The sequence below is a fragment of the Mauremys reevesii genome, linkage group 14, assembly GCF_016161935.1.
Source record: "Mauremys reevesii isolate NIE-2019 linkage group 14, ASM1616193v1, whole genome shotgun sequence".
Taxonomy (NCBI): Eukaryota; Metazoa; Chordata; order Testudines; family Geoemydidae; genus Mauremys; species Mauremys reevesii.
Genome location: NC_052636.1, coordinates 14385600 through 14451181, shown reverse-complemented (window position 1 = coordinate 14451181; position 65582 = coordinate 14385600). Strand labels below are relative to the sequence as shown.

The following is a 65582-nucleotide window of genomic DNA, read 5'->3' as shown; positions in this document are numbered from 1 at the left end:
TGGACGGAGAGCTGTGCCTGGGGACGGATGGATGAACAGATGGAGAGCTGGGTACAGGTGGAGATGGATGGACAGCCAGCAGCTGTGTATGGGGATGGAGGGATGGCTGTGTAAGGGGATGGACGGACAGATAGCTAGCTGTGTGGGGGGGGGGATGGATGGAAGGATGGATAGCTGCATACGGGGATGGAGGGATGGATGGAGATCTGTGTATGGGGATGGATTGATGGAGACCTGTGTATGAGGCAGATGGATGCATGGACGGATATTTATGTATGGGGATGGACGGATGGGTTGATGGCCGGATGGATAGATGGAAATGGATGGCCAGACAGACGGATGGATGGCTGCGTACGGGGATGGAGGGATGGATGGATGGATGTGTATGGGGATGGATGGATGGATGGATAGCTGCGTACGGGGATGGAGGGATGGATGGATGGATGTGTATGGGGATGGATGGATGGATGGCTAGCTGTGTATGGGGATGGATGGATGGATGGATGGATAGCTGTGTATGGGGATGGATGGATGGATGGATGGATGGATGGCTGTGTATGGGGATGGATGAATGGATGGATGGATGGCTGTGTATGGGGATGGATGGATGGAGGGATGGATGGCTGTGTATGGGGATGGATGGATGGAGGGATGGATGGCTGTGTATGGGGATGGATGGATGGAGGGATGGATGACTGTGTATGGGGATGGATGGATGGAGGGATGGAAGGATGGATAGCTGCGTACGGGGATGGAGGGATGGATGGAGACCTGTGAGTGGGGATGGACAGATGGAGACCTGTGTATGGGGCAGATGGATGGACGGATGGATATTTATGTATGGGGATGGACAGATGGATTGATGGCCGGCTGGATAGATGGGAATGGATGGCCGGACAGACGGATGGAGAGCTGTGTATGGGGATGGATGGATGGATGGCGTATACAGGGATGGATGGATGGAGAGCTGCGTACGGGGATGGATGGATGGATGGAGACCTGTGTATGGGGGGGGGGTGGATGGAAGGATGGATAGCTGTATATGGGGATGGAGGGATGGATGGAGACCTGTGTATGAGGCAGATGGATGGACGGATATTTATGTATGGGGATGGCCGGATGGATTGATGGCCGGATGGATAGATGGGAATGGATGGCCGGACAGACAGATGGAGACCTGTGAGTGGGGATGGACAGATGGAGAGCTGTGTAGGAGGCAGATGGATGGATGGATGGATATTTATGTATGGGGATGGCCGGATGGATTGATGGCCGGATGGACAGATGGGAATGGATGGCCGGACAGACGGATGGAGAGCTGTGAGTGGGGGGTGGATAGATGAATGAATGAATGAATGAATGGACAGATAGATGGGGATGGATGGCCAGCTGCATACAGGGATGGACAGAGGGACAGATGGACAGCAGTGTACGGGGATGAACCCATGCAGGGACTAACCGAGTGATCGAGGTGCACGGGGATGGACAGACTGAGGCGCACAGGAAGGACGGCTGGATAGCTGTGTATGGGGATGGATGGACATAAGGACACATAGCTGTGTATGGGGACGGATGGATGGATAGCAATGTATGGGGATAGACGGATGGTCAGATGGATGGGTGGACAGAAAGCTGTGCATGGGGCTTGATGGACAGATGGACGGACGAATAGTGATGGATGGATGGATGGATGGATGGATGGATGGCTGTGTATGGGGAGGGATGGATAGAGGGTGTGTGTGTATGGATGGACAGGTAGAAGGTAGAAGTGGATAGATGGATGGATGGGTAGATAGAGATGGACGGATGGACAGATAGATAGATACGGATGGATGGATGCATAGCTGTGTATCGGGATGTATCGATGGATGGGTGGCCAGACAGATAGAGGGGGATGGATGGGTGGATGGCCGGCCAGACAGCTGTGTATGGGGATGGATGGCCAGACTGACGGACAGATGTGTACGGGGCTGGATGGACTGTTGGAGAGATGGAGAACTGTGTATTGGGATGGAAAGAAGGACAAACGGACTGACAGCTGTGTATGGGGATGGACAGACAGACAGATTTGTATGGGGATGGACAGCTGCCTATGGGGATGGACAGATGGACGGATAGCTGTGTATGGGGATGGATGGGTGGACAGACAGCCATGCATGGGGCTTGATGGATGAATAGCGATGTATGGGGATGGATGGACAGACGGATAGCTGTGTATGGGGATGGTCAGATGGAAGGACGGACAGCTGTGTATGGGGACGGATGGATGGATAGCTGTGTAATGGGATGGACGGACAGAAAGCCATGCATGGGGCTTGATGGACGGATGGACGGACGCATAGCTGTGTAGGGGGTGGATGGATGGACAGAAAGCTGCGTATGAGATGGACGGATGGTCAGATGGATGGGTGGGCGGATGGACGGATGGAAAGCCGTGCATGGGGCTTGATGGATGGATGGATGAATAGTGGTGTATGGGGATGCAGGGATGGATGGATGGACGTACAGACAAATAGCTGTGTATGGGGATGGACGGACGGACGGATGGCTGTGCATGGGGGTGGGTGGATGGATAGCCGTGTACAGGGATGGATAGATAGACAGACGGATGGACGGATGGCTGTGGGGTGGGTGGATGGACGGACAGACGGATGGATGGATGGATGGACAGCTGTGCACGGGGCTGGGTGGATGGATGGACAGACGGATGGATGGATGGCTGTGCACGGATGTGGGTGGATGGATGTATGGAGGGATGGATGGACAGATAGGTGTGTATGAGGATGGATGGACGGATGGATGGATGGCTGTGCACAGGGGTGGGTGGATGGATGGACGGACGGACGGCTGAGCACGGGGGTGGGTGGATGGATGGACAGATGGATGGATGGACGGACGGATGGATGGACGGCTGTGCACGGGGGTGGGTAGGTGGATGGATGGACGGATGGATGGACAGATAGGTGTGTATGGGGATGGATGGACGGACGAATGGATGGACGGCTGTGCATGGGGGTGGGTGGATGGATGGACAGATGGATGGATGGATGAATGGATGGACGGCTGTGCACAGGGGTGGGTGGATGGATGGATGGACAGATAGGTGTGTATGGGGATGGATGGACAGACGAATGGATGGACGGCTGTGCACAGGGGTGGATGGATGGATGGACAGATAGGTGTGTATGGGGATGGATGGACAGACGAATGGATGGACGGCTGTGTACGGGGGTGGGTGGATGGATGGACAGATGGATGGATGGACGAATGGATGGACGGCTGTGCACAGGGGTGGGTGGATGGATGGACGGACAGACGGACGGATGGATGGCTGTGCACGGGGGTGGGTGGATGGATGGATGGACAGATAGGTGTGTATGGGGGATGGATGGACGGATGAATGGATGGACGGCTGTGCACAGGGGTAGGTGGGTGGATGGATGGACGGACGGCTGTGCACGGGGGTGGGTGGATGGATGGACAGATGGATGGACGGACGGATGGATGGACGGCTGTGCACGGGGGTGGGTGGATGGATGGACAGATGGATGGACGGACGGATGGATGGACGGCTGTGCACGGGGGTGGGTGGATGGATGGACAGATGGATGGACAGACGGACGGATGGATGGACGGCTGTGCACGGGGGTGGGTAGGTGGATGGATGGACGGATGGATGGACAGATAGGTGTGTATGGGGATGGATGGACGGATGGATGGATGGCTGTGCACGGGGGTGGGTGGATGGATGGACGGACAGACGGACGGATGGACGGCTGTGCACGGGGGTGGGTGGATGGATGGACAGATAGGTGTGTATGGGGGATGGATGGACGGCTGTGCACGGGGGTGGGTGGATGGATGGACAGATGGATGGATGTACGAATGGATGGACGGCTGTGCACAGGGGTAGGTGGGTGGCTGGATGGACGGATGGATGGATGGCTGTGCACGGGGGTGGGTGGATGGATGGACGGACAGACGGACGGATGGACGGCTGTGCACGGGGGTGGGTGGATGGATGGATGGACAGATAGGTGTGTATGGGGATGGATGGACGGACGGACAGATAGCCGTGTACGGGGACAGCTAGAAGGACACACTGGCGGCTGGCCGGGCGGACAGCTGCCCCCGGGGGCGGACAGACGGACGGACCCCCCGCCTCTGCGTTTACCTTGGCCCGAGCCCTGCGCGCCGGCAGGGGCTGCGTGTCCGTCACCGTCGCTTCATAGACCTCCTGGATGTCTGGGGAGGGAAGACGCCCGGAATTTACCGCCCCCCAAACGCCACCCCGCCCCCTTCCCCGCCACAGCGCCCCCTGCTGGGAGAGGCCAGGCCTGGATGGGCCCCGATCCGGCCCCCGTGGGCGGGATACCAGGGTAGAGGGGCCCGGGGCACCGGTCTGGCCGGCTAAGCCGGGCCCAGCCCGCGGCCGCCCACCCACCCGCTGAGCCGAGCCGCTGTGTCTGAAAAGCTCCTTAGACACCGGCCGGCCCTCGGCCTCCTCCCCTGCCCCCACCCGGGTCAGAGCTCATTAGCGCAGATTTAAACCCTAATTATAGCCCTCCCCCGCCGCCAGGCCCCACTGCCCACACGTCGGGGGGTCACCCCACAGCCTCCGAGGCCGGACGGCCGCTCGGCTAAGCCAGGCCGGCCGGTTCGGGTCAGCGTCACGCACCTCCCCGCACTTTATGCCCTGGGCCCCCCTCCCCCGAATCCCTACCCCAAGCCCCGCCCTTGCTGTTTAAGCCCCTCCCCTTTACGCCCCCTAAGCCCCGCCCCCTGCTCAGTCAGTCCCACCCCCATCCTTAAGCCCCTCCCCACACAGTCCCTCAACGACTGCCCCCTCCTTAAATCCCGCCCCTTCCATCAGCCCCACCCACAGGCCCTAAGCCCCTCCCCTTTTTGCGACAGCCCCGCCCCCATCCCCTAAGCCCCGCCCCCAGGCCAGCACCTACCCAGCAGCGCCTGGAAGAGCCGGCTCTGGAAGATGCTAAGCAGCGTCTGGGCCTTTTGCCGGAAGCTCTGGTCCGGCGTCTCCTCCATGAGGCGCAGGGCGGCCTGGGCCTCTGGTGGGGGGGCAGATGGGGGTCAGGCTAGGCAGGGGGGCAGGTGCCTGCAGCGGGGGTTGTTTCCAGGGCCTTCCCCCCCCCCCAAAGATGGGGTGTGCAGAGCTCCAAGGAGGAGGGGAGCCACTGGGCAGGGGAGGTATTTCCAGGGGGCACCCCGCCATGGGGCATGTGTGTGTGGGGGGGGTTTCTGGGGTGGCCCCTGGGAGACCCCCAAGGTGGGACACAGTTCTGGGGGGCAGCATGGGGGGGACCCTGCAGTGGGGTGAGCAGATAACCACACACACCAAGTCACCGCTACCCCCAAGTGCACCCGCCCGCACCCACAAACCCTGTTCCCCCACCCCCCCACACACAGAGTCCCAAAATTGGACCTCCAGCTCTCTCACACACACACACACCCTCAACCCCTTGCCCTCAAACAACACAACTCACACTCTGAGTCCTCCGCAACACCTCACCACACACCTCTCTGCTAGACACCCCACAACTTCAACGCAACAGGCAAACGATCAAAACTCGCCCATCCCAGTTGCTACAGGCACAACCCATCCACCTTCCACACACACACACACACACACACACACACCTCATATACCCCCCCTCCACAGAGCGAACAGCCAAACTCCCCCCACCCCGGCCACACACACACACCATTGTACCCAAACAAGGCAACTCTCACACCACAACACAGCCTCGCAAACCTTCACACCGCAACGCTTGCCGCTCTCCCATGCAACCCCACAACTGTACCCAGCACGGAAACGCTCCTGCCGTCGCCTCTGCCATGCTCCATGCAACACAACCCACCTCACACGCCCCCTCACGCAGACAAACCCACAAAACCTGCATCTCCACACCCACCTCTCCCCCATCCAATCCCACACCTCCACGCACACCCCGTTCTATCCAGCCCCACACTACACAACACACAAACTCCCGCCTCTCTCCCATCCTACTCCACAACACTACACAAGCCTCCAACCACACCCCTCTCTTATCCAACCCCACACTACACAAAGTCGCACACCTCCACACCTGGCTTTCTACCATCCAACCCCACAACACTACACAAACTCTCACACCCACCTCTCTCCCATCCTACCCCACAACACTACACAAACTTCCACACCTCCAAACACCCCTCTCTTATCCAACCCCACACGACACAACACACAAACTCCCACACCTCCACATCCGCCTCTCCATCATACCCAACATTACACAACACACAAACTCCCACACCTCCACATCCGCCTCTCCATCATACCCAACATTACACAACACACAAACTCCCACACCTCCACACCCACCTCTCCCCCATCCTACCCCACAACACTACACAAACTTCCACACCTCCAAACACCCCTCTCTTATCCAACCCCACACTACACAACACACAAACTCCCACACCTCCACATCCGCCTGTCTCCCGTCATACCCAACACGACACAACACACAAACTCCCACACCTCCACATCCGCCTCTCCATCATACCCAACATTACACAACACACAAACTCCCACACCTCCACATCCGCCTGTCTCCCATCATACCCAACACGACACAACACACAAACTCCCACACCCGCCTCTCTCCCATTCTACCCCACAACACTACACAAACTCCCGCACCTCCACCCCATCCTACTCCACAACACAACCCCACACAAACTCCCCCACCTCCACATCCCCCTCTGTCCCCTACAGCCCCCACTCCCTGCCCCAACTCATACACACGCTGCCATACAACACAGCTCCTACACAACACACAAACGCACCTCTTCCCCCGTAGGCCACCCCAAACTTTGCGCTCTGCGACACGACAACACGCCAGCACATTGCCAGGCCCCTCACGCCCATGGAGAACCCCCCCCCCGATGTTTGCTCACCCCCATACACGGCTCATCCCCAGGGCCCCCCCCCCAGCTCTTGTGCTGGGGTGGGAGTGGGGGAGTTGGGGATAACTCAGAGGGGGGCAGAGAGGTATCCCGGAGGCGCCATCTTGGGGGGCGGAAGGGGGTCCCTACCTCTCCGTTTCCTTGGCATCACGGTGCCCGGCGTGGGGGTGGGCAGTGTGTGTGTGTGGTGGGGGGGGAGACACACGCGCTAATCTCGTAATCTGCCTTCCCAACAGCTGCCAGCTTAAAAGATTGGGAGCCCGGCAGAATTGTGGGTAGCGTAGTTCTTGCCCCGGGGTGGGGGCTGCAAAACACAGCCGGGCGGGGGGAGACTGGGGGCAACTTGAAGCGTGATTCCAGGGGCGAATGACTTTTTGCCGTTGGCCGAGCTTGGGCTCGATCCTTGAACTTTTGAAAAGGTCCTACCAGGGCGTTTACACGGCATCTGCCAGCCCCCTCCCCCGAATGCCCAGAAACTGAGTTGAAACAGGAGTGAAACAGACTTTGACAACCCCAAAGCTCCTGAGGCAGCCTCCCCCGCCCCCGAAATCATGAGATTGGCTTCAAAAATCAGGAGATTACGTGAAAATAATAGATGGGAGGGGGGGGTCTTTTTCTTTGCCTTCTGCAAGAAGAGAACAAAGCAATGGAAAGAAAATGAATTCTTGGTTCACCTTTGGAACTCCACGCCACATGATTATCCGACCAGCACACCATATAAATTGAGACAAATTTTCATTCAGGACCCTAAAACTATTTATAATCATTTGCATTCATTCACTTTTTAGATTATATTCATAGATTACATAGATACATTAACGATCATCGTCGTATATATTCGCTTTTATATTAAATATAACATGTAAAGATGGTCTATATATTAAAAATAGCTACATAATATTATACAATGACGTATTGTCTATTAAATGGGGGGAGGGATAGCTCAGTGGTTTGAGCATTGGCCTGCTAAACCCAGGGTTGTGAGTTCAATCCTTGAGGAGGCCACTTAGGGATCTGGGGCAAAAATTGGTCCTGCTAGTGAAGGCAGGGGGCTGGACTAGGTGACCTTTCAAGGTCCCTTCCAGTTCTAGGAGATTGGTATATCTCCAGTTATAAAAAAAAATACATCTAAAGATGTATGATCTTACATAGATTATACAACTTTCAAATAGAATAAATGTGTATTAATGTTCTATATATTTAATTTTAAAATATTAATTACAATACACTAAGTACATATTAAATATATATTTATTGCTGTTTTAAGTATAATGGGCAAGATGTATTATATTTACATATAGACTATTAAATATAATATACAACCATTTATTATAGATATTTATATACTAAAATGTTATATATATATATATTTAATTAAATGTACAAAGATCTTTGTCATATGCAAAGATGTATCATCTTTATGTTAAATAGATATATTATATGTTATATTAATTATAAAGATTTACATTTCATCTTAAATATTATATACATCATCATTTTATAGCTTTTTTATAGAATATTCAATTATACCGAGATTAATTAAATTATAAAGATTATATTTGTTATATTAAATATACAGAAATTTGTATTTTTACATACATTATGTATCTATAATGGTAAATACAACTATTTTATTAATTAGAAATATGTATTATCTTTCCATGTATTAGATATCTATAATATGAAAGATAATATACCATTATATTAACTCTAAATATGTATTATCTTTCCATGTATTAGATATCTATAATATGAAAGATAATATACCATTATATTAACTCTAAATATGTATTATCTTTACATATATACAATAAATATGCAACCATTATATTAATTACAAAGATGTATTGCAGGGGTCGGCAGCCTTTCAGAAGAGGGGTGCCGAGTCTTCATTTATTCACTCTAATTTAAGGTTTCGCGTGCCGGTAATACATGTTAATGTTTTTAGAAGGTCTCTCTCTATAAGTTTATAGTATATAACTAAACTATTGTTGTATGTGAAGTAAATAAGGTTTTTAAAATGTTTAAGAAGCTTCATTTCAATTAAATGCAGAGGCCCCCAGACTGGGGGCCAGGACCCGGGCGGCGTGAGTGCCGCTGAAAATCAGCTTGCGTGCCGCCTTCGGCACCCGTGCCATAGGTTGCCCACCCCTGATGTATTGTCTTTACTTACATTACATATCTATATTGAATATAATATACAACCATTAAATATAATAAATTATAAAAAGATGTATTATCCGTACATATATTAAATATCTGGAAAAGTTTTCAATTAGCAATAATCGCGCCTCGGATTAACCTCATTGGCTACGATACTGCCACTGTGTATTAAATGTAATATACAACCATTATAGTATAATTATTTACATATATCAAATTCTATACAATGTATTAAATATACAAATATGTATTATCTGTTATGTTAATTTATATATATATAAATAAGATGTATTATTGGTCCATACACATGAAAATATATAGATTACATTCAATGTATATCAAGTTATTTTCATATTAAAATATGATATATACTAAATGCACTGAGCAAAGATTTCTTTTTATAGCACATAGCCTGTGTCATTATCTACGTTAAATTAAATAGGCCTCACCCCTGAATGTAACGTAAAACAAACTAACCGCAATCACCGATATCGCCGTGAAAAGTTGCAATTTGGCCGAAACGGCGTGGTTTGGGCTGGAAAACTCGTGAAATGGTTTGAACCGGCGCCGCACGTTTACGGCTAATTAGCCTGTTTGCGCTCAGCGCCGGGATATCCCAGGCCGTTCCATTCCCCTCGGATTTGAACTTGGGATTAGCCAGAGCATCGCCCGGGCCTTGTATTTGAAGCCAGCGTGACACGGACACTCGGCCGTGGCCCTCGGCAGCCGGGTCCGACGGCCAGTCTCCCTCGCTGTTACAAATCGGTCCCTCGTTCCCGACGTCCGGCCTGGCTCTGCCATGCTCCGCTAGATTCAAGGGCGTGTTGATACCCGGGGTTTTCTCCCCGCCAAGGGGTATAGACCCTGGACCCCCAGGTCACCGCGTTTCCAGAAGCCAAACAGTTCACGAGCCGGAAGGCGGTTTTAGCCAGCCCTCTATACCCTCACCAGCAGCGCCACCGACGCTTTAAACGGGGTACACACCTGAACCGGATGCCATTTTCCGGCCTCAGGCTCCCCAAGGGTAAATATACCGGGGTAAATCGCGCGCTCGCCTCGCTTTATGCCATGAATTTAAGCTGCTAACCTGTGGAACTCCTTGCTACATGACACTGAAGCAGCCACGGGATTGCTGGCGCCAGGGATACCGTTTCTATATCTGTTGCTGATTCCCCACCATGTGATGAGGTCCGAGCCCAAGACAGTGGCATGGAGAATTACGAGAAGGGTTGTTAACCCGCGGGACTCCCTGCCACATGATGGCTGGTGAGGCAACCGCTTGGGATGCTTACATAGGATCAGTAGAACCTTGGACTGACCTTCAATCCAATTAATTAGAGTCCGGACCAAATAATGAGGGGTGGGGATGGGGCAGTGACAGGATACCGGGCTAGATGGGCTCATAGTCTGATCCAGGATGGCAGGGAGGGGCCGGGATATCGGGCCGCATGGTCCATTCTTGCCACACCTTGATTTCATTCCCTTCCCAGCCCCCCGTCCCTCCACAGAATCCTCCAGGTGTTGTTAACCAGCGGAACTCCCCGCCGCATGGCTGCATCATGCAATACGCAAGCGGCAATTCCTTTTCTCCCCCCCGGCTCCTTGGAAATTAGCAGCTCCCCACTGTACTCAGTGGGGCATATCCCCAGGTGGTGTAATTGAGGGGGATCAGGACACTCTGCTCTAACCCACCAGCCCCCAGTCCCCTCCCAGAGCCGGGGAGAGAACCCAGGAGTCCTGGCTCCCAGCCCCCCCTGCTCTAACCCACTGGCCCCCACTCCCCTCCCAGAGCCAGGGAGAGAACCCAGGAGTCCTGGCTCCCAGCACCCCCCTGCTCTAACCACCAGCCCCCACTGCCCTCCCAGAGCCGGGGAGAGAACCCAGGAGTCCTGGCTCCCAGCCCCCCCTGCTCTAATCCCCACCCGAGAGTCTGAACCCCAGCTTCCCCCCAAATCCACCCCCCCCAGCCCCCAAAGCAGCCGCACAGGGAAGTCCCGGTTGTAACGCATCCAGTCCTCCAAAATATTTGATTTATTACTGACAAGGAAACGGCAGCCGGGCCGGGCTGATGCCGGCTGGGATCGGGGGAGCCCCATTTCTGGGGGCACCCCTGCTTGGAGGGCATCAGTGTCAGCGTGCCCAGTTTTCTCCCAAAGGTGCAAGATTTGTAGGCAACCCCCCCAACCGGCTGGCACCTCCCCGACCCTAAAACCGACCCATCATCAGGGGAACATAACGCAGCTATGGCTGATTAAAGCTCAGATCTATCCCCAGTGGGGAGAGGGGACCTTTGTAACTCACATTTCCCTTCATGGGGCTGCCTCGAAACAGACATTTACCCCCTCCTTGGGGGAGCCTCGAAAAAGACTTTCCACCTCCCTGGGTAGTTCCCCCCTCCTCCAGGGTAGACATTTCTCTCCTCCTACACGGCAGATCCCACTGCTTCCTCCAGAGTAGCCTCAAAAGACACATTTCCCCCCTCCTTGGGGAGCCTCGAAACAGACATTTCCCGTCCTTGAGGGAGCCTCGAAACAGACATTCCCCCTCCTCCAACAGGGGCACATTAAGGCATTTCCTCAGCAGAAGAGCTATATCCCAGAGGTAGCATGTTAGGCTGGGCGTATTGGGGGAAGGGAAAGGGGTACAGTACCCCACTAATTGCCCCCCCCTCCATTCCCAGATGCTTCAGGGAGAGGGCAGAGGTGTATGCCGGGAAGTGGAAGGGGCCAGTTTGGGGGTTCAGAGTGTCCCAGGCATGTCTCCCCTGTCCCCGCTGGAGCTGCGTCGGGGCTCAGAAGCCCAAGGGGTTGGGGGAGACCACACCCCCGCTCTCCACCACGGCCCGGGAGATGCTCCGCAGCTGCCGGAAGGTGTGCCGGGCGCCGTCTGTGCTCAGCGGGCTTAGGGTGGCCGTGAGGCGCTCGTAGGCCTGGAGCGAGACAGGGAGAGAGGGGAAAGGGAGGGGTGAGAGATGGGCACGGACACCCCCCACCACCACCAAAAAAGTCCTGCCCATCCCCCCACCAGCACTGAGCGGTGAAGAGAGGAGTGGGCGGGGGGGGGAAGAGAGGGAGGGAGAGATGCGTGGATGGGGAGGGATGGAAGAAGGGGTGAGGGATGGAGGGATGGAAGAAGGGACGGAGGTGTGGGGGGACGGATGGAAGAAGGGGTGGAGGTGTGGATGGAGGGGGAACGGAGGTGTGGATGGAAGAAGGGATGGAGGGACGGAGGTGTGGACGGCAGGGACGGACAGAGGAGCGTACAGACGGATGGAAGAAGGGGTGACGGATGGAGGGATGGATGGAGGGATGGAAGAACGGATGGAGGGACGGAGGTGTGGACGGCAGGGACGGACAGAGGAGTGTACAGACGGATAGAAGAAGGGGTGACGGATGGAGAGATGGAAGAAGGGATGGAGAGATGGAAGAAGGGATGGAGGTGTGGGGGGACGGAGGTGTGGGGGGACGGATGGAAGAAGGGGTGAGGGATGGAGGGATGGAAGAAGGGGTGATGGAGGTGTGGATGGAAGAAGGGATGGAGGGACGGAGGTGTGGACGGCAGGAACGGACAGAGGAGCGTACGGATGGATGGAAGAAGGGGTGAGGGATGGAGGGATGGAAGAAGGGATGGAAGAACGGGGGACGGAGGTGTGGATGGAAGAAGGGATGGAGAGACGGAAGAAGGGATGGAGAGATGGAAGAAGGGGTGATGGATGGAGGTGTGGAAGAAACGGGGACAGAGGTGTGGATGGAAGAAGGGATGGAGGGACGGAGGTGTGGACGGCAGGGACGGACAGAGGAGTGTACAGACGGATGGAAGAAGGGGTGACGGATGGAGAGATGGAAGAAGGGGTGAGGGATGGACGGACGGAAGAAGGGATGGACGGACGGAAGAAGGGATGGACGGACGGAAGAAGGGGTGATGGATGGAGGGACGGAGGAAGGGATGGAGGGACGGAGGTGTGGACGGCAGGGACAGACAGAGGAGCGTACAGACAGATGGAAGAAGGGGCGATGGATGGAGGGATGGAAGAAGGGGCGATGGATGGACAGGCTGCTGGGGGGAGAACCGGGAGGGCTGGAGCCAGCAGACACCAGCTGCGGCTGGAGGGGGCTCCGGGGCCGTGGGCCTGGCTGGGGGGCCGCCCCCCCTCCCCGTACTCACCTCCTCACACCAGGTCTCGCAGAGCAGCTTTTCGTGCTGGGCGGTGGGCTGGGCCTGGGCCAGGGAGCGCGACGCCCTGGGGGGAGGGGGGGGAGATAAGCCATTAGAATGGGGGACCCCCCCAAAAAAGTTGAAACCAAGAACCCCCTTAGAAACACATGGAAAGGCCCCCGACCCGCTCCCCCAGAGCCCCCAGTCCAAGGGGTGAGCCCACTCCCCCACAGCCCCCCCCCGGATGGAGGGGGGACACCCCAGACCAGCATCCCCCCACTAACGCCCCCCGATGCCCCTTGGCCCCACCAACCCCTCCAAGCTCCCTTCGCCCCCCCAGCCCCCCCGTGCCCCCCGCCCCGGGCATCACCTGGAGAGCAGCACCACCATGGCGTAGAGATCGATGGCCCCATCCGCCACCCGCTTCAGCACGAACTGCTCGTCTGGGGGTGAAGGGGGTCAGGCAGAGCCAGCCCCCAAACAACCCCCTTCCCTGCTCCTCCCCAGTGCACCGACCCCCCCAAAAACCCTTTCTGCCCCCAAACCCTCGCTCCTCCAAACCTTCCCAGCCTGCAGCCGTGGGGCCCCCAATCTTCCCACCCCTGGGGACCCCAACCTCTCACTGCCAGGGGCCCCAAAACCTTCCCACCTGCAGCCACGGGGCCCCCAATCTTCCCAGCCCTGGGACCCCCAACCTTCCCCACCCCTGCCTCTCATTGCCACGGGCCCCCAAAACCTTCCCACCTGCTGCCATGGCCCCCAACCTCTCACTGCCAGGGGGCCCCCCAAAACCTTTCCACCTGCAGGCGTGGGGCCCCCAATCTTCCCACCCTGGGGACCCCAACCTCTCACTGCCAGGGGCCCCCAAAACCTTCCCACCTGCAGCCATGGGGGTCCCCCAATCTTCCCACCCCTGGGACCCCAACCTCTCACTGCCAGGGGCCCCCAAAACCTTTCCACCTGCAGCCATGGGGGCCCCCCAAACCTTCCCCCCCAACCCTCAAACAGCCCCCCGCACGCTGCAGCCCACAGATGTGGGGGGAGGGACGGCGACCCAGGCCCCCCTTCCACCCCCACCAGGGCTCCCCCCAAATCCACTCACCCACAATTTTCTTGCCGTATTTAAGGAGCAGCTCCTCCACCGTGGCCCCGAAGAGATCGACCCCGCGCACCAGCTGGGGGGGGGAGAGGCAACGGGGGGGGCAGGGTTAGCGGGCAGGGGGGGCAGACCCACACCATAAACATCCCCGCCCCGAGATCCAACCCCAAAATGGGGATCTCATGGGGTCGGTGCGAGTCGGGGGCGTTGGAAGGCGTGGGAGTCTCCCGCCCCGGCTGCCCCCAGTCCCCAGCCTCCCCTGCTCGGCGCTGGGGTCCAGGTCGGGGTGCACCACGTCCCTCAGGGTGATCCCGGAGCCCCACCCGGCTTTCCTGGGGGGGGGGAACAGACGGCACGTGAGGGACCCCCCCCACACACACAAGGGCAGCGCTCCCCCCTCCACCCCCCCTGCACCCCTCCAAGGACCAAAACCTCCCATCCCAGGGACCCCGAGAGTGACCCCCATAGATCCCCGCCCCATCAAGAGCCCCGGGAGGTTCCCCGGTACCTGCGGAGACGCCGGGTGGCCTCCTGCGCCAGCAGCCCCACGTTCCCCACGGGGCTTTTCAGGGCTTGTTGCAGCCCCCGCAGCTGGTTCCCGGCGTTCTGCGGGGGGGGGGGGGTGTCAGTGACCTGTGGGGGGGGGGCACGGACATCCCCCCCCCTCCCAGAGAGGAACCAGCCCCTTCCCCATTCCAGGGTCTCCCTCGCCCCAGCAAACCCTGTCCCGGGTCTCCTGCCCCCCCCCAACCCCCCCCACAGATCATCTCCCATCCTTTCCCCAACAACACAGCCCCTCTCCCTTTGAGCTCCACCCCATAGCCCTCCCCACCCCTATATCCTCTCCCAGCCACAGCCCCCACCCTCCCCACCCCAGAATCCTCCCCACCCCAAATCTCCCACCACAACCCCCTTTGAGCTCCACCCCTACCCTCCCCACCCCTATATCCCCTCCCAGCCACAGCCCCTACCCCTCCCCACCCCAGAATCCCTCCCCACCCCCAAATCTCCCCACCACAACCCCCTTTGAGCTCCACCCCGATAGCCCTCCCCACCCCCAGAATCCTCCCAGCCACAGCCCCTACCCCTCCCCACCCCCAGAATCCCTCCCCACCCCCATATCCTCCCAGCCACAGCCCCCACCCCTCCCCACCCCAGAATCCCTCCCCCACCCCAAATCTCCCCACCACAACCCCTTGAGCTCCTCCCTCCCCAAAATCCTCCCGCCACAGCCCCCATAGCCCTCCCCACCCCCAAATCTCCCCACCACAACCCCCTTTGAGCTCCTCCCCCTCCCCAAAATCCTCCCGCCACAGCCCCCATATCCTCCTCTCCCCCAAATTCCTGTTCCCCACCACAGCCCCCTTTAAGCTCCACCCCCATACCCCCGCAGCACCCCTCTTGGAGACCCTCAAGTAGCCCTCCCAGCCCCATACCCCCACCCCCACACCTGGAAGCCGTTCAGAGCCACGAAAAGCCGCAGGATATCGTTGGTCCTTCGAAGATCCGGAAGATCCGGAGATCCCGCATCACCCGCTCCACGCCGGCGTCCTGGGGTGGGGTGGGGGCAGCGTTAGGGGGTCCTGGCACCCTGGGGAGGTCGAGTATCCAGGCCCCGGGTGGGAAGTCGGACAAGGCTTGGACAGCGGGAGTCCCAGTGCCAGAGCAGGTCGGCTGGGGGTGGGGGGATCCCGGCACTGGGGAGGCTGGAGGGGGGGGGGAGCATCTCCACTCACCTGCATGAAGCCCATCCCGCCCATAATCTGGATGCACTCGTCCGTCACCGTCCAGGCAGCTTCCTATGGAAACCAACCCACAGCCCCACGGTCATGCGCCTGCCCTGCGGCACCCCCGGCTGGGGTCCCCGGGGACTCCCCCCCATTCCCCGCCCCGCGGAGCCTCACCGAGCCGAAGATTTTGCTGATGGCTGCCTCCGTTTGGAAATCGGCCGCTCCTTGGTCCATGTTAGCGCTGATCATGTACGCCATGGACTGCACGGAGAGACAGCACAGGTGAGACGCGGCCACCTCTGGGGCGGGGCGGCCGGGGACCCGGGGACCCCTCGCCCGGCGCTGAGATGCAGCCACCTCTGGGGCGGGGCGGCCGGTTACCCAGGGACCCTTTGCCCGGTGCTGAGATGCGCCCACCTCTGGGGCGGGGCGGCCGGTTACCCAGGGACCCCTCGCCCGGCGCTGAGATGCAGCCACCTCTGGGGCGGGGCGGCCGGTTACCCAGGGACCCCTCGCCCGGCGCTGAGATGCAGCCACCTCTGGGGCGGGCGGCCGGTGACCCAGGACCCTCGCCCGGCGCTGAGATGCGACCACCTCTGGGGCGGGGCGGCCGGTGACTCGGCGACCCCTCGCCCGGCGCTGAGATGCAGCCACCTCTGGGGCGGGGCGGCCGGTTACCCAGGGACCCCTCTCCCGGCGCTGAGATGCAGCCACCTCTGGGGCGGGGCGGCCGGTTACCCAGGGACCCCTCGCCCGGCGCTGAAATGCAGCCACCTCTGGGGCGGGGCGGCCGGTTACCCAGGGACTCCTCGCCCGGTGCTGAGATGTGCCCACCTCTGAGGCGGGGCGGCCGGTTACCCAGGGACCCCTCGCCCGGCGCTGAGATGCAGCCACCTCTGAGGTGGGGCGGCCGGTTACCCAGGGACCCCTCGCCCGGCGCTGAGATGCAGCCACCTCTGGGGCGGGGCGGCCGGTGACCCAGGGACACCTCGCCCGGCGCCGAGATGCAGCCACCTCTGGGGCGGGGCGGCCGGTTACCCAGGGACCCCTCGCCCGGCACCGAGATGCAGCCACCTCTGGGGCAGAGCAGTCTCACCTCAGTGACATAGTGCAGCATGGCCATACGTGCCAGCTTCTCCTGGATGGCTCCGAAATTGTGGATTTTGTCCCCAAACTGGGTGCGACTGGCTGCATGCTCCACCTGGCGGGGTGGGGGGAAGGCAACCCAACCGTCAGGCGTGGAAATATCCCACAATGCAATGGGGTAGTTGGGGGAGGCAGAATTCCCACAAGGCAGTGGGGTCGGGTCACTGTGGGGAGATGAGCGTCGCCGTAGGGGGAGGACTGGTGGAGACACCAGGGGGGAGATGGTGGTCACTGTGGGGACTGCTGGGAAGAGGGGCATCACTGGGGAAGAGAGGGGACACCATGGGGAAGTGGGGACACCATCAGAGATAGGGGGTTGCCGTGGGGGTCACTGGGGAGATGAGGGGTTGCCGTGGGGAGAATGGGGAAGTGGGGGAGGGTCACTGAGGGGACAGTGAGGGGCATCACCATGGGGAGAATGGGGAAGTGGGGGTCACTGAGGGGACAGTGGGGGCATCGCCGTGGGGAGTGGGATCGCCATGAGGGACTGATGGGGACACCAGAGGGAGATGGGTCGCTGTGAGGAGGAGTGTGGGGTCACTGTGGGGAGATGAGGGTTGCCATGAGGGGAGTGTGGGGGGGTGGGGTCACTGAGGGGACTGGGGGAGTGGGATCGCCATGGGGACTGATGGGGACACCAGAGGGAGATGGGGTGCTGTGAGGAGGTGTGGGGGTCACTGTGGGAGATGAGGGTTGCCATGAGGGGGAGTGTGGGGGGACTGGGGAGTGGGATCGCCATGGGGACTGATGGGGACACCAGAGGGAGATGGGGGTCGCTGTGAGGAGGAGTGTGTGGGGGGGTCACTGTGGGGAGATGAGGGTTGCCATGAGGGGGAGTGTGGGGGGGTGTCTCCGTAGCGGGACTGGGGGGAGTGGGATCGCCATGGGGGACTGATGGGGACACCAGAGGGAGATGGGGGTCGCTGTGAGGAGGTGTGTGGGGGGGTCACTGTGGGGAGATGAGGGTTGCCAGGAGGGGGAGTGTGGGGGGGTGTCTCCGTAGCGGGACTGGGGAGGGGGATCGCCATGGGGGACTGATGAGGACACCAGAGGAGATGGGAGTCGCTGTGAGGAGGTGTGTGGGGTCACTGTGGGGAGATGAGGGTTGCCATGAGGGGACTGTGGGGGTGGGATCGCCATGGGGACTGATGGGGACACCAGAGGGAGAGGGGGTCGCTGTGAGGAGGTGTGTGGGGTCACTGTGGGGAGATGAGGTTGCCATGAGGGGAGTGTGGGGTGTCTCCGTGGCGGGACTGGGGGACTGATGGGGACACCAGAGGAGATGGGGTCGCTGTGAGGAGGTGTGTGGGGTCACTGTGGGGAGATGAGGGTTGCCGTGGGGACTGGGAGTGGGATCGCCATGGGGGACTGATGGGGACACCAGAGGGAGAGGGGGGTCGCTGTGAGGACGAGCGGGGAGGTCACTTTGGAGAGACGGGGGGCGCCGTGGGGGGGAGTGGGGGCGCCGGGCGTCCCCGCGGGGACACTCACCGCCTTCCCGATGACGCCCCGCATGGTCCCGGCCAGCGCGGCCGCCATGCCAAACCGCCCGTTGTTGAGGATGTTCATGGCCACCTTGAAGCCGGCGCCCGGCGGGCCCAGCACGTTCTCCGCCGGCACCCGCACGCCCGAGAAGTGCACCTCGGCCGTGTTCGACGCCTTGATCCCCATCTTCTTCTCGGGGGGGCCGCTGCCACGGAGGCGGGGTGAGGAGGCGCCGAGGCCCCAAAATCCAGCCCCGCCAATGTACACCCCGAAATAAAGACACCGGCCAACTCCCCCCCCCCGTACAGACCCCGCCAACGTCCCTCGAAACCCATGCCCTGAAATACGTCCTAATACCCCCCAAACCTATGCCCTGAAATACAGCCGCCCCCCACCACCAACAGCCCCCCAAATGTACACCCCGGAGCACCCCACCCCTGAAATACCCAAATACACACCCCAGAACGCACCTGCCCCCGGCCAATATACGCCACCTCTGAAATACGCCCCACCACCAGAGTCATGCTATGCCCGGAAACCCCCAAACCCCAAAATATGCCCCCCCCCAAAAAACACCACCATTTCTCACAGATGCCCCCCTAGCAGTGGCCGCCCCTTCTGCCCCCGCCCCGACCTGCCCCCTCCCGCCGGGCTGAGTTTGGGGGGACACTCACTGGGTGACCCCCCCGAACCCTCGCTCCACGATGAAGGCCGTGATCTTCTCCTTCGCCTCGCCCGTCGCCTCGTTCTTCACGGGGGTCTTGGCGAAGACGGTGAAGAGGTCGGCCAGCCCGCCGTTACTGTGGGGGGGCAGAGATGTGGGGGGGGGGTCAGGAAAGGAGGGTATGCCTGGGGGAGTCCCCAGCCCTGCGCCCCACGGCGCCCCCCCCCCTCGGGCCGGGGCGCACCTGATCCAGATCTTGCCCCCGTCCAGGGTGTAGTAGGAGCCGCAGGGGCTGGGCCGGGCGGTGGTGCGGATGGAGGCGGCGTCCGAGCCGCTGGCCGGCTCCGTCAGGCAGAAGGCGGCGATGGTCTCTCCTGGGGAGGGGAGGTGGGGGGGGGGGCAAGGTGACACGCTGGGAGGTGTTGCCCTTCCAGAGCCCCTCCCACTCATTAGGCCACTCCCATTTCGTTAGGCCCCCGCCTCCCCATGCTCCCCAAATCCTCCTCTAGCTTCCTGCCCCCCAAATCCTCCCGTACCCCCGCTATCCCCGCCCTCCTCCCTGCCTCGCCAATCCTCCCGTACCCCCCGCTATCCCCACCCCTCCTCCCTGCCTCGCCAATCCTCCCGTACCCCCTCCGCTTCTCCCGACCCGTCCTACCGTACCCCAAATCCTCTTGTGCCCCCATCCTCCCGTACCCCCCGCTATCCCCGCCCTCCTCCCTGCCGCGCCAATCCTCCCGTACCCCCCGCTATCCCCACCCTCCTCCCTGCCTCGCCAATCCTCCCGTACCCCCTCCCGCTATCCCCACCCCTCCTCCCTGCCTCGCCAATCCTCCCGTACCCCCCGCTATCCCCACCCCTCCTCCCTGCCTCGCCAATCCTCCCGTACCCGCCACTATCCCCATCCCTCCCTCCACCGCGCTCCTCACCGGTGGCCAGCCGGGGCAGGTATTTCTCCTTCTGCTGGGGCGTCCCGTAGAGCAGCAACCCCTTGAAGCCGATGGACTGATGGGCCCCCAGCGTGATCCCCACGCCGAGGTCGTGCAGCCCCACGATCTCCACCAGCCGGGCGTACTGCGGGGAAAGGGGTGAGCGCGGGGCCCTTCCCCTCTAGGGGGCACCAGCTGGGTCGGGGGGGGTGGGGAATGGGGGGGGGTCTCACCTGGGTGTTACTCAACCCCAGCCCCCCCAGCTCGGGGGGGATCTGCAGCCCGAAGGCCCCCAGCTCCTTCAGCCCCTGCATGGTCCGGTCCTCCACTCGTTCCAGCGAGTCGTTCGCCGCCGGGTCGTTCACCTCCTGGGGGCAGGGGGGAGAGGGGGAGTCTGAGGGAGGGGCCCCCGTCCAGGCCGCCGCCCACCCGCCTGCACCCCCAGCCCCCCCCCCACACAGCCCCCCCAAACTCAGCCCCTTCCCCCTCACCCATGTCTCCCCACAGCCCCCTAAAACAACCCCAGCCCTCCAGCCCCTAAAACAACCCCAGCCCCTCCCCAAAAGTCCCCCTCACCTGGAAGAAACGGCTGACGGGTCCCACGAGCTCCTTCAGAAACTGGACCTGCTCCTCGGTCAGCACTGGGGGGCAGGGGGAGAGTCAGGTGGTGAGCGATGGGGGAGGACCAATAGGGTGTGTGGGGGTGGGGGTTCAACCTCCCTGCCCCAACTTCCCCTTCGAGTCACCCCAAGCCAACGGGCAGCTCCCCGCAGCCCCGCCTCCTCCCAGCCCCACCGTGGGGGCAGCAAGCCCCCCACCCCCACCCCAGACTCCCCTCCCCACCCCAGCTCCCCCTTACCTGACGGGTAGGGGAACACCTGCTCCGTGTTCATCCGACCCTGGAACATCCCCATGGCGAAAGACTTCGACTCCTGGGGCGGGGGAACAGAGTGAGGGGGGGGCAATCGGGGTCCTGTCCCTCCCTTTTGGAACGCCCCCCCGACTCAACCTTGAACCAGGGGGAAAACGCGGGGGGGGGCAACCCCCATACATCAGCAAACGCTGTCAATTCCTTTCCAACCAGAGAGGGACCCCCCACACACATCAGACTCCGGCGATCCCCCCTCTAACCGGGGCTGGGGGGATTGGAAACCTCCCCCCCACACACAATCCCCCTCGAATGGGAGTGGGGAAATGAGGTTAAAGGAGAGACCACATCCACAAACCCCTTCCCCACCCCGGGCCCCTGAGCGGGGTTTAGGGGTGGGGGCGCACGTACCCCCAGCAGGGACTTGGTCTTCGATACTGTCGGGGAAGCCGTCCCTGCCCCAGCCTTCTCCAGCACAGCCTGCAGGGTGGGGGGACAGAGCGCGTCAGTAAGGGGCTGCGGGTCGGGAGTGAGGGGCACCGGCAGAGCTGGGGGGGGGCAGGGGCTGTGGGTCGGGAGTGAGGGACACCGGCAGAGCTGGGGGAAGGGGCTGGTATTGTTCTCAGGGGACCAGGCCAGATGTTAAAGCCTCCTGGTCTCCTTCCCCACCCCGCCAACTCGGCTGTCACCTTTCCTCTAAATACTTCTGTCCCGTGACTTATCCCAGAATAACAAAACCTTTCACCCAGATAAATTCGCCGAGATTCCAGGTAACACAAGTATTAAATAGAAATGCGGCCAACTCTGCGGTGGGTTGACCGGTTACCCAGGGACCCCTGGCCCGGTGCTGAGATGCGGCCACCTCTGGGGCGGGGCGGCCGGTTACCCAGGGACCCCTCGCCCGGCACTGAGATGCGGCCAACTCTGGGGCGGGGCGGCCGGTTACCCAGGGACCCCTCGCCCGGTGCTGAGATGCGGCCACCTCTGGGGCGGGGCGGCCGGTTACCCAGGGACCCCTCGCCCGGCGCTGAGATGCGGCCACCTCTGGGGCGGGGCGGCCGGTTACCCGGGGACCCCTCGCCCGGCGCTGAGATGCGGCCACCTCTGGGGCGGGGCGGCTGCTTAACAGCCTCACTGGGATTTTGGGGCAGGACGTGAGAGATTGATGGGGACAGTGGGGAGAGCGCCCCCCCGCATGTCCTTACCTCAGCAGCATGGGTGCTGTACAGACAGGTGGCGTAGGGCAGGGGGGTGGGGTATGTCCCGGCCAGGGGCCCCCCAGAGCTGGAGAGAGACGGGAACAGGTCAGCGGTGGGGGCCTATGGCGGGGGGGGAGTGAGGGAGAGGCAGCCGCTTCCCCTGCTGCTCCCCTCCCCGTTCTTCCCACCCCTTTGGGGTCATCCCCCCCCCCCAACCTAATCCAGGTCACCCCATCCTCTCCCCTCCCCCACCCTCACAATGTCCCCCAATTCCCCTCCCCCACCCACTTCCTACTCCTGCCCCCCCCGCAGTTCCCCTCTCCTGCCCACCCCCACACATCCCTTTCCCCAGCCCCTCCCCAGCTGTCTCCTCCTCCAGAGCCTTCCTCCCCACCGTTATAATGCCCCCACCTCCTACTCCCACATTCCTTTTTCCCACCCCCCCATCTCCCCCCCCTCACCCGCGGGGGGGGCGGCGCAGGAGCCGCAGGCAGAGCCCGGGACCCGCTCTCGCTCCCCGCATGGTGCCGGGTCCGTCTGTCCGCCCCTCCCCGCAAGGTCACCGGGACCGGGCCGGCCCCGCCCCCCACCCCCCACCTATGGGTGCGGAGGGTGGGGGGGGAGGGGCCTGGCTGGGGCGGGGAATCCTGGGAAAGGCCACTGAGTGGGGGCGTGATGTCATGAGGACACGTCACCGCCCCGCAGGTATCTCCCCACTCACACCCCTCCCCACCCCAGGGGTCCCCCATACAGTCTAGTCCTCCCCCCGCGTCACAGGCCTCCCCCAGGGATCCCCCCCGACTCACCCCCCTCCCCCCACCCCAGGGATCCCCCCTACAGACTATCCCCCCCGGGTCACAGCCCTGCAGGGATCCCGCCGACTCACCCCTCCCCACCCCAGGGATCCCCTACAGACTATCCCCGGGTCACAGCCCCCAGGATCCCCCGACTCACCCCTCCCCACCCATGCCCCTAGTCTATTCCCCGGGTCACAGCCCCAGGGATCCCCTGACTCACCCCTCCCCACCCCAGGGATCCCCTACAGACTATCCCCGCCGGGTCACAGCCCCCAGGGACCCCCGACTCACCCCCTCCCCACCCATGCCCCTAGTCTATTCCCCGGGTCACAGCCCCCAGGTATCCCCTTACAGACTATTCCCCCGGCTCACAGCACCCACCCAGGGTCCCCTACAGTCTATTCCTCCCTGGGTCACAGCCCCCACCCCGTGGGTCCCCTACAGTCTATTCCCCACGACTCAGAGACCCCCACCCAGGGACACCCCTGGCTTGGAGCCCCCACCCTGCGGTTCCCCTACAGTCTCTTTCCCCTGGCTCAGCCCCAGAGGATCCCCACAACCCATTTCCCAGGTCAGTCATACTCCCCTCCCGCGGGATTCTTCACCTTCATGCAAATTTTATGTAAAATACATGCAAATTAGTTCCCTGGGCATGTGATGGGCCAAGGGCAGTTTGGGGGTCCCCCCGTGGGGTGTGTTTGGGGGTGAGAACCTGGCTACTTCCCCCCTCCCCCGCATTGCGCATTGATCTCGAAGAGCCCGGGGCCAGGCTGCCCTTAGTCAAAATGGCCGCCAACTCCCACGGCTCTCGATGGGCCTGAAGCCAGCCTGCCCTCACCTTAAATGGCCGCCCACGTCCTTTACCCAATAGGGCTGAAGCCAGGTTGCCCTCACCCAAAATGGCCACCTCCTGCCATTACCCAATGGGGCTGAAGCTAGGGTGCCCTCACCCAAAATGGCCACCTCCTGCCATTACCCAATGGGGCTGAAGCCAGGCTGCCCTCACCCAAAATGGCCGCCTCCTGCCATTGCTTTCTCTGGGCCTGAAGGCGGGCTGCTCTGATTGTACTATATCACCATAGCAACTGAGCCCCCCCTCAGCCCAGCCCCACTGGGAGATGTGACCCCCAGAAAGCAAAAAAGCCTCTGACCCCCGTGGGTCTACTGGAGTCAATAGGCCAGAGGATCAGGTGCTGGGAACACGCATCCCTAGACTGCACTCCCCTCCCAGCGCCGGGGAGAGAACCCAGGAGTCCTGGTTCCCAGCCCACCCTGCTCTAACCCATCAGCCCCCACTCCCCTCCCAGAGCCAGGGAGAGAACCCAGGAGTCCGGGCTCCCAGCCCGCCCTGCTCTAACCCACCAGCCCCCACTCCCCTCCCAGAGCCGGGGAGAGAACCCAGGAGTCCTGGATCCCAGCCCCACTCCCGTCCCAGAGCCAGGGAGAGAACCCAGGAGTCCTGGCTCCCAGCCCCCCCTGCCCTGACCCACCAGCCCCCACTCCCCTCCCAGAGCCAGGGAGAGAACCCAGGACTCCTGGCTCCCAGCCCCCCTGTTCAGATACCAGGGTGATGGGCACCAGCTAAGCCCCTTAGACTGCGAAGGGCCAGATCTGCACCTCCAGCCACTGCCGGCGCACAAACACCCCCCTGCCCCCCAATTTTTTTCCGAGCCCTTTGCTTTATTTTTATAGGTTTATTGTTCTTTTCATACACAAAGAGCTAAAAATAAATACATTATTCAAAATAGGATTCTGCTACCATGCCCCCCCTCGGCGGGGGGGGCACACTGCTAGAGAAATGGGGGACCCCAGCACCATTTACAGGGGGGTATGTACCCTATGTGCGGAGCTAGAGAAATGGGGATCCCCAGCCCCATGTATGGGGGGTAGGTAGTGTATGTAGGGGGGGAGGCTGGAGAAACGGAGGACCCCCCCCCATGCCATTAGGAGGGGTACACAGCCTACGTGAGGGGCTGGAGGTAAGGGGGACCCCCGACACCATTCACGGGGGGGTGGTTACATATGCTGTGTGTTGAGGGAACAATCGCCACCCCTTGGGGGTGATCTGAGCCAACTCAGAGCCCCCCCCAGGCAACAGGGGCGGATCGGGAATATCCCCCCCAACTATCCAAAATCCAGTGGTCTTGCCTTCCCAGTCAAACACCCCTGCCCCCGCGCCCCGAGCACCCCAAGCCTGACCACGTGGTTTAAACATGAGCGGTCGCTAACGGCCAGGTGCATCGGGGGGAGGGGGTGCCCCCCAAATGCAAGGGGGGAAGGAAAGGAGGAAGAAGTCGAGGGAAACTCGTCAACTGACCACGCCTGCAGGCGGAGAGGGATCATAGCTCGCCGGAGGGGGGGGTCAGAAGCGGGGTAACTGGACCCCCCATCTCAATCAGACACCCTGATTATGCAAGTTTGGGGGGCCGGGAAGGATAAAATGGGACCTTTCAAAAACTGTGCATTTTTTTTTTTAATACAAAGAACGTTTATAAAAATGTCTCAAAGAACGTGGTTTTTTTTTTTTTTTTAAATCGATAATAAAAAAAAGATTAAAAAAAGGATCTTTTTGGAAGGGGAAAAAAAGATCTCGTCACTTCATCCACACCGGGGCTGCGGGGGGGTGGTACCGAGCGGCGCCGGGGGCGGGGTGTCAGTACCAATGCGGGGAGCTGGTTGCGGACAGTCCGTCCCAAAACTGGAGAGAGCCCCCCAGCGGTGGATCACGTGACCCTGTGCGCGGTCAGGTGGCTTTAAGAAAGGCGTGGCCCCGGAAGGCGGTCACATGACTAGAACTGGCGACTCACGGGGCCGCTGGCCACGGGAGATGAAAAGGCTGTCAGGTGGCCCGGGGACACGAAATCACCTGACCAGGCGCCAGTCATGTGACATCAAGGCAGCTACCGGACGGGAAGGCTGAGTCACGTCGGACCACACGTGGTCACGTGACTGGCGGAAGACTTGGTTCATGGAGCCCGTCTGATGTCAGGGACGTGGTGGTGGGGGGGGGTCACATGATCAGAGGGGAACCAGGCGGGGGTGTTGGTCACGTGACATGCAGGCCGTGGCCCAGCAACCACGGGTGGCCACCAACTCAGACACGCGACCCTGGAAGGCTCCGTGGTTGGAGGTCACCCACTGTCAAGGTGGCTACAGGCTGTCACATGACCCCAAGGCTGCATCACGTGACCCCCAAAAAGGGTCGCGTGGAGGGAGATCACGTGATACCAGCTGGTCACATGGCATCTGAAGGCTCCGTGTGGATGGCAGGTCACGTGACCTCAAGGCAACGCGTGATAGCCACGTGGCCAGGAGTTCGGCCAGGCGGCTTCTCAAGGCTCCGTGGCTTGGACGGGAGGTCACGGGACATCAAGGCAACGTGGCCGGGAGGTCACATGAGGTTGAGGTGCTTACGGGCTGGGTCACATGACACGGCACCACGGGCAGCTGGGCTGGCCGGGCAGCATCAGACGGCTCCGTGGGATGGAGGTCACGTGACATCAAGGCAGCCACGGATCGAGTCCCACGGCGCGTGGGCGGCGTCCCGTGACCGTCACATGACGTCGACGAAGAACTCGCTGGGGTTCCCCATGGCCATGTGGAAGGACTGGCGGCTGGCGGTGAGCTCGGGGGGCACCGAGGCCAGGTCCCGCACCGGGGGGGCGCCGGGGGGCTGCACGGAGGCGGGGCCGGCGCTGGGGGGGCCGGGGGGCATCATCATCACCATCATGGGGTTGTAGGGCAGGGGCATGCCGGGGGGGCCGTAGGAGTGGTGGGAGCGCAGGCTGCTCGCCAAGCTGTGGTGGCTCCGCTGGGGGGCCCCGCCCGCCTCGGCCCCGCCCACGGCCAGGGCGGGGCCGCCCCCGCCGGCTCCGCCCCCCGGCTCCGCCCGCCGCAGGCTGCCGCGGGTCGAGTACTCCGATTCGCTGCCGCTGCCCGACTTGGAGTCGGGGGCCGCCTTCTCGTCCTTGGCCTTCCCCCGGCCCCCGCCGCCCCCGTCGCTCCGGTTCGAGCCGCTGCTCCGGCTCCCTGCAACGAGTGGGGTGGGGGTTAGTGACCCGCCAATCCACAGGGAGCACCCCTGTTACACAGCGAACCCAGGCGTCCTAGCTCCCAGCCCCCGCTACTCTAACCGACCAGCCCCCACTCCCCTCCCAGAGCCGGGGAGAGAACCCAGGAGTCCTGGATCCCAGCCCCCACTCCCGTCCCAGAGCCGGGGAGAGGACCCAGGAGTCCTGGCTCCCAGCCCCCCCTGCTCTAGCCCTCACTCCCTTCCCAAAGCCAGGCAGAGAACCCAGGCATCCTAGCTCCCAGCACCCCTTGCTCCAACCCACCAGCCCCCACTCCCCTCCCAGAGCTGGGGAGAGAACCCAGGCGTCCTGGCTCCCAGCACCCCCTGCTCTAACCCAATGGCCCCCACTCCCCTCCCAGAGCCAGGGAGAGAACCCAGGAGTCCTGGCTCCCAGCCCCTCCCGCTCTAACCCACCAGCCCCCACTCCCCTCCCAGAGCCGGGGAGAGAACCCAGGAGTCCTGGCTCCCAGCCCCTCCCTGCTCTAACCTCCCAGCCCCCACTCCCCTCCCAGAGCCGGGGAGAGAACCCAGGAGTCCTGGCTCCCAGCACCCCCTGCTCTAACCCAACAGCCCCCACTCCCCTCCCAGAGCCAGGCAGAGAACCCAGGCATCCTAGCTCCCAGCACCCCTTGCTCCAACCCACCAGCCCCCACTCCCCTCCCAGCGCCAGGGAGAGAACCCAGGAGTCCTGGCTCCCAGCCCCTCCCACTCTAACCACTGGACCCCCCCTCCCCTCCCGGGGGCTGGACCCCGGGGGGCCGCTCACCCTCGCTGTGCTGGCTGCTGGCGCTGCCCATGCCGTAGCTGTAGGAGGAGAGCTCGTGGTAGGGCGGGGGCTGGGTGCTGTAAGGGTGGGGGGCCGGGTACTGGTAGGAGAAGGTGGGCATCAGGGGCCAGGGCGTGGCCCCGGGCAGCGGGAGCGGCGCCAGCGTGTCCTGGTCCGACGCCCCGCTCGAGCCGTCGTTGTCGTTGAGGGAGAGGTTGGCCATGTCTGCGAGGGAGGAGGAGAGGGTCAGGGGGGCAGGGAATGGGGCAGGGGCCTGTCCCCTCTAGGGGGCGCCGGCTCCCCCCCGGCCCCAGGGCGGGGCCTGGCTGGCTCAAGGGGGGCGGGGAATGGGGCAGGGGCCTGTCCCCTCTAGGGGGCGCTGGCTCCCACCCAGCCCCAGGGCGGGGACTGGCTGGCTCAGGGGGGCGGGAATGGGGCAGGGGCCTGTCCCCTCTAGGGGCGCTGCTCCCACCCGGCCCCAGGGCGGGGACTGGCTGGCTCAGGGGGGTGGGGAATGGGGCAGGGGCCGGCTCCCATCCCACCCCAGGGTGGTGGTCTGACCGGCCTGCTGGGCAAGGAGCTTAGCAAAGAACCCAGGAGTCCGGGCTCCTGCTCCCTGTCACCTCCTGCCCAGCCCCACGGGCCGAGGGGGGGGCTGAGCGGGGTGAGGGTTAGGGGGCCCGGGTGGGGCGCAGGGAATGACAGGTCGGGAAAGAGGGAGCGGGGGGGATCCCCTTGTTTAAAACACCCCAGGCCGGCTCGGCATCCCCCCAGATGGGGCCTGGCCCCCGCCCCCCAGCCCGGAGCTCAGCCCCCGGGGGGCAGGGGGCCGTGGGGGGCCCGCTCACAGTTCTCGCAGCCGCGCAGGTCCCCGAAGACGTAGTAGCACTGCTCGGAGAAGGTGATCTTGTTCACCGTGTGCCGGATGAAGCCGGCTTTCAGCAGGTTGCTGGCGTATTTCCGGGCCTCGCGCCGGTCCTGGAAGCCCTCGACGTGGTGATAGAGCCAGTCCACCACGTCCGAGCCTGGGGGGCGGGGAGGGAGGGGGTCAGCAGGGGGCGCTCTCCCCTGGCAGGCAGGGGGCTCTGTGGGGCAGGGAGCAGGGCAGGGGGCGCTCTGACTGCAGGGCCGCGCTAGGGGGCGCCGTGGGGTAGGGAGCGGAGGGCTCAGCAGAGGGCGCTCTCCCCTGGCAGGCAGGGCTGGCCCCAGGGCGGCACTAGGGGGCGCTGTGGGGCAGGGAGCGCGGGGCTCGGCAGGGGGCGCTCTCCCCTGGCAGGCAGGGCTGGCCCCAGGGCGGCGGTAGGGGGCGCTGTGGGGCAGGGAGCGGGGAGCTCAGCAGGGGGCGCTCTCCTCTGGCAGGGGGCTGGCCCCAGGGCGGCACTAGGGGGCGCCGTGGGGCAGGGCCAGCAGGGGGCTCTCTCCCCTGGCAAGGGGCTGGCCCCAGGGCGGCAGTAGGGGGCGCCGTGGGGCAGGGCCAGCAGGGGGCGCTCTCCCCTGGCAGGGGGCGCTCTCCCCTGGCAGGGGGCTGGCCCCAGGGCGGCACTAGGGGGCGCCGTGGGGCAGGGCCAGCAGGGGGCGCTCTCCCCTGGCAGGGGGCTGGCCCCAGGGCGGCACTAGGGGGCGCTGTGGGGCAGGGAGCGGGGAGCTCAGCAGGGGGCGCTCTCCCCTGGCAGGGGGCTGGCCCCAGGGCGGCACTAGGGGGCGCTGTGGGGCAGGGGACTCAGCAGGGGCGCCCCTGGCAGGGGCTGGCCCCAGGGCGGCGCTAGGGGGCTCTGTGGGGCAGGGGCTCAGCAGGGGCGCTCTCCCCTGGCAGGCGGGGCTGGCCCCAGGACGGCACTAGGGGGCGCCGTGGCGCAGGGCCAGCAGGGGGCTCTCTCCCCTGGCAGGGGGCTGGCCCCAGGGCAGCACTAGGGGGCGCCGTGGGGCAGGGCCCGCTCTCGACGCCGACCCCCCGCCCGGCCGAGCGGCGCCCCCCGGCGGCCGACGTACCCAGGAAGGCGTTGGGGATGGTGATTTTAAGCCACATGCGGTCCCGGACCTCCAGCCCCGACTCCGGCGAGGCCATGGCCTTGGTGACGGACGCCATGTCCGTGTGCACCGACAGGTTGAACTCGTCGAAGCCTGCGGAGAAAGGAGCGATGGGACCCCCCGGCGGGGACCGGCTGGCTGGGGGGAGGGGAGGGGCTGCGGGGCCCGGGGCCCGGCCCCTCGGGGGCCGCTACTCACGCTCGCTCTCGGCGACGGAGCTGCCGGAGGTGATGGTGCTCATGGAGCTGCTGCCGGGGTAGGCGGCGAAGGCGCCGGTCAGGGCGGCCGAGTGGGAGACCCAGGCGGCCGGGTCGATGGGTTGGATGGGCTCATCTGGGGGGGGGGGGAGGAAAGACTGAGTTCGCCCCCAAAAGGCAGCACCCCCCCGTCACTCGCAGCCCCCCCATCTCAGCCCCCAATGAGACGTCTGACTCTCAGAGATGGGGTGTCCATGGGGCAGCCCCCCCACTATCTGCACCCTCCTGTACACCCCCACAACATCACTGATTTTCTCTCTTCAGCCCCCCCTTGGAAAACCCCCCCACCACGAAGCGCCCCCAGATCTGGGAGGACGCCGGCCACTCACACCCCAGACATCGCCCCAAAATCGCCACCCCAGAGATCATGGCTGTGAGGTGCAAGACGCCCCCTCCCCCATCCTTCAGAGGGGGGGGCCACCCGTTCACCCCCAACCCCCGAGGCAAGGGGGGAGACGCCGGCCTCGGTACTTACTCCTGGGCAGCGTGAAGTACCCCTGGGGGGAAGGGTCCCAGCACTTGGCCACCGTCAGCACGATTGGGCTGTAAGAGAAAGGGGGCGGAGGTGAACCCCAACTCCCTCCTGCCACTGAGAGGCGGCCACCTCTGGGGCGGGGCGGACGGTGACCCGGGGACCCCTCGCCCGGCGCTGAGATGCAGCCACCTCTGGGGCGGGGCGGACGGTTACCCAGGGACCCCTCGCCCGGCGCTGAGATGCGGCCACCTCTGGGGCGGGGCGGCCGGTTACCCAGGGACCCCTCGCCCGGCGCTGAGATGCGGCCACCTCTGGGGCGGGGCGGCCGGTTACCCAGAGACCCCTCGCCCGGCGCTGAGATGCGGCCACCTCTGGGGCGGGGCGGCTGGTAACCCAGGCACCCCTCGCCCGGCGCCGAGATGCGGCCACCTCTGGGGCGGGGCGGCCGGTTACCCAGAGACCCCTCGCCCGGCGCTGAGATGCGGCCACCTCTGGGGCGGGACGGCCGGTTACCCAGGACCTCGCCCAGCGCTGAGATGCAGCCACCTCTGGGGCGGGCGGCCGGTTACCCAGGACCCCTCGCCCGGCGCTGAGATGCAGCCACCTCTGGGGCGGGTCGGCCGGTCACCCCGGGACCCCTCGCCCGGCGCTGAGATGCAGCCACCTCTGGGGCGGGGCGGCTGGTTACACGGGGACCCCTCACCCGGCGCTGAGATGCAGCCACCTCTGGGGCAGGGCAGCTGGATACCCAGGGACCCCTCGCCCGGCGCTGAGATGCAGCCACCTCTGGGGTGGGGCGGCCGGTTACCCAGGGACCCCTCGCCCGGCGCTGAGATGCAGCCACCTCTGGGGCGGGGCGGCTGTTTAGCAGGCAGCGATTTTGGGGAAGGATACGAAGGGACTGGTGCTGACGGTGGGGAGCCCGCCCCAGCCCCACTCCCGGCACCACGGTGCTCCCTAAGGACCAGGCTTAGCTCTTCCACCGGCCCAGTTCCCGGGGCTCCGGGGGGGGGGAATTCTGCGCCACTGGGCAAAGCAGAAATGAACGTTGTGCGCCCCGATTTTCCTTCCCCCGCCCCTCCAGAAATGGGCTGCGGGGGCTGCTGTTTCTCCCTCTGGATCCCTGGGCTCTGTGCGGGGGGAGCAGGGATCTGCCGGGGGGTGGGGAGCCCTGCGGCTGGGCTCTGGGGAGGGAGGGGCTTTGGGTGTATTGCCTGGGGGGGGGCACCATGGATGGGCTCTAGAGGAGTGGGGTTGGGGGTCTCTGGCCCCCCAGCTGGACTCAGAGGGGAGGAGAGGGGGCAGAGAAACAGGAACGGAGGATTCCTGGGTTCTCTCCCCGGCTCTGGGAGGGGAGTGGGGGCTGGTGGGTCAGAGCAGGGGGCTGGGAGCCAGGCCTCCGGGGTTCTCTCCGGGCTGTGGCAGGGGTGTGGGGTCTGGGGGGTTAGAGCAGGGGGCTGGGAGCCAGGACTCCTGGGTTCTCTCCCGGCTCTGGGAGGGGAGTGGGGGCTGGTGGCTTAGAGCAGGGGGGGCTGGGAGCCAGGACTCCTGGGTTCGCTCCCCGGCTCTGGGAGGGGAGTGGGGTCTGGAGAGTTGGAGCAAGGGGGGGGCTGGGAGCAAGGACTCCTGGGTTCTCTCCCGGCTCTGGGAGGAGTGGGGCGGGGGGGGTGGAGCAGGGGGGGCTGGGAGCCAGGACTCCTGGGTTCTCTCCCTGGCTCCGGGAGGGGAGTGGGGGCTGGTGGTTAGAGCAGGGGGGCCTGGGAGCCAGGACTCCTGGGTTCTCTCCCCGGCTCTGGGAGGGGAGTGGGGGCTGGTGGGTTGGAGCAGGGGGCTGGAAGCCAGGACTCCTGGGTTCTCTCCCCGGTCAGAGGGGTCACTTTAACTCTCTACTCCTGGGGGAATTTGTGGGTGTTTGTGTAAATTGTCGACGGTATTTGGAAATAAAGAACCAAAATCATTGAAACTGGCCTGATTATGCAGTGTTATTTTGACACACAACATTTCCAGGATTTTCATGTATTGTGCACAGATTTTGCAAATGTTTGGCGCAGATTTTGCAAATGTTTGCCGCAGATTTTGCAAATGTTTGCCGCAGAATGCCCCCAGGTGTAAATTACCAGCGAGGGGCTCCTAGGTAAGGCCCATCCACCACAAGCGACCTCGCGACCGACCTGAGACAGGGTCCTGGGGCACCCCCCAGGCCTCCCCTCCCCCTCCCCCCACCCCGGTGCCCCCCACTCACCCCGGCTTGTGGACGATCTCCCTCAGGACTCTGACGGCGTCGTCGTTGCTCATGTTCTCAAAGTTAATGTCGTTCACCTGTCGGGAAAGTGCGACACAAAGTGACCGGCTCCTTCCTAGGCAGGGTGAGCAGCGGAGCCCGGACGCCTGGGTTCATTCCCCGGCTCTGGGAGGGAAGTAGGGGCTGGTGGTTACAGCAGGAGGGGCTGGGAGCCAGGACTCCTGGGTTCTCTCCCTGGCTCTGGGACAGGAGTGGGGGCTGGCGGTTAGAGCAGGGGGGCTGGGAGCCCGGACGCCTGGGTTCATTCCCTGGCTCTGGGAGGGAAGTGGGGGCTGGTGGTTACCGGGGGGGGGGCGCTGGGAGCTGGATGCCTGGGTTCTCTCCCTGGCTCTGGGAGGGGTGCGGGGGCTGGTGGTTAGCGCGGGGGGGGGCTGGAATGCAGGACTCCTGGGTTCTCTCCCCGGCTCTGGGAGGGGAGTGGGGGCGGGTGGTTAGAGCGGGCGGGGGGGGGGCTGGGAGCCCGGACTCCTGGGTTCTCTCCCCGGCTCTGGGAGGGGAGTGGGGCCCGAATCTCGGCCCAGGGCAGGGAGGGGTCTGTGCAGCGCCCAGCCCAACCGGAGGACCCCCCAATCTCACAGTGACTGGTGCCCCCGGCTACAGGAGGGCCCGGGAGTGGGGGGCAGGGGGCGCACCTGCAGCAGCATGTCCCCCGGCTCAATGCGCCCATCAGCCGCCACCGCGCCCCCCTTCATGATGGAGCCGATGTAGATGCCCCCGTCCCCCCGCTCGTTGCTCTGCCCCACGATGGAGATGCCGAGGAAGTTGTACTTCTCTGGGGGGGGGGGGGGAGAGGGGGACGGGGGGGGTCAGCAGAGGCTTCGCCTCCTCTTGGAACCTTCCCTCAGCCCCCCCCCCCAAAACTTTACCCTCTACTTGGAATCTTCCAGTCTCTCCCCCTCCGCCACTTGGAATCTTCCATTCTCTCTTCCTATACCCCCATTGACCCCACTCTTTTGGAATCTTCTATGCTCACCCCCCTCCAAACTTGGAATCTTCTATGATCACCTCCCCCCCCCCGCACACAGAGCTCCCTACTTTCAATCTTCCATTCTCGTGCCCCCCCCCATCCTCCTCACTTGGAATCTTCCAGTCTCTTCCCCACTCCCTACACACTTAGACTCTTCCATTCTACCCCCCCACCCCGGTTGGTACCTTCCATTCCCCAACCAGAGCTTCCTCCAAACCCCCACCCCCTCTGCCCCAGGCAGATCCTCCCGCCCCATCTCTCCCCTTCCCATGCCTCCACTCCAGCTTCTCCCCACCCCCCACCCGGCCCCCTGTCCTGCCCCCCACCCCCGCCCCCACAGCCCCCCCGCCACCCTTACCCATGTTGAGCGTGACCGTGATGATGTTAAGCGACATGGTAGAGTCGGTGACGCTGCTGAAGGAAGACGTCTGAAACGGAACGGGGGAGTCAGTGGGGCAGAGGCAATGCAGCCCCCCCCCCCACCCCCCAGCTCCCTCCCTCCCTGGCAAGGGGGGGGCCAGGCCCTTACCCGCTCCAGGCGCGGGGGGCGCTGCTTCCGCCGCCTCCGGTGGCGCTTAAGGAGGCGGGAGGCGCTGCTCTGCTCCGTGGAGCTGCTGAACCTGGGGGGGGGCGGGGAAACGGAGGTTATAGCTGGGGCTGCAGGGGAAAAGACAATTGAACCTTCGAGGGCGGGGGGGGACTGCCCCTGCCCCCTCCCCCAGGGGGCATATCCTCCACCCCTCCCTCCCAGCATCCTGGGGAACCCACCCTGCTTTGTCCCGTCCCTGGGGCCCATCTCCCCAACCCGACTCCCTTCCCCACACTGGGTTACCCAGCCCCTGGATTCTCTGCCACCATGGGGACCCCCCACCAATTCCCTGTCCCACACCAGCAGCACCCCCCTGCCCCCAGATCCCACCACCACAGGGAACCCTCAACTCCCTGCCCCACACCAACAGCACCCGGCTGGGTTACCTTGCCCCCGTATCCCGCCTCCACCAGGGAGACCCCAATTCCCTTCCCTCCACCAGGGGGACCCTGCTAGTTTACCCTGGTTCCCCCACAACTAGGGGGACTCCCATGGGGTTTGCTCCTGAATTTGCCCCTGGATTCCATCCCACCACCAGGGATCCCCGTGGGTTCACGCCCTCCCCACCTGCTCATGGTGTCGTCGTCATCTGAGTCGCAGAGGCTGGTGGTCTCGATCTCGCTGGTCAGCAGGGTGGACGAGCTCTCGTACCCGGCCAGGTGTCGTTCCAGCCGCGACTGCCCATTCGGCCGGTGCCCGCCTGCGGTTGTGGGGGGGGAGAGATAGGGTCAGGAAGCTGAGGTGACGATTGCACACCCTTCCCAAAGCCGGGGAGAGAACCCAGGAGTCCTAGCTTCCAGCCCCCCCTACTCTAACCCACCAGCCCCCACTCCCCTCCCAGAGCCGGGGAGAGAACCCAGGAGTCCTGGCTCCCAGCCCCCCCGGCTCTAACCCACCCGCCCCCACGCCCCTCCCAGAGCCGGGGAGAGAACCCAGGAGTCCTGGCTCCCAGCCCCCCCTGCTCTAACCCACCAGCCCCCACTCCCCTCCCAGAGCCAGGGAGAGAACCCAGGAGTCCTGGCTCCCAGCCCCCCTGCTCTAACCCACCAGCCCCCACTCCCCTCCCAGAGCCGGGGAGAGAACCCAGGAGTCCTGGCTCCCAGCCCCCCCTGCTCTCACCACCAGCCCCCACTCCCCTCCCAGAGCTGGGGAGAGAACCCAGGAGTCCCGGCTGGTTCTGGGCCTCTCTCACCACCATGCTCCGTGCTCTCCCGGCGCCGCGGCCTCTCCCTCCGCAGTGACACGACTGACTCCGTCTCCGTCTCGTGCTCCAGGTTCTCCCGGCTGCCCGAGATGTTAGGGCTGCAAAGACCCACGGTTGGTTACTGTTGGGGTCCATAGCTGCCACCCCTCCACCCAGGGGAAGATGGTCCCTTCCACCTCCCCCACCTGTGGACTCTTCCAAAGTCTCCACCCCTGTTTAGTCAGTGGATTCTTCCAATGTGATCTATTGCGAACAGGTCTGGGGATTAGGCAGGATTCTGCTCCACGCCCACCCCCAGCCTGTACTGGCTGGTGGACCCTTCCACCCCTCCCCTGTTTATTGGCAGGTGGACTCTTCCACCCAACCCAATGCAAAGGATTTTCTCCCTCCATCCCCAGGACTAGGAGGTGGACTCTTCCACCCCCTCAGGACTGCAAGTGTGCTCTTCCACCACCCAGTGCACAAGATTTAACACCCCCCCCCAAATAATGGGAAGTGGACCACCCCACTCTGCCCATGATGAGTGGTTCCCTCCAATATTAGCAGGTGTACTTTTCCGCCCCACCCTGGGTTCCCCCCAAAACTGGCAGGTGGACTCTCCCACCCTGCCCTGGGTTCCCCCCAATACTGGCAGGTGGAGTCTTCCATCCCCAACACAGAGGATTTAAGCCCCCCCAATACTGGCACGTGGACTCTTCCATACCTACCGCAGAGGATTTAAGCTCCCCCCCCCCCCGAATACTGGCAGGTGGACGCTTCCATCCCCAACCCAGAGGATTTAAAACCTCTCCCCAGTACCAAAGGTGGACTCTTCCACCTGATCAGTGGCTCCCCCCCCATTACTGGTAATTGGACTCTCCCACCCCCAAATGCAGAGGATTACACACACACACCCCCGTACTGAGAGGTGGACCCTCCCCACCCCACCCCACCCCCGTACTCACTGGAAGGAGGGGGGCCGGGAGTCCCCGATGCCGCTAGTCCTCTCCACGGGCAGCGGGGGCAGGGGGGGCGGTGGGGGCGAGGGCTCCGGTCGGGTCTCTGCGGGAGTCGGCACCGGCTCGGGCTGGGGGGTCTCCGAAGACACCAGCTGGGGGGGGAGGAAGGATGCGTGAGTTGCCTTGGACTGAACCATCCCACGGCCCCTGAGCCAGAAACACCCCCCTTCCCAAAATAGTCTGATCTGGGCAGTGGGAGGGACCATAGCAGGCTTGGGCAGCCCATTGGTTTGATCCAGGGCAGCAGGCGGGATACCGGGGTAGATGGGCCCATGAGCCTGACCTGGGATAGTGGGGAAGGGGCAAGATACAGGGCAAGATGGGCCCACAGGCCCTAATCCAGGACGGTGGGGAAGGGGCGGGCGCCCAGGCTAGATGGGCCCATGGGTCTGATCAGTAACAGGGAATTTCTATGCCCCAGTGCAACTTCCTGTAGCGAGGAGAACGACCCACACGGCCATACCCAGGAGACGACTCTCCCGTTGAAACAAGGCAGCTTTGCATTGTCGTCTGAAATCTCCTCTTTGACCACCCTACAGTGGAGAGAAAGGGAAACAGATTAGCGCGGCCATGTGACCAGGCACCCCTCGCCCGGCGCTGAGATGCAGCCACCTCTGGGGTGGGACACCGAAGCCGATTAACCGCGACACCACACAACAATTTAAGGCCGGGATTGTTCGGTTTGTGGGATCTCAGTCCAGGCCTGTGGCACTCCAAGCAGGGAGATAATTACACTCATGTATGAGGAGGGGGACTTTAGGGAGGCTGAATGGAATAAGCCCAGCTGGAAATTCAGCCCGGACGTCGGACTTCAAATCCCTACAAAGATGTTCCAGAGGATCGTTAACAATTCTGAGGGCCGTGGAAAATGCCTGCTCCCCTTGACCAAAGATTTACCATGCTCGGATGGGTCTGGCTATTTTAATCAGCCTATATGAGTAGCTCAAATGCCGATTGCCAGAGGCTGGGGTCAGGGTTTTAAACAGGAGGAAAGCAAATTTAGAATTTCTCAATGAACTGAACGCAAACGAGATTTACAGTCGCGGGTTTAAATTTATTTATCCTGTTAAAAAGAATTTCACAACCTCTACGGACCAGAAATATTTTCACGACGGTTTCAATTCTGTGTCTGTTTTGAGTAGTCTAACAATTGTCCTTTCTAATCAAATGTCTGTATTTTCAGCGTTTTTAATTACCCCAAATGTACAAAGAATGTTATTTATGGATCACCAGATATGGATAACTATTGTGTTATTTATACTTTAAAATCTATGCCTGACTATTAATAATAATCCAATACATATACATATATTATATGTGGTATTATTGATAACAAAATCCATGTCTGATTATAATTAATAATTATTAACGCACTATTTGTAGCTAGGCTTGGAAAGATTAGATTTTTAATCGGTAAATGTCGGTAAACATCGATTACACCACGGATGATACTCAAAATTTACAGAAAAATGATTTTTGAGAACTCATTCGCGTTTCATTTAAGGCTATTTACTCTGTCTATTTTGACACGTGATGTTGATCATTTGCGTTTTCGCGGTTATAAAGATTTAAGTCGTTGATTCTTAACACTCGCTGTCATTAAATTATCTGGTCTGCCTCAATTTCCCACAACCGTGAAAGTTTAAATCCATAACGGTAATAAAAAGGAGACGTAAACCCCATGATTGTGCAAATGTATAATGGATAAAAAATTGAAAACAATGCTTCAATCCCATAATTTAGTGGTCCCCAACACGGTGCCCGCCGGGGCACCTATGCACGCCCGCGTACTGGCCGGCGGACAAGCATCCGCCAAAATGTCGCCGAAAAGCGCCGCCGAATTGCTGCTGAAAAGCCGCTGATTTTCAGCGGCATTTTGGCGGCGACGCCTCGTGACGTTGCCACTTCTCGGCGGCATTTCGGCGGATGCTTGTCCGCTGGCCATGGTCCTCGGCGGCTCGTCGTCCGGCGCCCGCCACCCGGAACTCACCGTGAGAACTCAGATCGATAAACCTGAAAAAAACGCTTAAACCACCCATTTTGCACAACTGTGAACATTTAAAAGCGATCCGTCTACCTGCATAATTTCACGCCGCTGGGACATTCCATATTGATAAGCATTAAAAACGCATCAGCCCCCTAATTTTGCACATACTGTGAAAACTTTAAATCGGGGGGGGGGGGGACGACTCTTTAAAATAAACATGGATATTATCCATCAAAATGATTTAAAAATTTCAAATTTTGCCAAACCTATTTCTACCGTATTTGCGTGGACATATATAGCTCACCGTCATATCATATGTATGTTCCTAAACCATAAGCCGCATTGCATTTATGACCAATTTTATGTATTCCGACGTTTATAACCCCAAAGCGGCGTTGGATTCAGCCCCACAGCTACGTTATTTTGTCACTCAAGACAGGTATGTTAATATTCATTTATCAAGAGGGCCCTACCAAATTCACGGTCCATTTTGGTCAGTGTCACGGTCACAGGATTTTTAAAATCATCAGTGTCACGATTGCAGCTCGTTAAATCTGAAGCGTCCCGGTGTTGGAACCATATGGGTCCCGACCAAAAAAGAGTTGTGAGGGGACGGGGGGTTGCAAGGTTATTGTAGGGGGGAGGTTGTGGTGCTGCTACCCTTCCTCCTGCGCTGTTTCTGGCGGCCGCCCTGCCAGCAGCAGCGCAGAAGGATGGCGTCTTCTGGTAACGCCAGCCTTAACTTCTGCACTGCTGGGCCCTCGGGCAGCAGCCGCCGCTCTCCGGCCGCCCAGCTCCGAGGGCAGCGCAGAAGTAAAGGTGGCAATACCCTGCCCCCAAAATAACCGTACGAGCCCCCCGCTGTAACTCCCCTTTGGGTCAGGCCTCCCAATTTGAGAAACGCTGGTCTCCCCCCACCCGCCGTGAAATCTGCCTCGCGCAGGGGAAAAGCAGACCAAAGACCGGATTTCGCAGCAGGAGAGCAGATCGCACGGCGTCCTGGGGCGGGTTTTTCGTGGATTTGGTTTATAAGTCAGGGCCGAGCCTGGAGATTTATAACCCCCTGCCGCTTAGTTATGACCCCTACCGATAAGATTCATGACAATTTTGAATTTCAATTCATCTACGTTCGATTATTTAGCCCCGCCTATTTATGAGTGGCCAGTTACGCCACCATCAGGACGGAGCCTTCTCGCTCCCAGCTCCGCTCCCCGGATTCTCTGCCGGACACCGGGGTCCCCCTGGCGCAGGGGTGGGGGGAGGGGGTCTCCTGGAGGCCTGAGTCCTCCCCCAGGGAGAATAATGGAGGGGCCAGGGTCCCCTGGACTCCTGGGTCCTCCGGGGGTGGGGGAAGAGCACAGGGTCTCCCAGATGCCTGGGCCCCCCCAGAAAAGAAATGGGAGGCGGGGTCCCCCGGACTCCTGGGTCCCCCCCGAAAAGAGGACGATGGAGGGCAGCAGGGTATCCCAGATGTCTGGGTCCCCCCAGAAGAGAGATGGCAGGCTGGGTCCCCTAGATGCCTGGGTTCCCCAAGGGGGAGGGGATGAAGGAGGGGGCAGGGTCCCCCGGACATCTGGGTTCCCCGGGGAGGTAGGCGGGGTATCACAGATGCTTGGGTCCCCCCGGGGGGGGGGAGGGAGAGATGAGAGAGGGAGCGGGGTCTCCCGGACACCTGGGTCCCCCGGGGGGGGGGATGAGAGAGGGAGCGGGGTCTCCCGGATGCCTGGGTCCTGATGGAGGAGGAGTGGGGGTCTCCCAGATGCCTGGGTCCCCCTGCAAGGGGATGGGGGGTGGGGTCTCCCGGACGCCTGGGTCCTCGGGAGGGGATGAAGAGTGGGCGGTGCCCAGACGCCTGGGTTTTCCGGGGTGGGGGGGTGGGGTCTCCCGGACGCCTGGGTCCCGAGGGGGGAACGGGGTCCCCCGGACGCCTGGGTCCCCGGCAGGGGATGAGGAGGGGCGGGTCCCCAGATGCCTGGGTCCCCCGGCAGGGATGGGGCGGGGTCCCCCGGACGCCTGGGTTCCCCGGGGGGATAAGGGGGAACGGGGTCCCTTGGACGCCTGGGTTCCCCCGGCAGGGGGTGGGGGCGGGGTCCCCCGGACACTTGGGTTCCCCAGGGGGTGATGAGCAGGGGCGGGGTCTCCCGGACGCCTGGGTCCCGAGGGGGGAACGGGGTCTCCCGGACGCCTGGGTCCGCTGGGGGGCGATGAGGGGGCAGGGTCTCCCGGACGCCTGGGTCCCGGTTGGGGAGGGGATGAGCAGGGGCGGGGTCTCCCGGACGCCTGGGGCCCGAGGGGGGAACGGGGGCCCCCGGACGCCTGGGTCCCGGTTGGGGGAGGGGGATGAGCCGGGGGCCGGGTCTCCCCGCCGCCTGGGTCCCGGTTGGGGGAGGGGGATGAGCAGGGGGCGGGGTCTCCCGGACACCTGGGTCCCCCCGGGGGGGATGAGCAGGAGGCGGGGCCCCCCGGACGCCTGGGTCCCGGTTGGGGGAGGGGGATGAGCAGGGGGCGGAGTCTCCCGGACACCTGGGTCCCCCCGGGGGGGATGAGCAGGAGGCGGGGCCCCCCGGACGCCTGGGTCCCGGTGGGGGGGGCGGGGCCCCCCGGACGCCTGGGTCCCCACCCGAAGTCCTGGTCCATGCTCTTGAAGAAGTACTTGGCGCCGGGCCGGCTCAGCGCCGCCTTGACGTGCCCCAGCGTGATGCGCTCGGCGGGCACCGGGATCTTCACCAGGTAGGGGGTCTCCTCCTCGTCCAGGTGGTAGATCACCTTGGTCTCGCCCGCTCCCCCCGCCGCCATGGTACGGCCCGGCCCGGCCCAGCGCGCCTGCGCCGCCGCCGGCGGACGGGAACGAATCAATCCCGCGGCGGGCGGGGGGTGGGAGGGAAGAGGGGAGCGCGGCGGCCGCCCCCCGCGCGCGCGAGCCGCCCTCTGTCTGGGACTGTCTCGTCTCTACGCTACGCGGGCCGCCGTGCGCGGCTGCGTCACGGCGCTGCGTGCGTGCGTGCGTCCCCGCGACGGGCCTCCGCCGCCTCCCCCCCGTCACGTGACGGAGAGGGCTCGGCCTCTGGAGCTCTGGGAGCGCTTCCCGCGCGCCCTCCCCAGGCGCACGTGCCCACGTCAGCGCGTCACGCAGCGGGCTGGCGTCACGGGAAGGGAGGGGAGGAGCGTTGGGGAACGGGGAGGGGCCAGAGGAATGGGTGGGGAGGGGCGTTTGAGGGGGAGGGGCAGAGGGAAAGAGTGGGGGAGGGGAGGCAGGGGGGAGTCAGAGCAGGAGGGGGATGGGGGTCAGAGGAATGGGTGGGGAGGCAGGGGAATGGGAGTCTGAGGGGAGAGGGTACAGGGGTCAGAGGGAAAGGGGAGGGGAGGCAGGGGAGGGGAGGAGACAGAGCAGGAGGGGGCATGGGGCTCAGAGGGAAAAGGTGGGGAGGGGAGTCAGAGGGGAGAGGGCACAGGGGTCAGAGGGGAGGGGGCAGGGGAAAAGGGGAGGGGAGGAGACAGAGCAGGAGGGGGCACGGGGCTCAGAGGGAAAAGGTGGGGAGGGGAGTCAGAGGGGAGAGGGCACGGGGGTCAGAGAAAGGGTGGGGAGGTAGAGGGGCGGGGAGGCACAGGGGAAGAGGGAATGGGATTCAGAGGGGAGAAGGCACAGGGGTCAGAGGGAAAGGGTGGGGGCAGGGGAAAGGGGGAGGGGAGGAGACAGAGCAGGAGGGCGCACGGGGGCTCAGAGGGAAAAGGTGGGGAGGGGAGGCAGAGGGAGGCACGGGGAAGGGGGATGGGAGGCAGAGGGGAGAGGGCACGGGGGTCAGAAGGAAAGAGGGGGAGGCAGGGGAAAGGGGAAGGGAGTCAGAGCAGGAGGGGGTACAGGGGGTCAGAGGGAAAGGGTGGGGAAAGGGGAGGAATCAGAGTGGGAGGGCACCGGGGGTTAGAGGGAAAGGAGAGGAGGCAGAGGGGAAGGGACTCGGGGGGAAATGGAGGAAGCAGGGGGGTCAGAGGGGGAGGCAGGGAGGGGAGGAGAGGGGGGAGCATCAGAGGGATGGGGAGTCAGGTTGGAAATGGGGGAAGGGAGACGGAAGAGGTGGGGGGCTGGGCAGGGGAGTGGGGGGCTGGTGGAAGCAGCCCATTGCGCACGGGGGAGCCGCAGGGGCTGGACAGACACGGGACTCGTGACACCCCCACTGCTTCCCCCTCCCCAGCTGCGGGCAGAGTTGGTCTCTCCCCGGTACTCCTACCACACCCCTTGTCCCGAGGGGAAACTGAGGCAGAGAGCGGCCACATGGCTCGGCTGAGCTCCCCCAGTGGCCTCTCCCAGCAGGGGCGGTGTGGGGGGGACCCAGTACCTCCCCCCACACACAGCACCCCCTGTCCATGGGGTCCAGCCTGAAACACAAGAGCCGAGTTGCTGGAGCTTTGTGAGCTGTGACGAGGTGGGATGGGATGTTTACAGTAGGTCCTACGCAAACCTCGACGCTGACTTTCCCTGCTCCCGCTTCCCAGTCGAGGGCTCGCGTCCGGGCGACAACCGTGGCCAAAGCCCCAGCTCCCCCCACCCCCCGTTTGTGAGTGCCCGGGGGGCATCTGCTTCCACCCCCTAGGGGCGACAGGGCCCCACAACACCCCCCCCCATAGAAAAGAGGGCAGCTCCATTCTCCTGTACAAACGCAAAAGGGTCCACGTTATTTATTTACATTTAAGCTGCAAAATATTATTAAAACAAAGGGGGGGTTGGAACTGCACCCCACCACCACCACCACCCCAAAAAGAAACACAGATTAAAGAGCCGTCTGGAGGGGGCAGGGGGAGGCTGAGATCTGGTCTCCCTTTTCGGGGTGGGGGAGGAGACGCTGCCGCTGTTAATTAGGGGCACCCCCCCACTCTTCAAACTGCACCCGTCTATTCGGAGACCCTCTCAGATCACCCCCCCCGCTGCTCCTCGCCCGGCGACAGCCCCCCAACTTCCAGCAGGGCCCCCCCTCCTTTCGCTGCTTTGGTGGGGGGCCGGCCGAGGGCGACCGGCCCGGCCCCGAAACAGGTCCCTTGGTGGCAACTTGACCAAACACCCCCCCCTTTTCTTTGTTGATTCTCCCCCCCCTCCGCTGCACCCCACTTCTGCCACCTACTGGGGGGGGGGCAGGAGTAAAGTCTCCATTTTAAAAAGGAAACCGGGGTGGGGGGGGAGATTTAAAAACAAAAAAAAAACACACAAAATAAACCCCTCCACTTTCCTTCTATATTTACAGCCGGGAAGGGGGGCCGGGGGGGAGCACCCCCAATCCCCCCCCCCCCATCCGCTAGGGCTGGAAAGAGCAGCCGTTCGGTTTCACTTCCCCATCCCCATCCGCCGGGGGGGGGTAACGTGAACACACAGATGTCGGGGCGAATCTGCCCTCCGCTCGGGGCGATCCGGGGGGCTGGGAGGAGAGTCCAGCTCGGCGGCCGTGTGGGGCCCAGTCTCTAGGGCTCCCCCCCGCCCCGGGGGGCCGGCGCGGCGGCAGCGGCGGCTTTGCGGGCCCCCTCTTTGCACTTCTGGCAGTAGAAGATGTCGGGGACGTTGGTCTTTTTGATCTTGGCGCAGGAGAGGTGGATCCAGGTGCCGCACTGGTTGCACTCGATCATGGGCCGCCCGGCGAAGGGCTTCTGGCAGTAGCAGGTGATCAGGTCCCACGAGTCGTCCCCTGGGGGGCAGAGACGAGCCGGGGGTCAGGGCCTGGCGGGGGGGAGAGCCCGGGGGGCGGCAGAGCTCCCCCAGCCCCGCCCCTCCCCCCCATTAGCCCCGCCCCATTGGGGGAACAGCTCCCCCAGCCCTGCCCCTCCCCCCCATTAGCCCCGCCCCATTGGGGGAACAGCTCCCGCATCCCCGCCCCTCTCCCCCATTAGCACTGCCCCATTGGGGGAACAGCTCCCCCAGCCCCGCCCCTCCCCCCCATTAGCCCCGCCCCATTGGGGGAACAGCTCCCCCAGCCCTGCCCCTCACCCCCAGACCTACATTAGCCCAACCCCATTGGGGGAACAGCTCCCCCAGCCCCCCCCCGCACCCCCATTAGCCCCCCCCCTCACCCCCATTAGCACTGCCCCATTGCGGGAACAGCTCCCCCAGCCCCGCCTCACCCCATTAGCACTGCTCCATTGCGGGAACAGCTCCCAGCCCCGCCCCATTAGCCCCCCTCACCCCCATACCTCGTTAGCCAAACCCCATTGGGGAACAGCTCCCCAGCCCCACCCTCACCCCCATTAGCCTTGACCCATTGGGAACAGCTCCCAGCCCCGCCCCTCACCCCATTAGCCAAACGCCATTGGGGAACAGCTCCCAGCCCCGCCTCACCCCCATTAGCCCCACCCCATTGGGGAACAGCTCCCCAGCCCTGCCCCTCACCCCCAGACCTGCCCCCCATTGGGATCACAGCTCCCCAGCCCCGCCTCACCCCCATTAGCCCTGCCCCATTGGGGGAACAGCTCCCCAGCCCCACCCCTCACCCCAGACCTACATTAGCCCAACCCCATTGGGGAACAGCTCCCCAGCCCCGCCTCACCCCAGACCTACATTAGCCCAACCCCATTGGGAACAGCTCCCCAGCCCCGCCTCACCCCAGACCTACATTAGCCCAACCCCATTGGGGGAACAGCTCCCCAGCCCCGCCTCACCCCAGACCTTCATTAGCCCAACCCCATTGGGGGAACAGCTCCCCCAGCCCCGCCCCCCACCCCCATACCTACTTTAGCCCAACCCCATTGGGGGAACAGCTCCCCCAGCCCCGCCCCTCACCCCAGACCTACATTAGCCAAACCCCATTGGGGAACAGCTCCCCAGCCCCGCCTCACCCCCAGACCTTAGCCAAACCCCATTGGGGAACAGCTCCCCCAGCCCCGCCCCTCACCCCCATTAGCCTTGACCCATTAGGGGAACAGCTCCCCAGCCCCGCCCCTCACCCCAGACCTAAATAGCCAAACCCCATTGGGGAACAGCCCCCAGCCCCGCCCTCACCCCAGACCTAAATAGCCAAACCCCATTGGGGAACAGCTCCCCAGCCCCGCCTCACCCCAGACCTAAATAGCCAAACCCCATTGGGGAACAGCTCCCAGCCCCACCCATTAGCCGCCCCTCACCCCATTAGCCCTGCCCCATTGGGGGAACAGCCCCAGCCCCGCCTCACCCCATTAGCCTTGACCCATTGGTGGAACAGCTCCCCCAGCCCTGCCCCTCACCCCCAGACCAAAAAAGCCAAACCCCCATGGGGGAACAGCTTCCCAGCCCCGCCTCACCCCAGACCTACATTAGCCCAACCCCATTGGGGGAACAGCTCCCCCAGCCCTGCCCCTCACACCCACTAGCCCCGCCCCATTGGGAACACAGCTCCCCTAGCCCCACCCCTCACCCCCATATGCCTAGCCTAGCCCCGCCCCATCGGCATCACAGCTCCCCCTGCCCTCAGGGCACGACCAACTCCAGCCCCAGGTGTCCGTCCCACCCCCCCATGTGGCTGGCACCCCCGGCTACCGCGCAGGGACCCTTCCCCTCCACCCCCGAGGCGCCACAGCCTGACACGGCCCCTTACAAAGCCAGGCCGGGAGCCGGGATTCCTGGCTTCCAGCCCCGGCTCTGGGAGGGACGTGGGGCCTGGAGAAACAGGTATCATCTGCCTGACGACGGGAGGGCTGAATACACCCTCGCTACTCAAACGACGGCAGCGGGCTTGGATTCGGGACCCCGGGGTTCAATTCCCAGCCCTGCCGCAGACCCCTGGCACAATCCGTGCCTCAGTTTCCCCATCTAGCATCCAGTTAGAGTCTGAGCTGTGCAGCTGGCCTCTCGCGATGCTAACGGCCCCAAAGTTTCAAGCCATTCGCGTCGTCTTGCCCTGTCTGCCTGTCCCTGGCCGGTTCGCTTCAACCCGCTCCACCCCACGACCAGTGGCTCGTGCGGGACGAGAACGTCTACACTGTCATCGAGAGTACGGGCTGGTGGTTAGATTAGGCGGGGCTGGGAGCCAGGACTCCTGGGTTCTCTCCCCGGCTCTGGGAGGGGAGTGGGGGCTGGTGGGTTAGAGCAGGGGGGGCTGGGAGCCAGGACTCCTGGGTTCCATTCCCAGCACCAGCCCGCAGGGAGCAGAGGCGGAGCAACATTTTGGCGGGCCACGTCCCACCCCGTCCGTCACCACGCCTTCCCCCCCTGCCCCCCCAGCCCGCCCGGCCGCACCCCCCCCCCCCCCCGCCCACGCCTGGCCCCACGGCCCCCCTGGGAGAACAGGCCCGGCAGCCCCGGCCCCCTCACCTGACTCGACCATGATGTCCTCGTCCATGACCCGCATCTCCCCCTCGCTGGAGCTGCCGTCGCCGTCCTGGCTGGTCTCCGTGCTGCCGCACTCCTTGCCCTCCCCGCCCCCCAGTTTGGGCTCCGGGAAGCCGCCCTCGGGCAGCAGCTCCTCCGGGGAGGGGGCCTCCTCCTCCCCGCTCCGGCCCAGCACCGCCGCCGCCCCCCCCGCCCCCGCCTCCTCCTCCGAGTCCGTCTCGCTCAGGGAGGCCTTGAGCTTCTTCTCCGCCTTTTTCAACTTTCGCTTCTTGCTCTTTTTGATGCGCGAGCGTTTCTCGCCCGCCGAGTCCCCCCGGCCGCGCCGGGCCGCCTCGGGCCGCCCCCGCCCGCCGGCAGCGCTTCTCCTTCCGCTTGTCCCCCAGCGGGCCGGCCCGGGGCGCCGGCGGCGGCCGGCCGGCCGGATCCAGGTCGAAGAGGGAGTCCTTCAGCTTCATCTTCTCCAGCAGGGAGCTGTCCGCCTTGAGGCGGCGGAAAGCCTTCTTCTTGGAGGACTTGGCCTTCTTGACGAAGGTCTCGATGGTGTGCAGGTCCGAGTGGGTCGACTCCCAGCCGTCGCTGTCCGCCACGCTCTCCGGGCGCAGGGGGGAGCTGGAGCCCGAAGGGGTCCAGTCGCTCTCCTGGGTGGGGGGAGGGAGATTAGGGGGGAGCGTTGGGCGTCTTCCCAGCATGCACCGCGGCCCGGGTCAGGAGAGGGTGTTGCCCGCTCTCCCAGAATGCAATGGGCCCCAGGCGCCGCGCTTCCCAGCATGCACCATTCCCAGCCGGCTGGGATACTTAGATGCCTGCGTTCGTGCAGGGCGGCCGGAAGGACTACATGTCCCACCATGCAATGCTGCTGGCAAGCCCCGCCCGTGCGGACATGTCCTCTGGGCAGCCGGGCTGACAACACTACAGCTCCCACAGTCCCCTGCTCCAGCCTCTTAGCTAAATGGCCGGGCTGCAAGGCATGCTGGGACCTGTAGTTTTCCGAGGCCAGAAAACAAGGCAGGGGCCTATGGAAAAGCCTACATATCCCAGAATCCTGTGCTCTGGGGGGGCTCCCAGAAGGGCCTGCTGGGACATGTAGTAGATCCCGATAGGACTGGGAATTGGAGTGCCCCTGGCACCGACCCATTCCCCACCCCGAGCCGGCGCCCCCTAGAGGGGACAAGCCCCTGCCCCATTCCCCGCTCCCCTGAGCCAGCCAGTCCCTGCCCTGGGGCCGGGGGGGGAGCCGGCACCCCCCAGAGGGGACAGGCCCCTGTCCCATTCCCCGCCCCCCTGAGCCAGCCAGGCCCCGCCCTGGGGCCGGGTGGGAGCCGGCGCCCCCCAGAGGGGCCAGGCCCCTGCCCCATTCCCTGCCCCCCTGAGCCAACCAGTCCCTGCCCTGGGGCCGGGTGGGAGCCGGCGCCCCCCAGAGGGGTCAGGCCCCTGCCCCATTCCCCGCCCCCCTGAGCCAGCCAGGCCCCGCCCTGGGGCCGGGTGGGAGCCGGCGCCCCCCAGAGGGAACAGGCCCCTGCCCCATTCCCGCCCCTGAGCCAGCCAGGCCCCGCCCTGGGGCCGGGTGGGAGCCGGCGCCCCCTAGAGGGGACAGGCCCCTGCCCCATTCCCCGCCCTCCTGAGCCAGCCAGGCCCTGCCCTGGGGCCGGGTGGGAGCCGGCGCCCCCCAGAGGGGACAGGCCCGTGGGGCCTAAGGGGGGGGCTCACCTCCTTGGTGGATGGGATGTAGCCAGCGTAGGCCAGGACAAAGCTGCAGAATTTGTTGAAGTCCTCGATAGTTCGCCGCCGCTTCTCAGGGGGCTGAAAACAGAGACAGGTTAGGGGGAATTCAGCGCTGCCCCCCCCTGCCCTTCCCTTGCGTCAGGGCCTCCCAGGGGTTAATTGCACCCCGAGACGCTGGGGAGAGAACCCAGGCGTCCTGGCTCCCAGCACTCCCAACCCCCTAAACACTAGACCCTGGGAGCCAGGACGCCTGGGTTCTCTCCCCGGCTCTGGGAGGGGAGTGGGGGCTCATGGGTTAGAGCAGGGGGGCACTGGGAGCCAGGACGCCTGGGTTCGCTCCCCGGCTCTGGGAGGAGGAGGGGGCTGGTGGTTAGAGCAGGGTGGGCTGGGAGCCAGGACGCCTGGGTTCTCCCCCCGGCTCGGGGCGGGGAGTGGGGACTGGGGGGTTAGAGCAGGTGGGGCTGGGAGCCAGGACTCCTGGGTTCTCTCCCCAGCTCTGGGAGGGGAGTGGGGGCTGGTGGTTAGAGCAGGGGGGGCTGGGAGCCAGGACTCCTGGGTTCTCTCCCCGGCTCTGGGAGGGGAGTGGGGGCTGGTGGTTAGAGCAGGGGGGCTGGGAGCCAGGACTCCTGGGTTCTCTCCCCAGCTCTGGGAGGGGAGTGGGGTCTGGTGGGTTAGAGTGGAGTGGGGGGGCTGGGAGCCAGGACTCCTGGGTTCTCCCGCCCCGCCCCTGGCTCCGGGGGGGGTCCAGAGGGGCTGCAGCGGCCACATTCCCAAGGGTTTGTGATGGGATGTGGTTGCAACAGAATAGACCTTCCCAACCCCCAGGGCCACCCCACCCCCACCCAGGAGCCATGCCCAAATAGAAAGGGGGGAGGGGCCTCAGGCAAGGAAGGGGCCTCCGTCTCCCCACCCTCATGTGGGACCCCAGTGTGGGGGGCAGGGAAGTGCCCGGACTCACCTGCGTCTCCACTTTGAGGTTCGGGGGTGGATCTGGAAAATAAAGGGGGTAAGTTTGGGGGTTCTCCCCTCCCCGCATCGGTCTGGGGTCAGCAGCCTTCCTTCCCTGCCCCTTTCGCCCCCTCTCAGACACCCCCCCACCCCAGTGTCTGCGATCCTACCACCCCACAGACTTGGGGGGCTGGGCCTTCACCCCCCCCCACACACACAACCCCCCATGTGTCCTCACACTCCATTCCCCCCCTACACACACACAATGCAAGACCCTGTCCCCCACTCCTCCCCCCCACCCAGGGACACCCCCACCTCAGCCCCCCGGGACAGGGACACCCCCCCACCCCAAGATCCCAATCCCCCAGGAGAGAGGTCCCCACCAGCCCAGGCCCCCAGGTAAAGACCTGGCAGGGGATGCGGGTGCTGCAGAGAAGATGCCCCTGGGGAGAGGAACCTACCCTCCCCTCTCCAGCCAGGAACTTGGGGCGGGGCCTGCCTCCCCAACCCCTGCCTCCCCAGGCTCCTCCCCATCCCAGCCCCCACCCCTTCCACTGCCAGCTCCTCCCCCTCAGCTGCCCTACCCTCCTGACAACTCCTCCTCCCCGCCACCAACCAACCCCCACACTGCTCCCTAGCACCCCGACCCATCTCCCTGCTTCTGTGCCCCCAGCTCCCCGGCTTCCCAGCCCCACCCCGGCTCAGCTCCATGGTTAATATTCCACCAAACACCCTCCGACGGCCGCCAGCCTCCCAAACCCCTGCAACTCCAGCTGCCCTTCCTCTGGACAGCACCCCAGCCTCTTAACCCCAGCTCTGGGGCGCCCCCTCTCCATCCCCAAGTCTCCAGCTCCTGTCTCCGCCCCCCCGCAGAGGTTTTCGCCATGGTTTCCTCTCGTGTTTCCCCCTTCACCCCGGTTCCTCCAGCTTCTCCTTCCTGCCCCCACAGGACCTCCCCTCCGCTTCAAGCACCCCACTTCTCGCCCCGCCAGTCCCACCTTCCCCTGCTCCTTCCAGCCTCCCCAGCCCCCAATCTCCCCACGGCGGTCAGCTCTCCCGCAGCTCCTGTCCCCAGCTCCTCCGAGCCCCCAACACCGGTCTCACGCCTCTCCCTCCCCGGCTCCTACCCCTAGTCCCTCCCGCCATGTTCCCGAGCCCCACTCCTCCACCGCTGTGCACCCCAATACACACACACGGCGACTCAGCTCCCCTCCTGCCTCCTCCCGGCCCCCAACCCCGCCTCCCCAGGGCCAGGCTCCCCACCCCAGCTGGCCTCTTGCCGCCCTCCCAGCTCCGGGCTCCCCCCCAACTCTGCCCCCCGCCAGATCTCCTCCAGCTCCCCCTCCCCAGGGCCAGTCTCCCCCCCACACCCTGTGCCCCCCAATCTCCAAACTCTCCTCCGGCTTCCCCTCCCCAGGGCCACTCTCCCGCCACACGCTGTGCCCCCAATCCCCAGATCTCCTCCAGCTCCAGATCTCCCGGCCCCTACTGTGTCCCTTCCCCTGCCTGCCTCCCCAGCTCCGGGCTCCCACACACACACTGTGCCCCCAGATCTCCTCCAGCTGCCCCTCTCCTGGCCCCCTACTGCGCCCCTTGCCCCCAGCTCCCGGCCCCCTCCCCAAGGCAGAGCTCCAGATCCCCACTCCCAGTTCACCTCTCCCCACCACACGCTGTGCCCTCCAGCTCCCCTCTCCCGGCCCCTACTGCGCCCCTTGCCCCCGAAGGAAGATCTCCAGAGCCCCCGGCTCTCTCCCTCTCCTGAGCCCCTCCAGCCCCTCTCCCGGCCCCCTACTGCGCCCCTTGCCCCCAGCTCCCAGCCCCCAAGGCAGATCTCCAGAGACCCCACACTCTCTCCCTCTCCTGTGCCCCTCCAGCCCCTCTCCCGGCCCCCTACTGCGCCCCTTGCCCCCAGCTCCCGCCCCCTCCCCAAGGCAGATCTCCAGAGCCCCCACTCCCGGCTCTCCCTCTCCTGTGCCCCTCCAGCCCCTCTCCCGGCCCCCTACTGCGCCCCCTTGCCCCCAGGTCCCGCCCCCTCCCCAAGGCAGATCTCCAGAGCCCCCACTCCCGGCTCTCTCCCTCTCCTGTGCCCCTCCAGCCCCCACTCCCGGCCCCCCTACTGCGCCCCTTGCCCCCCCCTCCCCAAGGCAGATCTCCAGATCTCCCCCCCCCCACTCCCAGCTCTCCTCTTCCCCCCAAGCCCCGGTCTCCCCCGCACACGCTGTGCCCCCCAGATCCCTCTCTCCCAGCCCCAGGGCCAGTCTCCCAGACTGTGCCCCCGATCCCCTCATCTCCAGCTCCCGCCCCAGGGCAAGCGCCCCACTCCTCCAGGCCCCCAGCTGGTCTCCCACCCCACACAGCCCCCTTTCTGCCCCCAGCTCCGATCTCTCCTCCCCACACACTGCTGCGCCCCCAGCCCCCGAGTTGGGCTCCCGGCCCCGCTGTGCCCCAAGTGCCCCCGGCTCTCCCACGCACCTTCTGGGCTGGGCTCCGCCATGGCCTCGCCGCCCCGCGCGGGGCTCGCACCCCGGGCCGCTCTCTCCCTCCGTCCGGTGCCGCCCGACTCCGCTCCCCGCCCCGCCCGGCCGCCCCTTGGCTCCCCTCCACCACCCCGCCGCCGCGCTGCACCCCGGGAGATGGAGTCCGCGGCCCCGCTCCCCCCGCCCGCACGCGGTCGCCCCAGGACTACAACTCCCAGCAGCCACCGCGCGCACGACGGCGCGCTCGCTCCTCCGCCCCTGCCGGGCACGCCGGGAGATGAAGTCCCCCCAGCCCCAGGCTAGCGGCGCGACGACCCCACTTCCGGCGTGGGGCGGGACTTCCTGCGCGGAGGGCGCTGGGAGCTGTAGTCCTGCGGAGCCACGGCGCGGACGGAAAGCGCCTGTTGGCTCTGACTCCGCCTACGGGCCAGAGGGGGCGCTGATTGGCCAGAGGCAACCTGTCACCACCGAGGAGGCCCCGCCCACCCTCTCCCTAGAGAGTTGCAGGGGCAGGACTCCTGGGTTCTCTCCCCAGCTCTGGGAGGGGAGTGGGGGCTGGTGGGTTAGAGGGGGGGGCTGGGATCTAGGACTCCTGGGTTCTCCCCCCGGCTCTGGGAGGAGTGGGGCTGTGGGTTAGAGCAGGGGGCGGGGCGCCAGGACTCCTGGGTTCTCTCCCTGGCTCTGGGAGGGGAGTGGGGGCTGGTGGGTTAGAGCCGGGGGGGCTGGGAGCCAGGACTCCTGGGTTCTCTGCCCAGCTCTGGGAGGAGTGGGGCTGGTGGGTTAGAGCAGGGGCTGGGAGCCAGGACTCCTGGGTTCTCTCCCCGGCTCTGGGAGGGGAGTGGGGGCTGGTGGGTCAGAGCAGGGGGGGCTGGGAGCCAGGACTCCTGGGTTCTCTCCCCAACTCTCGGAGGGGAGCGGGGGGGCTGGGTGCCAGGACTCCTGGGTTCTCTCCCCACTGTCTGAGGGACCCACAACACCTCTTGCCTATGACCCCTTCCAAGGGGGGGACTGTCTCTTCCTGCCCCCCCATGATCTCCCCAACAGCAGCCATCGGTTGGCCACCCCCCAACTCACCATGGTCCCCACACAGTGTCATCCTCCCCCCGCCCCAGCAGAAATAACACCCCACAAGTCTCAGCATTTTCCTTCTCATTTTATTATGCCCCCCCTTTTGCCCCCCCCCCCGCACACACACCACATTACAAGCGCTGACGGGGCCCCCTGGTGGCAGCTCGGGGCCCTGCTGGGTGACACGAGGAGCCAGCAATTTTGGGGGCGGGGGGGTGGATGCCCAAGGGGGGGCTGGAAAAACCCTTCATGGCAGGAAATCAGAGGTTAGCCAAGGAAACCCAGGCAGAGCAGGGAGGGGTGGTTACATGGGGAGGATTTAATTATGCAGATGGGGGGGGTGACAGGGAGGGGTGCCCCCCCCATCCTCACCCCGGGAGAAGAAAGGCTCTTATCAAGATCAACCAACAAAAGGAGAAAGTGCAGGTCCCTTCGGGGAGGAGGGCGCCCCCCGGTGGCGGGGCGGAGCGGGGCGCCTCACATGCCGTAGACGCTCTCGTCACTGTAAGCGATGTACAGGAAGAAGTCTTCCTCGTGGTGCTCCTGCCGGGCGGGGAGAAAACGGAGGGTCATTACCGGGAGGGCGCCTGCCCCACAGCGCCCCCTATCGCAGCCCTGGGGCCAGCCCTGCCTGCCAGGGGAGAGCGCCCCCTGCTGAGCTCCCCGCCCCGCTCCCTGCCCCCTAGCGCCGCCCTGGGGCCAGCCCTGCCTGCCAGGAGAGCGCCTGCTGAGCTCCCGCTCCCTGCCCCACAGAGCCCCCTAGCGCCGCCCTGGGGCCAGCCCCGCCTGCCAGGGGAGAGCGCCCCCTGCTGAGCTCCCCACGCCGCTCCCTGCCCCACACCGCCCCTAGTGCCACCCTGGGGCCAGCCCTGCCTGCCAGGGGAGAGCGCCCCCTGCTGCCCCCGCCCCGCCCCACAGCACCCCTAGCGCCCTACCTGGTACAGCTGGCCCATGGTGGCGCTGGTCGGGGGGATGACGTTGTTGACGAAGAAGAACAAGGCGTCCTCGGCCCTTAGGTGGATTCGCTTCCGGATCAGGAAGTAGAACTGTCCGACTAGGGGAGAAGAAAGGGGGGGGGGGGTCAGGATACGAGGGGGGGCGGCCTCCCCAATACCCTCCCACGACCCACACACTCCACACCCCCTACTCTCCCCCCCCCCTCCAAGGGCCTTTCTGGGAATCCCCCCCCAGAGCGCTGTGTGGGAGGGCTGGAGTTGGGGGGATTTCCCCCATGGGGCACACCCTGCTTTATCCAGCCATTGGAGAGGCTACCCAGTACCCCTCCTCTGCGCCCCCCAGAAAACCCCACCTGTCCCTTTTAAGAGACTATCCCAAATCCTCCCCCTTCATCTGCCCACCCCCACTGAGACCACCCCCTCCACCTGCTCCCCTCGTTCCACCCCATGACCCTTGTTCCCAGAGACTGGCCCCCAAGAACCCCCTCCCCCCATATCCAGTCACAAGCCCCTCCCACCCCGCTGGATCTGCCCCCATCCCGTGACTGTCCCAGCAGCACGGCGCCCCCTGGAAGGGGGGGGGGCAGCACTGACCTGTGAGGTCTGACGGGACCAGGTATTTCTTCTTGTCCAGGTCTCCTATCCGGGCTTTGGGCGCTTTCTCCACAATCACCTGCGGGGGAGGGAGGAGACCCGGGGGATCAGCTAGGCGCCCCCCCCCGGGCACTTGGGGGGCTGGGAGCGGGGAGGAATAGCTCAAACCAGGGGGCGATGGGAGGGGCTGGGATGGATCTGCTCAGCAGTCCAACCTGACCACCCCCACAAACACACACACTCACAATGGTCCGACCCAACCACCCCCCCAAACACACACACAATGGTCCGACCCAACCACCCCAAACACACACACACACAATGGTCCGACCCAACCACCCCAAACACACACACACACACACACACACACACAATGGTCCGACTCCAACCCCAAACACACACACACACAGTGGTCTGACCTGACCCCCACACCCCCAGGGACAGTCTGGCAGGGGAGGGCAGGGGAAGGCAGGGATGGTCCCGGCAGGGGAGGGCAGGGGCAGGGGAAGGCAGGGATGGTCCCGGCAGGGGAGGGCAGGGGCAGGGGAAGGCAGGGAAGGTCCCGGCAGGGGAGGGCAGGGGCAGGAGGAAGGCAGGGATGGTCCCGGCAGGGGAGGGCAGGGGCAGGGGAAGGCAGGGAAGGTCCCGGCAGGGGAGGGCAGGGGAAGGCAGGGAAGGTCCCGGCAGGGGAGGGCAGGGGCAGGGGAAGGCAGGGAAGGTCCCGGCAGGGGAGGGCAGGGGCAGGGGAAGGCAGGGAAGGTCCCGGCAGGGGAGGGCAGGGGAAGGCAGGAAGGTCCCGGCAGGGGAGGGCAGTGGGCAGGGGAAGGCAGGGAAGGTCCCGGCAGGGGAGGGCAGGGGGCAGGGGGAAGGCAGCGACGGTCCCGGCAGGGGGCAGGAGGAAGGCAAGGAAGGTCCCGGCAGGGGAGGACAGGGGCAGGAGGAAGGCAGGGAAGGTCCCGGCAGGGGAGGGCAGGGGCAGGGGAAGGCAGGGAAGGTCCCGGCAGGGGAGGGCAGGGGCAGGGGAAGGCAGGAAGGTCCTGGCAGGGGAGGGCAGGGGCAGGGGAAGGCAGGGAAGGTCCCGGCAGGGGAGGGCAGGGGCAGGAGGGAGGAGTAAGGCAGGAAGGTCCCGGCAGGGGAGGGCAGGGGCAGGCAGGGACGGTCCCGGCAGGGGAGGGCAGGGGGCAGGAGGAAGGCAGGGATGGTCCTGGCAGGGGAGGGCTGAGGGCAGGAGGAAGGCAGGGAAGGTCCCGGCAGGGGAGGGCAGGGGGCAGGGGGAAGGCAGGGATGGTCCTGGCAGGGGAGGGCAGGGGCAGGAGGAAGGCAGGGACGGTCCCGGCAGGGGAGGGCAAGGGGAAGGCAGGGAAGGTCCCGGCAGGGGAGGGCAGGGGGCAGGCAGGGAAGGTCCCGGCAGGGGAGGGCAGGGACAGGAGGAAGGCAGGGAAGGTCCCGGCAGGGGAGGGCAGGGGCAGGAGGAAGACAGGGACGGTCCCGGCAGGGGCAGGGCAGGGGAAGGCAGGGACGGTCCCGGCAGGGGAGGGCAGGGGCTGGAGGAAGGTCCCGGCAGGGGGCAAGAGGAAGGCAGGGAAGGTCCCGGCAGGGGAGGGCTGAGGGCAGGAGGAAGGCAGGGAAGGTCCCGGCAGGGGGCAGGAGGAAGGCAGGGACAGTCCCGGCAGGGGAGGGCAGGGGGCAGGAGGAAGGCAGGGACGGTCCCGGCAGGGGCGGGCAGGGGGCAGGAGGAAGGCAGGGAAGGTCCTGGCAGGGGAGGGCTGGGGGCAGGAGGAAGGCAGGGATGGTCCCGGCAAGGGAGGGCAGGGGGCAGGAGTAAGGCAGGGAAGGTCCCGGCAGGGGAGGGCAGGGGGCAGGACGAAGGCCGGGAAGGTCCCGGCAGGGGACGGCAGGAGGAAGGCAGGGAAGGTCCCGGCAGGGGAGGGCAGGGGGAAGGCAGGGAAGGTCCCGGCAGGGGAGGGCAGGGGGCAGGAGGAAGGCAGGGACGGTCCCGGCAGGGGAGGGCAGGGGGCAGGAGGAAGGCAGGGAAGGTCCCGGCAGGGGAGGGCAGGGGGCAGGAGGAAGGCAGGGACGGTCCCGGCAGGGGAGGGCAGGGGGAAGGCAGGGAAGGTCCCGGCAGGGGGCAGGAGGAATGCAGGGAAGGTCCCAGCAGGGGAGGGCAGGGGGCAGGAGTAAGGCAGGGAAGGTCCTGGCAGGGGAGGGCAGGGGCAGGAGGGAGGAGTAAGGCAGGGAAGGTCCCGGCAGGGGAGGGCAGGGGGCAGGAGGAAGGCAGGGAAGGTCCTGGCAGGGGAGGGCTGGGGGCAGAAGGCAGGGACGGTCCCGGCAGGGGAGGGCAGGGGGCAGGAGTAAGGCAGGGAAGGTCCCGGCAGGGGAGGGCAGGGGGCAGGAGGGAGGAGTAAGGCAGGGAAGGTCCCGGCAGGGGAGGGCAGGGGGCAGGAGGAAGGCAGGGAAGGTCCTGGCAGGGGAGGGCTGGGGGCAGAAGGCAGGGAAGGTCCCAGCAGGGGAGGGCAGGGGGAAGGCAGGGAAGGTCCCGGCAGGGGAGGGGCGGGGGGAGGGGGAAGGCAGGGACGGTCCCGGCAGGGGAGGGCAGGGGGCAGGAGGAAGGCAGGGACGGTCCCGGCAGGGGAGGGCAGGGGGAAGGCAGGGAAGGTCCCGGCAGGGGGCAGGAGGAAGGCAGGGAAGGTCCCAGCAGGGGAGGGCTGGGGGCAGAAGGAAGGCAGGGAAGGTCCCGGCAGGGGAGGGCAGGGGGCAGGGGGAAGGCAGGGACGGTCCCGGCAGGGGGCAGGAGGAATGCACTGATGTGGGGTGTCTCTTTCGAGGTCCCGGGCGGCTGCCCTCTAGCTTCCATGGATTTCTCTCCCCCAGGGCGCTTGATGGGGGGTAGGGGGTGGATGAGGACACATTACACCAGGGACTCAGAGACCCAGTTTTTATGGCAGATCTGGGGGTGGTAAGGGATGGTAGGAGGGTCTCAACCCCCCCACACTTCTGGGTACATTTCCTGGGATAACAGGGCCCAGACAGGGTGTCACAGGAACTGAACGCGTGTCTATGGCAGGGGTCACACATGGGTTAGCCATGGGGGTTCACAACAGGACCCGATCTGGGTATTTCCACATGGGGGAGGGAGGGAGGGCCCCAGTCTAGGTATTTCGGGGGGGGGTTCCCTCCATCAGAAGGTGAGGGGCAAAGATAACACAGGGGGACTAATACCACCAGGGGTGTTTCTCTAAATAAGACCAGGCGTGGGTATGTGGGCTGGGGGGATGAGGCAATGTGGGTCGTGGGGGGGGGAGAATACCCCAGGGTGACGAATACCATGGGGGCCAGGGGTGCTTCTGAACAGGATATGGTATTTGGGGGGGGGGGGTGTCAAGGATGCATGTCCCACTGCAGAGGGAATATCCAGGGGTCTCGCTGGGGGGTGCTCCTATGGGGAGGAGGGTCCTGGGAGAGGCACATCTGGGAGGTATGGGGAGGGGCGGGTCTCCAAGACACGGGTCTGTCTCACTCATATTTCTGCAGGGGGTCCCAGTCCATGGGCCGTACAGGGGCAGGTCTCTCATAGGGTATTTCAGGGGGGTCCCAGTCCATGGGCCGTACGGGGGCGGGTCTCTCACAGGGTATTTCAGTGGGGTCCCAGTCCATGGGGCATACAGGGGCGGGGTCTCTCACAGGGTATTTCTGGGGGTGTCCCAGTCCGTGGGCCATACGGGTGCAGGGCTCTCACAGGGTCTTTCTCGGGGGGGGGGGTCCCAGTCCATGGGCCGTACAGGGGCAGGTCTCTCATAGGGTATTTCAGGGGGGTCCCAGTCCATGGGCCAGGGGCGGGTCTCATAGGGTATTTCAGGGGGGTCCCAGTCCATGGGCCGTACGGGGGCGGGTCTCTCATAGGGTATTTCAGGGGGGTCCCAGTCCATGGGCCATACGGGGCCAGGTCTCTCATAGGGTATTTCAGGGGGGTCCCAGTCCATGGGCCATACAGGGGCGGGTCTCTCATAGAGTATTTCAGGGGGGTCCCAGTCCATGGGCCATACAGGGGCGGGTCTCTCATAGAGTATTTCAGGGGGGTCCCAGTCCATGGGCCGTACAGGGGCAGGTCTCTCATAGGGTATTTCTAGGGGGGTCCCAGTCCATGGGCCGTACGGGGGCAGGTCTCTCATAGGGGTATTTCAGGGGGGTCCCAGTCCATGGGCCGTATGGGGGCGGGTCTCTCACAGGGTATTTCAGGGGCGTCCCAGTCCATGGGCCGTACAGGGGCAGGTCTCTCATAGGGTATTTCAGGGGGGTCCCAGTCCATGGGCCATACGGGGGCGGGTCTCTCATAGGGTATTTCAGGGGGGTCCCAGTCCATGGGCCGTACGGGGGCGGGTCTCTCATAGGGTATTTCAGGGGGGTCCCAGTCCATGGGCTGTACAGGGGCGGGTCTCTCATAGGGTATTTCAGGGGGGTCCCAGTCCATGGGCCATACGGGGGCAGGTCTCTCATAGGGTATTTCAGGGGGGTCCCAGTCCATGGGCTGTACAGGGGCGGGTCTCTCATAGGGTATTTCAGGGGGGTCCCAGTCCATGGGCTGTACAGGGGCAGGTCTCTCATAGGGTATTTCAGGGGGGTCCCAGTCCATGGGCCGTACAGGGGCAGGTCTCTCATAGGGTATTTCAGGGGGGTCCCAGTCCATGGGCTGTACAGGGGCAGGTCTCTCATAGGGTATTTCAGGGGTCCCAGTCCATGGGCTGTACAGGGGCGGTCTCTCATAGGGTATTTCTAGGGGTCCCAGTCCATGGGCCGTACGGGGGCAGGTCTCTCATAGGGGTATTAAAGGGGGGTCCCCGTCCAGGGGCCAGATGGGGGCAGGTCTCTGACAGGGTATTTCAGGGGGGTCCCAGTCCATGGGCCATACGGGGGCGGGTCTCGCATTGGGTATTTCAGGGGGGTCCCAGCCCGTGGGCCATACGGGGGCAGGTCTCTCATAGGGTATTTCAGGGGGGTCCCAGTCCATGGGCCGTACAGGGGCGGGTCTCTCATAGGGTATTTCAGGGGGGTCCCAGTCCATGGGCTGTACAGGGGCAGGTCTCTCATAGGGTATTTCAGGGGGGTCCCAGTCCATGGGCTGTACAGGGGCGGGTCTCTCATAGGGTATTTCAGGGGTCCCAGTCCATGGGCCGTACAGGGCAGGTCTCTCAGGGTATTTCAGGGGTCCCAGTCCATGGGCTGCACGGGGCGGGTCTCTCATAGGGGTATTTCAGGGGGGTCCCAGTCCATGGGCCATACAGGGGCGGGTCTCTCATAGAGTATTTCTGGGGTCCCAGTCCATGGGCCGTACAGGGGCAGGTCTCTCATAGGGTATTTCAGGGGGGTCCCAGTCCATGGGCCGTACAGGGGCGGGTCTCTCATAGGGTATTTCAGGGGGGTCCCAGCCCGTGGGCCGCATGGGGGCGGGTCTCTCATAGAGTATTTCTAGGGGGTCCCAGTCCATGGGCCGTACAGGGGCAGGTCTCTCATAGGGTATTTCAGGGGTCCCAGTCCATGGGCTGTATGGGGCGGGTCTCACAGGGTATTTCAGGGGGGTCCCAGGCCCTGGGCCGTACGGGGGCAGGTCTCTCATAGGGTATTTCACGGGGGTCCCAGTCCATGGGCCATACAGGGGCGGGTCTCTCATAGGGTATTTCAGGGGGGTCCCAGTCCATGGGCCGTACAGGGGCGGGTCTCTCATAGGGTATTTCAGGGGGGTCCCAGTCCATGGGCCGCATGGGGGCAGGTCTCTCACAGGGTATTTCAGGGGGGTCCCCGTCCAGGGGCCGTACGGGGCCGGGTCTCTCATAGGGTATTTCAGGGGGGTCCCAGCCCGTGGGCCATATGGGGGTGGGGGCAGGTCTCTCACAAGGTATTTTGGGGGCGCAGGGGGGCCTCCCAAGGGTTATTTCCGGGAGGGTCCCTGCTCAGGAGCTGTACGTTGGGGTCTCTCATAGGGTATTTCGGGGGCCCAGTCCAGGGGCCCCACAGATGCGGGGGCGGGTCTCGCAGGGTGTCTCGCGGGGATCCAGTCGGGGGTGGGCCCAGGGGCGGGGTCCGGTCCGGGGCCCGACCGGTCGGGACCGGTCCGGTCCGGGAGGCTCCCGGGCTCTCACCGGGACGCGATCCGGGTATTTCTTGCGGATCTTCTCGCCCTCGCAGCGGCGCCGCTCGAAGGGCTGCTCCTCCTTGTACAGGAACTTCATGGCTGCGCCGCTGCCTGCGCCGCCGGCGTAAGCACCGCCCGCCCTGCGCCGCTGGCGTAACGGCCGCCCGCCCGCCCTGCGTCGGCTCCCTGCGCCGCCGGCGTAAGCGCCGCCCGCCCTGCGCCGCTGGCGTAACCGCCACCCGCCCTGCGTCGGCTCCCTGCGCCGCTGGCGTAACCGCCACCCGCCCAGCGTCGGCTCCCTGCGCCGCTGGCGTAACCGCCGCCCGCCCGCTCTGCGTCAGCTCCCTGCGCCGTTAGCGTAACCGCCGCCCGCTCTGCGCCGCTAGCGTAAAGGCCGCCAGGCCGCCCTGCGTCGGCTCCCTGCGCCGCGGGCGTAAGCACCACCTGCCCTGCGCCGCTGGCGTAACCGCCGCAGAACCGCCCCTCCCTGCGCGCGCCACTGGCGCAACCGCCGCCTCCACCTACGCCGCTAGCGTAACTTAGGGGTGCTTTCCAGGCCTCACAGCTACGCCACTGGCGTAAAGGGGCCGAGCTTCCACCCGCCCCCATTTTCCGGGGCTAAGAAAAGGGCGTAAGTCCCGCTTCCGCCTGACTCATTCCGGACTGGGCGGGGCTACGCTACGGGCGCAGCCCAGGCCTTTCCCCACCGCCCCGGACACCGCAAAGCCGCGATTCACAGAGCCCCATACGCTGCGCCACCTGCGTAGCAGTTTGACACCAAAGCAAAATAGTGCGGGGCGGGGGGAAGATGGGAGTGCGGCCAATAAAGGGGAGGGGCCGGGCCTCCATCGAGAGGGGAGCGGAGGGAGGGGCGTGGCCACTGCGGAAGGGGGCGTGGCCATCCCGAAGAGCTCGCCAAGAAACAGGGTGGCGGAAGGATACGGCCAGCGCGGAGGAAGACGTGTCATGTGATTGACGTCACGCAGCCGTATGGTCACGTGCCTGCCGGGAAGAAGATCCGGCCGGGAGGAGGCTGATAAACAGGGAGAGGCCCCGTGACCATGCGAGGGGAGCGGCGTGAGAGCCCAATGGGAGGAAGGGGCGGGGCGAAAGGGGCGGGGCCAATAGGGAGGGAGGAACCATGTAAAGGGACCCACAGGGGAGGGTTCATTGTGGAAGAAACCAAAAAGGAAATGGGGGGGGAGCGGGAAGGTGGGTGAAACCATCGGAGGGGAAGGGGCACAAGAGGGAAGAGACCAAGGGAGAGGGGTGGGGACAGCCTTGCGTGGGAGGGTCCAATACGGGTGAGAGGGGGCCTGGGGCCTGGCTCTGGGAGGAGTGGGGCTGGGGGTTAGAGCAGGGGCTGGGAGCCAGGACTCCTGGGTTCTCTCCCGGCTCTGGGAGGAGTGGGGGCTGGTGGGTTGGAGCAGGGGGCTGGGAGCCAGGACTCCTGGGTTCTCCCCGGCTCTGGGAGGAGTGGGGCTGGTGGGTTAGAGCAGGGGTGCTGGGAGCCAGGACTCCTGGGTTCTCCCTGGCTCTGGGAGGGCAGTGGGGGCTGGTAGGTTAGAGCAGGGGGGGGGGGGCTGGGAGCCAGGACTCCTGGGTTCTCTCCATGGCTCTGGGAGGGGAGTGGAGGCTGCGGGGTTAGAGCAGGGGGGCTGGGAGCCAGGACTCCTGGGTTCTCTCCATGGCTCTGGGAGGGGAGTGGGGGCTGCGGGGTTAGAGCAGGGTCTGCAAAGCAGAGGTGGGGAGGGGGAGCAAACTGATGAGGGGAGGGGCTCACTGAAGAGGCCCCCCCCCTCCATCACTGCCTACCTCAGCCCCCCAACTCCCCTCAGCTTCTGGCTTCCCCTTTGAGTCCCAGGTCAGCTCCACCCACAGGGAAGTGAGTCACCACCAGGATGTCGCATACTTCAGCTGCTCTGCCCCACACCCAGAAACGCCTGGCTGGAAAGTGGCCCTGAGATGCAGCCACTTCTGGGGCGGGGCGGTCGGTTACCCAGAGACCCCTCGCCCGGCGCCGAGATGCGCCCACCTCTGGGGCGGGGCGGCCGGTTACCTAGAGACCCCTCGCCTGACGCTGAGATGCGGCCACCTCTGGGGCGGGGTGGCCGGTTACCTAGAGACCCCTCGCCCGACGCTGAGATGCGGCCACCTCTGGGGCGGGGTGGCCGGTTACCCAGGGACCCCTCGCCCGGCGCTGCATTCAGCAGCAGAGGAACCGTACCACCCCCCTGCCACGGGAGGCTCCCATGATTCACTGCAGCCTGGGGGTGGCAGGAAGTGCCTGAAAACAGAACCCGGCCCCGACCGCACAGTTCTCCCCGGGGCCAGGAAAGTACCTGGGGATTGTGCGACCTCAGAGGGGTATTTTACATTTCAAATGAAAACAGATGTGCCGTGCCCCACGGCGCCCCCTAACGCCGCCCTGGGGCCCGCTCTGCCTCCCAGGGGAGAGCGCCCCCTGCTGAGCCCCCTGCCCCGCTTCCTGCCCCACAGCGCTCCCTAGCTAAGAGACCATCTGTCAAACCCACAGCACAGCAGGGTCGTAGGTGCCCCCGTCTCCCCCAGAATGGGAGGTTGGGAGCCCGGACACCTGGGTTCCATCCTGCCGCAGGTGGGGCTGATGGTGCAGCGGCATCCTCAGCTGATCCTTGAACCCAGCTTCACCCATCACAACAGGCCCCACCCTCTATGAGGCCCTCAAATCCTCTCGCTCCCCTACTGGCGGAGAACTGTAGCCAACCCAGGCCTCAGGCAACTGGGGAAACTGAGGCATAGATGCCAAGCAGGAAACACGCGGGCCCTGTCGCTTGTGAACCAACTGGGCACTGACCCCAGGCAGACTCGGGCCTCTGGCGGCGGCTTCCCCACCACTCACTCAACCCCACCCCCATCCCAAAGCCAGGAAGAGAACCCAGGAGTCCTGGCTCCCAGCCCCCCCTGCTCTGACCCACCAGCCCCCACTCCCCTCCCAGAGCCGGGAGAGGCCCCACTCCTCCCAGAGCCGGGGAGAGAACCCAGGAGTCCTGGCTCCCAGTCCCCCCTGCTCTAACCCACCAGCCCCCACTCCCCTCCCAGAGCCGGGGAGAGAACCCAGGAGTCCTGGCTCCCAGACCCCCCTGTTCTGACCCACCAGCCCCCACTCCCCTCCCAGCACTGGGGCCAGAATCCTTCCATCTCCCTGCGCAAGACTCCAGCTGTTGAACATGTGGAGCGGGCTGGGGGGGGGGGGGAGCCCCGCCCCCCCCGGCGGTAAGAACTCTCCGAACACGGCACCAGTTCTGGCCTTGCTTAGCGGCTATAATTTCCCGCCCGGGTTTTCCTTCTCCCCCCCCCTCACCCCTCCGAGTCCAAGGAAAGAACCCCACAGAGAAGGGTCGTCCCTGGGGCACCTCCCCCGGGCAAAAAAAAAATCCAGCGGCTCCAGCCCGGGGAGAGGCGGAGGGAAGAACAGAACGAAAAAGGAAACGAAAAGAAAAAACGAGGTCTTTGTACAAGGCCGGGGGGGATGTAAGTGGGGGGCGGAGTCTTGTAAAACCAGACCCACCCCCCCGGCCTGTTCGGACACGTCCCGTCGTGCTGCACACCCCCTTTCTTTGTCCAGCTGCCGGATAAGCTCCGCCCTCCGAGTCAGTCCCCGCCCATTCTTGGCACCGGGGGGTCGTTTGTTGGTGGGGAATTGGGGGGGGGCAGGTGACCCCCCCCGCCCCGCTCTTCTCCAGAGTTCAGGAAACGGTGGCAGAGTCCACGTGGTGGTGGTGGTGGCAGCGGTGGGATCCGGCGGAGGTCAGGGGCCGACGCCTGAAGAAAGGAGGTGCTGACGTCACCAGAGGCGGTGCTGATGGAGGTTCCGGCTCAGCACCGACCGCACGTCCGCCGTGAACCTGGGCAGGGGAAGGGACGCGTTAGGAGAGAACCCAGGAGTCCTGGCTCCCAGCCCCCTCTCCTAATTAACTAGACCCCTTTGAGCGAGGGACCCCTAGGTACCAGCACAGAGCACAGGGACTGCGCAGAGTTTTAAGGGATCCCCCTCGCCGGCTCGCCGCCTAATAATTCACCTGTGGAACTCCTCGCCACAGGACGGCGCGACCGCCAAAAATAGAACGGGACCGGGAGGGTGGATCCGTGACCGGCTAGTAACCCAGGCGGGCGGAGCCGCGACTCCAGAGAGGAGGGGGCCCGGCAGGGAGGTGCCGCAACGATTCGGGGCTTGGCCCCACACCGGAGCGTCCGGCTCATTAAGCCTGGGCTCTGTGGCGTGGTCGGATATGGAAGCATCAGAGTCCAACCCTTCTGCCTGCGAGCGCTTGGATCTCCAGCTCAGAGCAGTGTGGGGTTTTAAGCAGAGCCAGGGAGAGGACCCAGGTGTCCTGGCTCCCAGCCCCCCTGCTCTAACCACCAGCCCCCACTCCCCTCCCAGAGCCGGGGAGAGAACCCAGGCGTCCTGGCTCCCGGCGGAGAACCCCGGCGTCCGGGCCCAGCGGGTACCTCAGGGCGTCCAGCATGGGCAGCAGGTTGAGCAGCGCCGTGTCGCTGGGGTCGCTGAACCACGACTTG

General features: G+C 64.2%; 5 protein-coding genes and 1 pseudogene across 8 annotated transcripts in view; all 6 read right to left on the bottom strand.

Annotated features, from left to right (window-relative positions):
* Positions 1–9175: 9175 nt before the first annotated feature.
* Positions 9176–9305, bottom strand: LOC120381994 (annotated as a pseudogene).
* A 1840-nt stretch (positions 9306–11145) lies between these two features.
* Positions 11146–23020, bottom strand: ACADVL (acyl-CoA dehydrogenase very long chain). Its single transcript, XM_039499883.1, is given in 21 exon segments — positions 11146–12061; positions 13297–13372; positions 13658–13730; positions 14390–14462; positions 14646–14718; positions 14895–14992; positions 15837–15880; positions 15883–15937; positions 16123–16185; positions 16291–16377; positions 17213–17317; positions 18754–18952; positions 19422–19547; positions 19656–19785; positions 20341–20485; positions 20574–20708; positions 20917–20981; positions 21200–21272; positions 21620–21688; positions 22414–22492; positions 22869–23020. Coding segments are annotated over 21 exon segments (1968 nt in total). The 5' UTR covers positions 22931–23020; the 3' UTR covers positions 11146–11923.
* A 3585-nt stretch (positions 23021–26605) lies between these two features.
* Positions 26606–41754, bottom strand: DVL2 (dishevelled segment polarity protein 2). Its single transcript, XM_039500123.1, has 15 exons — positions 41470–41754; positions 37326–37395; positions 36809–36954; positions 35853–35962; positions 35228–35360; positions 34601–34691; positions 34430–34499; positions 33737–33876; positions 33045–33121; positions 30803–30870; positions 30269–30403; positions 30032–30163; positions 28891–29067; positions 28043–28267; positions 26606–27233 (listed from the first exon to the last, which is right to left on the bottom strand). Exons 1-15 carry the CDS (start codon positions 41643–41645, stop codon positions 26758–26760), a joined length of 2226 nt encoding a protein of 741 aa, XP_039356057.1. The 5' UTR covers positions 41646–41754; the 3' UTR covers positions 26606–26757.
* A 2408-nt stretch (positions 41755–44162) lies between these two features.
* On the bottom strand, positions 44163–52374 carry PHF23 (PHD finger protein 23). Its single transcript, XM_039499991.1, is given in 6 exon segments — positions 44163–44518; positions 47113–47473; positions 47475–47768; positions 48838–48930; positions 49811–49842; positions 52273–52374. Coding segments are annotated over 6 exon segments (1023 nt in total). The 5' UTR covers positions 52295–52374; the 3' UTR covers positions 44163–44297.
* Positions 52375–53414: 1040 nt separating this feature from the next.
* LOC120381610 (GABA type A receptor-associated protein) lies at positions 53415–61186 on the bottom strand. Its single transcript, XM_039499763.1, has 4 exons — positions 61030–61186; positions 54896–54974; positions 54281–54399; positions 53415–53888 (listed from the first exon to the last, which is right to left on the bottom strand). The coding sequence occupies exons 1-4, from the start codon at positions 61117–61119 to the stop codon at positions 53823–53825; spliced, it is 354 nt and encodes a 117-aa protein (XP_039355697.1). The 5' UTR covers positions 61120–61186; the 3' UTR covers positions 53415–53822.
* Positions 61187–64192: 3006 nt separating this feature from the next.
* The window catches only part of CTDNEP1 (CTD nuclear envelope phosphatase 1), a 16537-nt gene continuing 15147 nt past the window's right edge, over positions 64193–65582 (bottom strand). Inside the window, exons 7-8 of one of the 4 annotated variants that reach the window (XR_005588042.1) lie at positions 65461–65582; positions 64193–64909 (exon numbers count right to left, since the gene is read on the bottom strand). The exon at positions 65461–65582 is cut by the window's right edge and continues 17 nt beyond it. Coding sequence is in view for 3 of the 4 variants with exons in the window: in XM_039499566.1 (XP_039355500.1) it covers positions 64881–64909; positions 65461–65582 (151 nt within the window). In the remaining variant the exon portion in view is untranslated. The remainder of the gene's footprint in view (positions 64910–65460) is intronic. The other 3 variants (XM_039499568.1, XM_039499566.1, XM_039499567.1) reach the window with 3 other exon arrangements.

What these genes read in the sequence shown, in the direction of transcription:
- DVL2 (XM_039500123.1), bottom strand. Translation starts at nt 41,645, where the DNA reads ATGGCGGCGGGGGGAGCGGGCGAGACCAAGGTGATCTACCACCTGGAC. An exon ending in AGCATGGACCAGGACTTCGG is followed by an intron (nt 37,396 to 41,469) that starts GTGGGGACCCAG and finishes TCTCCACTGTAG; the next exon opens with GGTGGTCAAAGAGGAGATTT. An exon ending in CGGGGGACATGCTGCTGCAG is followed by an intron (nt 33,122 to 33,736) that starts GTGCGCCCCCTG and finishes CTTTCCCGACAG; the next exon opens with GTGAACGACATTAACTTTGA.
- LOC120381610 (XM_039499763.1), bottom strand. Translation starts at nt 61,119, where the DNA reads ATGAAGTTCCTGTACAAGGAGGAGCAGCCCTTCGAGCGGCGCCGCTGC. An exon ending in AATACCCGGATCGCGTCCCG is followed by an intron (nt 54,975 to 61,029) that starts GTGAGAGCCCGG and finishes CCTCCCCCGCAG; the next exon opens with GTGATTGTGGAGAAAGCGCC. An exon ending in GGTCCCGTCAGACCTCACAG is followed by an intron (nt 54,400 to 54,895) that starts GTCAGTGCTGCC and finishes CTTCTCCCCTAG; the next exon opens with TCGGACAGTTCTACTTCCTG.